General features: G+C 37.7%; 1 protein-coding gene and 2 long non-coding RNA genes across 3 annotated transcripts; 2 read left to right on the top strand and 1 right to left on the bottom strand.

The window, feature by feature from the left end:
• Window positions 1-7781: 7781 nt before the first annotated feature.
• On the top strand, window positions 7782-10445 carry LOC126763989 (uncharacterized). Its single transcript, XR_007667743.1, has 3 exons — window positions 7782-8066; window positions 8139-8270; window positions 8331-10445. It is a non-coding gene; the product is annotated as an uncharacterized LOC126763989 (long non-coding RNA).
• Window positions 10446-34308: 23863 nt separating this feature from the next.
• On the bottom strand, window positions 34309-35326 carry LOC126764414 (uncharacterized). The gene is made up of 7 exons (XM_050482103.1): window positions 35293-35326; window positions 35144-35194; window positions 35007-35078; window positions 34741-34931; window positions 34521-34674; window positions 34357-34463; window positions 34309-34314 (listed from the first exon to the last, which is right to left on the bottom strand). Exons 1-7 carry the CDS (start codon window positions 35324-35326, stop codon window positions 34309-34311), a joined length of 615 nt encoding a protein of 204 aa, XP_050338060.1.
• A 7093-nt stretch (window positions 35327-42419) lies between these two features.
• On the top strand, window positions 42420-49935 carry LOC126764030 (uncharacterized). Its single transcript, XR_007667791.1, has 3 exons — window positions 42420-42617; window positions 42688-42838; window positions 49505-49935. It is a non-coding gene; the product is annotated as an uncharacterized LOC126764030 (long non-coding RNA).
• The last annotated feature ends 22154 nt before the right edge of the window (window positions 49936-72089 follow it).

The raw sequence follows: 72089 nt of genomic DNA, 5'->3' as shown, positions 1-72089 counted from the left end.
TCAAACATTTTCGCGAACATGGATCGGTACGCGAACAAGCCCATACACGATAAACCGCAAGCGCACACATACAGATCGAACGCACTTGTGTGCTCGTGTATGGGCGCTTTTAAGTACTTTTTTTAAGTGGACGTACAAATAATTCAGTGCATTGACGTATGTCCACGTCCTTTTTTAAGTGTACGTACAAATATTCCTACGTAATTGGATATTACTTTGACTTTTGCCTATTAAAGTAAAAGTAGTAACGTTTCATGTACTAGTATTCATAAATTTAAGTTCGGTGACATGAAATTTAAGCCACAATAGGGGTATTCGCTTGTTCTTGCAAGATTGCAGATTGCAAAAAGACTATACCGAAATATACAAGGGCACGAGAGTACCCATTACAGAATCTAGTGATATATGAATGGCTGTTTCGAATATTGTGACAAACAAAACAAAACAAATTGCGAAAGGTTAACGAATCTATTTTTAAAAAATGCCACAAATTTCTGAGAAACAAAAACTTTTTAATTTTATTATTGAAGAAGCTGCTTCTAATATATTACTACATCTGGATGGTAATTGTTTATTTCACGTTTTTAAACTTTAGAAAATCAAAAATTTGAACTTTTTAGACGACGATAGCTATTGGAAAACTATGGATGAAAACCTTACAATTATCTTATCGAACCATTGCGGAAATTATCAAAATGTGCCTAAGTGTTTGGAATGGATGACTAATGATCTTGACTATTTAGACGAAGGACGTTACCAACAAATGCTCCGAGTCTCAAGAGATCAATTTACGTTGCTATTGTCCTTGATCAAAGACAGTGCACAATATGACAACGCTCAATCCATTAGGCAATTTTCAGTAGAACTACAGTTAGCTATATCCTTATATCGTTTAGGTTCATCGGGTGAAAGTGCGGCGATTCGGAAAGTAGCTACACTGTTTGGTGTAGGAGATGGTGACTCGCTTTACAAGATTACAAAGAGAGTATTTTCGTCAATTTTGGAGTTAAAATCTGGATATATCACTTAACCTGATACTAAAGAAAGACAAGATATCGTTAAAACAACATACAATGAGCTGCCACATTGCATAGGGTATATTGATGGTACTGAATTGAAACTTGCAGAAGCACCAGTTGTTAACCATTCGTTTTATTTTTCAAAAAGCCGAATCTATTCCATAAAGGCACAAGTTGTATGCGATTAACAGTTAAGGACTCGGCATGTAGTAGCGGGACACTTTGGTAGTGTACACGATGCTCACATGTTTCGTACTAGTGCTCTCTCCACTCAGGAAGTCTTTTTATACCCTGAACAGGGTATATTAAGTTTGTCACGAAGTTTGTAACACCCAGAAGGAATCGTCGAATACCCTATAGAGTATATATATAAATGATCAGTATGTCGAGCTGAGTTGATTTAGCCATGCCCGTCTGTCTGTCCGTCCGTCTGTCTGTCTGTATACATACGAACTAGTCCCTCAGTTTTTAAGATATCGTTTTGAAATTTTGCAAACGTCATTTTCTCTTCAAGAAGCTGCTCATTTGTCGGAACGGCCGATATCGGACCACTATAACATATAGCTGCCATACAAACTGAACGATCGGAATCAAATGCTTGTATGGAAAACTTTCACATTTGACAAGATATATTCACGAAATTTGGTACATATTATTTTCTAAAGCGACAATGTAATCTCCGGAGAAATTGTTTAGTTCGGTTAACTGTAGCATATAGCTGCCATGCAAACTGAACGATCGGAATCAAGTTCTTGTATGGACAACTTTCACATTTGACAAGATATATTCACGAAATCTGGTATATATTATTTTCTAAAGCAACGCTGTAATCTCCGAAGAAAATGTTCAGATCGGTTGACTATAGCATATAGCTGTCATACAAACTGAACGATCGGAATCAAGTTCTTGTATGGACAACTTTCACATTTGACAAGATATATTCACGAAATTTGGTATAGATTATTTTTTAAGGCAACAATGTAATCTCTACATCTCTAATACAAACTGAACACATAGTTACTAACAGAAACGCACCTGTGAAGGGTATTTAGCTTCGGTGCAACCGAAGTTAACGTTTTTTCTTGTTTCTTCTTCTCAATGGCTAGCAGGAGATTCTGCTTATCCATTGCTGACCACTCTTATCACGCCATTTTGAACAAATTCACAACAAATGGACTATTCAAAGCGTAAAGCTTTCAACTTGCGTCATAGCAAATATCGCGTGAGGATTGAACATTGCTTTGGGATTCTAAAAGAACGCTTTGGCAGTCTTAAAGAATTAAGAATACGTATTCAGGACGAACAAAGTCATACTCTATGTTCCAACTGGTTTATTGTTTGCTGTATATTGCATAACATCTTCCGAGCTACTTCTAACGATATTGAATACGTAGACAATATAGTTGTCGACAACGACGAAAAATCAGATGAACTTCCTTCACATGAAAATGGCCGGCGAATAACTGAGGCAGAAGCCAAGCGCAAATCTTTGTACACAATAATGTTTGGTGATCAATAAAACGTTAATTAGTAATAATATATATGTATGTTATACATAGTGGTATTAGGTATACCAACTCTATTTTTATACTCTCGCAACAAAGTTGCTAAGGAGAGTATTATAGTTTTGTTCACATAACGGTTGTTTGTAAGTCCTAAAACTAAAAGAGTCAGATATAGGGTTATATATACCAAAGTGATCAGGGTGACGAGTAGAGTTGAAATCCGGATGTCTGTCTGTTCGTCCGTCCGTGCAAGCTGTAACTTGAGAAAAAATAGAGATATCTTGATGAAACTTGGTACACGTATTTCCTGGCTCCATAAGAAGGTTAAGTTCGAAGATGGGCAAAATCGGCCCACTGCCACGCCCACAAAATGGCGGAAACCGAAAACCTATAAAGTGTCATAACTAAGCCATAAATAAAGATATTAAAGTGAAATTTGGCACAAAGGATTGCATTCGGGAGGGGCATATTTGGACGCAATTTTTTTGGAAAAGTGGGCGTGGCCCCGCCCCCTACTAAATTTTTTGTACCTATCTCGAAACTACTGTAGCTATGTCAACCAAACTCTACAGAGTCGTTTTCTTCAGGCATTTCCATATACAGTTCAAAAATGGAAGAAATCGGATAATAACCACGCCCACCTCCCATACAAAGGTTATGTTGAAAATCACTAAAAGTGCGTTAACGGACTAACAAAAAACGTCAGAAACACAAAATTTTACGGAAGAAATTGCAGAAGGAAGCTGCACCCAGACTTCTTTTAAAAATTGAAAATGGTCGTGGCCTCGCCCACTTATGGACCAAAAAACATATCTCAGGAACTACTAGACCGATTTCAATGAAATTCGGTATATAATATTTTCTTAACACCCTGATGACATGTACAAAATATAGGTGAAATCGGTTCACAACCACGCCTTCTTCCAATATAACAATATTTTGAATTCCATCTGATGCCTTTTCTGTATAATACGAGTACATACATTAGGAACCAATGATGATAGCGGAATAAAACTTTACAAAAATACGGTATTTGAAAAATATGTAAATGACGTATAATGAAATCTCGATTATCACTTTATCATGCGAGAGTATAAAATGTTCGGTGACACCCGAACTTAGCCCTTCCTTACTTGTTGATATAACTATTTATATAAGTTCATACTTACGAAATCTAAAGAAATAATCTAACTGCCATAAATAATAATAAATAAATACAAATGTAATTTAGTATATTTAGTTGTTTTTATTTTCATTTTTTTTTTCAATTTCGCACATAGCCACTCTTTCTTTCATTTCTAATTCTAACATCTTGCATTTTTCATCAGTTTCAATTTTTTTCAATTTTAAGTCTAATTTTTTTGACTCAATTTCTAACTTTCTTTCCTGAATTTTTTTTTCCTCCTCGAATTTATATTTATCAAATTCCAGTTTCTTCGCTTCCATAGCAATTTTTTTCTGCTTGGATAGCCGCCAATTGTCCAACGATGATTTCGAAGGCCGAACTGACCGTTGGTATGTTGATACTGGTGTGGAGATTGGTGCGATCGAAGGTGCGGCATTTGATTTCGCAGCAGGTGTACATTCTTCTTCCATAAATTCTACTTCGAATTCTGGTGCAGGACTAACTGGACAAAACTGTGGCGAAGGAATGTTACTTTCTACCAGTAACGGTTGCATGGCCGGCAACCCCTTTCCAAATATTTCCTTCAGCTGGTCGTAATATGGACATATTTTCAGCAATTTTTGCTGAAATTAGTACAAAATGTTTTATTTACAATAAATTTAAAACAAAAAGTATTTGTTACCCGAATATTTGTTAGTGTTATTATTTTGGTTATCAGTATGTTACCTTTAACATATTAACATGTTAGCAGGAACAAGCTGTAACAAGCATATCTGTTACCCATTTGTTACTTCTAGCAAATTCAATTATTTTAAATAAAATTAATTTTTTTTATTATTTCGCTTTATTTAATAATAAAATCGAAATCAGATATTTACTTAAATTAACAAAAAGCCTATTATTATTGCATTCGGCAGCAAAATAATACAAGTTATTTCAGTATAAAAATTATAATTCTAAAAATTCATATTCATAAAAGTAAAATTAGAAACTTCAACTTAGAACTAATATATACAACTTAAAACTAATATGTGCAACTTAAATCTAATATTTACAACGTAAAACTAATATATATAAGTAACAATAAGAAAACTTATATTAATTTAGCCTTTAGTTGATGTTTTTTCTGTTTAAAAAGATTGTGGCTTAAGGCCATAAATCTCCGGAGCTCCCCACATATAGTGTTTTTATCCCTGTCAGGAAATATATCTGAAATGAAACGTAATAAGTTAAGGCATTCAAATATATACCAGTAAAAAACCTACCAAAAACTAACCCTACGCACTTTAGCTTTAAGCTTGGTACGCAGCTCTCAAGTAATTGCTCAAGAAAAAAAATACATTATATCTCAAGTAATTTTGGCAGCTGGTTACGCATTGTGAATGATCTACATTAGAAGAGCAAGAGAGAATAAACAAAGAAAACAAACTTTGTGCGTAATATGTATGTGTGTATGTATATGGTAACATAAATATTTTTATTGAGATTTAAGAAATGTTGTTGATGATTGGTTGGTTTTATACAACATTTCAAAATGGAATATACTTCATAATAATGATTTCAACTAATTTAGGATGAATTTGACGATTACTTCGAATTTCCTTCAAGAAACAATTGTTGATTTGATGTTTCTTCGCAAAACAAGGTTTGCCATATTCACATTTTACTGAAAAAAAGTATCAAAAATTGGTACTAGATTTCTTGAGAGCTGCGTACTAGCACAAGTAAGTTTGTCGCAGGAAAGTATCTTGACCGTTTCTTAAGCGTTTTTTTATATGAAGTTTTTACGTTTCTTGCGAGCTGCGTACTAAGCTTTAGTAGGGATTCCTTCTCCTTGCGCCCCTAAATTGTAGTGGTACATTACATCGTCAGAAAACATATGTACCTAGAAAATTAAAATATATAAATTAGCTTCTGTTTTAATTTAGTAAGTAATACTGGGCTACTTAGTTTGTCTGTTAGGGACTTTTCAATGGCAGTCAGACGGGTCTCAATTGCATCCAGCTTCTGCATTGTATCTGAAAAACATATGTATATGTATTTTTAAAAAGCAAATACTAATATATTTATATATTAATACATTATACCTGCTTGGCCGCCAGACGACAGGCTCTATATAAAAGAAATTATTAATATATATATATAGTAGAAATTAATTATAAAATATCAAATTATCATGTAACGAACTTACCTCTTTAAAATCCACAATAAACTGCGCTTTTCGTTTTCTTCTTCTTGAAAAATTGGGTATTCGTCTTTCCTATTCTAGCAAGTGTTTGGAATGTCGATAGCTTTTCTCTATTTTATAGCCTTGACAGACGGCAGCGTTAATCCGGATTAACTGCGCACTTAATCAGATCCAATTTTGTGGGTGACAGACGGCAGCTATGCGAGTTTGAAACTCTCATAAACAGCTCATTGTCCTTTTTATAATATTTTCAATGAAAATTGATAGAAGATAAACATTACAGTTGTTAGCCGACCAATTTTTACCAAACCATTTTTTATTACAAAAACATATCAACACATTATTTTTAAAACTGCATCATAACATAGAAGTTTTATTGATATTATACTGAGAATTTGATAAACAGCTGTCAGGGTTGCTTGTATTTCATTCACAATAGATGAAAATTGGCCATTTTTAACAATGTTGCCAACGAAAATCTCACAAACTCCCTAAAATTTTGAGAGTTATTTTTGGATTCAGTAACGGAGTTAGCTGTGGTAACTCCTGAATTAATCCCGAAAAATGCAATTAATCTGGTGTAACGCTGCCGTCTGTCAATGCTATTACTTACATATTCTCCTAATGAATTGAAAATTCCAGAAAATGTAACAGTGTTAGTGAACAGCTGAAAATGTTTCAATGTGTTTGTGCAATCTGTTATCTCCGTCTTGCAGGGGACACTACCAATGCAGCGTAATTGGCCAGCGACGCACATTTTATACAACTGCACACATCAGAATTTCTATCTGCAATTATGAACAGTTCAATGTTACGTTATTTGACGTCGCACCAGCAACTTGGAAAGGGTTGAGTGTCTTCTAAACTCACATAAAAGACACTAAGTAAATAAATAAATATGTAGTTATTTTAGGCATTAAGCAGCTCTGCATACCTGTGTAGCAGGTTTGCCTAAACTCTGCGCGACCTTTTGAGAAGAATTTAGTATACCGTCCCAGGATTTCGGGGATAAAAAGGATATGGTCGGATAGAGGAGACTATCCTGATCAAGGATATAGCCGCAGGAAGCTTATAGTTTTCGAGATATTCGCGGTTAAAGTTGAAAATTTGCAATATTTTAATTACATATTTTCTATATATAAAATTAATTTTGCACTTATATTTTTCACTTTTATATCCACTTGCACTTCACTAATTCGTTTGTAAACGTTTATTTTAAATTATATATTAGAAAAACAGTTTTAATTCAATTTTTTACTTATTGTGCAAATTTATTTACTTAAAAATAACGAAAGAGCTACAAACTGTCAAATAATCAGTGTTACCTTATCGACACCATTTGTAAAATAACTGAAAGAAATAAAGTAAACAGATTATACCCCAAATACCAGAATCAACAACCTATAAAAAAAGAACCCTGATCGGTCCAACACCGGGGTGTATCAAATTTTTTTCGCGTTGGACTCATTTTTGCGTGGGCGGCCTTTGGCCGCGCTTCAAAAAAAATAACCCTGGTCGGTTAAACACCGGAGTGTATCAGATTTTTTTCGCGTTGAACTCCTTTTTGCGTGGGCGGCTTTCGGCTGCGCTTCAAAAAAAAAAAATAACCCTGATCGGACAAACACCAGAGTGTATCAAATTATTTTCGCGTTGAACTTCCAACCAACAACCATTTCAAAAGAAAAAGTTACACATGTTTATGAATTACTAAAAGAGGTAAAACTTCACAAATGTATTTGTTTTTTGATTAGCACCGTCTTGTAAGGTTGTTAACAATTCTCTTTACTGTTTGTTAAGGGTAACAAATACTTTTATTGGTGAATGTGTTGTCCTTAAAGTATACATTTGTTAACGAACAAGTTACACACATCTTATGCATAACAAAAGCTTTTGTTACTCAATTTTCTGTAAATGTTATTTTTTTCGTTAGCAGTTTGTTTCCTTTAACATATAACACATTAACGTGTTTGATACCCATTTGTTAGCAGTAAACAGCATATCTGTTACCTCGATATATTATTCCATTTGTTGGCCATTTTTTGCTTCTAAAGGTTAGGTTCCAGCTCTCAAGTAAATGCTCAAGAAATTATTGGTATTATTTCTTTTGTGTGAGATAGTAGTTAGCAAGAAATTTGACATTTCATATCGCACCGTGAATGTTAAAAAGTAGAAGAAGAGTGTAAAGTAATCAAACCACGGTAGAGGAGATATTTGAGCAAGAGCAATTGGTAAGTTTCCCATTATGTATATTTAAATTTATTTAAAAATGTCATGATTAATTATTATTATTTATTTTACAGGTGGTCAAGTGAAAAACTAATCTAACAGAATAGAAATTTAAGCAAGAGTAATTGGTATACAAAAAAGCAAAGCGTTAATCAACCAGAAAAGATATGTATTTGAGCAAGAGCAATTGGTAAGTTTCCCATTATGTAAGTATATTTAAACTTATTTAAAAATATCATGATTAAATATTATTATTTATTTTACAGGTGGTCATTTTTAGTATCCATAATGGAAGACGAGGAGTAGATTTTATATAATACTATCCGACCCCGCAGTCATTGTCCTGCGTGAAATTATGTGTTTAGAAATGAAAAAGTTGAATTTATCATTTCACTTTTTTTCAATGTTTTGACGCTTGATAAACAACCTTTTTTGGTTTCTGTTCCAGTGTACTATAGAAAAGATGGTTTTCCAACTCGTGAGCAGGACAAGTATATCTGGCCGAGGGAAAAATATATCATTTCCAAATGTATACCATACACTATGCGACTATCCTTGTGTCTCAAATGCAATTTTCACTGGAAACTGAATACGTTTGAACTGAAATGACAAATCGTTAGAACTCAGAGGAATTCGTAGAATCAAGCATTCAGCCCCTTTGTATTCGATGGCTGCGTCACAATCAGTCAGGTTCCATTACACAGTTTCGGCACCTGAAGATTGTGGAACATAATAACGACAGATCCAACTTTGAGACGCAAATGAATTTAGAAATTCCACGATCGATCAATTTGTATGAGCGCAAGTCTCCCGGAATTTGACTTTGAATCTTCCAGTTTAAGTCAACAACATCGGCATTTTTTGGCAGCTAACATTGCGCGTGCACTTAAGGAATTGTAGTTACGATAATTTGTCTAATGTCCGAATATTCGCGATGAGTTCATCTTTGGTGAATTGGTAAAGGGAAGATGGAATTGATATCAAACCACCGGAAGTATCAACCGGAATTTACCCATTTCCAATTCTTAGCGAATACGATGTAAAATGTCTTCGGCAATGTCATTTTTGTTCGTATTCCATAATTAGCGGCCTTTACACGGTCACATATGCGTGACAGCATGTGCAATTTTGGAAAGAAAAAGAATGCAAAGAAAGTTTTTGTAATGCTTTGGGCAAGATATTTCTAGTTCTTTTAACAAATTTGTATGCGAGCGTGTTGATCTTTTCTTACGCCAATCTTGCACCCAAATTCGTTTTTCTTGCCACTTTTTGCATTTTCTTCCTCTTCCTCCATTTCTAAAATTTCTTCAATCAGAAGAGCTGCCACTAATGCGCGTGCCACGTTTACTCGTTGAAAGCTGAACAAAAATGAAGTTCACGCACATGCATGACCGTGTAAGCGAAAACGTCAAACTTTTGCATCATGCCATGTTCGCGAGCATGTGTGACCGTGTAAAGGCCGCTATTGACGCTAATTTGATGGCTGATCATCGCGAAAAGTGTGCGAACTTCATTCCAGTGATTATCATGTTCCAGCAATTGTAATTCTAATTGTATGTATAATATGAAGATATTTCCGAATAGAGCAAGTTCTCGCAAACGGTTCACTGACGAAAGTTGAGAAAAAACTCGTAAATGTTAATTTTGTTGCTGGGGGTGTTATCTTTGTCTGTACTGTATTCTCTGTGTTGAAATAGACTATTTGGTCATTCTCCAAATTAACTGCGAGACGCACAACAGTCGGAAAACGTTCATGAATCGCAAAAGTAAATATTATACAAAGCGCTTTATTGCTGTTCACGTATCGACCGTATCGTTCAAGATCAGTAACCGCCATGTTACTTCCTTTGGTGACGTTTTTACACACGTATTTTATCGATTACAATTACCAAACTGCAATACGCAACATTGACATGACTTTTGAATGTGAATTAGACAACGGTGGCGAATATGGTACGATCCCTATGTTGTCGACCTCGATGTGTTGTTAACTTCGATATTCACGCCTCTAAATTAAATGCTAAATGTTCTGCCATTGTCTGGTGAGCGACGCTGATACATTGGATATCCATCATTTCTAGTTTGTGTTTCCGAAATAAAAGCACCTGGATAGTGTTTCGTACATTTATTGTCAGACATACAAACCGAAGTGGTATTGTGATGTCCGTAAGGTACATGAACCATATTGGTTTCGTATAATTCTGCTTCTATCTCTGGATCAGGAATTTTCCGGAGAAATGATTTCATCAATTTGATTTGGTGTAACCACCATCCACCATCCAAAGAAGAATATGTGCGTGCGGCAAACCTCTCTTTTGCCACTCAACAAAGTACATCCAGCATCTAACAGCACCACATATACGATGCTTTAAGATAAATTTTACAAAACATCGCAACTGTTGTTTGAAAAGTTGTCCTCTGACATCGTGACGATCGCTTGCTGATTGCCCGCGATCCATAATTTCATTCGTATGTCATCGCATCCTGGGAATAATCGGTCATGTGCCATGGGCTGTCAATATACATACTTATGTTGATGCCAAAACGAACGCGACCTCATCGTGGCATCGTAACAAATTTTAATCTGTAATTGAGCACTTTGTGTGAAACACACATAACGTTTTCACGGAATAAATTTCAATAATTTTTTTTTGAATAACCGGAATAAAGAAAGCAAACGACAAATTTGACAATTGAAAAACAAAAGGAAAAAAGTTGAAAAAAAAATTTTTGTATGAAAAAAAGTTATTTTTTTGGAATTGTCCAACTTTCCGACTTTTCCTCACGAAAAGCATACGGTTTTTTTATTTCTAAACTTTCCTCGATCCACAGCGAACAACCTCTGAAAATTTCATCAAGATTGGCTCACCTGTTCTCGAGCTTTAGCGTAACTAACAGCATTCATTCGTTTGTATGGGAAAAAGAAAAGGCTCTTTTTAGGGGTTTTCCGGCAATTATTCGAATTCTTTTCGCCATAAAAACCATCCCTGAGCCTCAACGAACACTTAAAAAAAAGAATTGGCAAAATTGGTCCAGGCGTTTTTGAGTTAAGCGCGAGCATTTAAAATCATGTTCGTTTTTATTTCCTTTTTAAAATCGTATTTGAAAATTTATTTTCTTCATAATTTTTTTTTCCGGAAAATTTTCCAGAATTTTCTTAAGTATTCTCCTTGTTTGGAGGAAGACCTGTCTGAATTGGTGGTAATCACCGAAATCGGTTCAGGCGTTCTCCAGTTGTAAGCGTAGTAACTAACGTCACTTTCTTTTATATATATAGATTTCACCAAATTATAGTGGCAAGGCAAGGAATGAGAAGGGGAGGTTTTTCACCGACTTCAAAAACTTATGGAATGATCCAGCTCGTTTCATCGAAAATTTTCGTATGCCACCAAGTATATTTGATGATCTTTGGGAGATACTGGAACCACATCTGCTTATTATGGAAAATATGTACGAAATGTCTTAAAAGATTATGTATAATCTACATCTGGATCTGTTCCATGGCAAAATAATGCAACATTTCTTGAATTTTTCATTATTTATGTTTATTTATAAAAACAATAATTACTATTTATTTTATGTATACCATGTACATATATATGTTTTGTATAAAAATTAGTTTGATGTTTCCAAATTTTGTGTTTATTTATTTCATAACTAATCAGAAGATAAGTGAGTATAAAAAGATATTTATTTTAATTTTTTGATTTAAGTTCATTAACATTCTGTAACAGCATACTGTAAAATTCCATACACATATCATCACCAACTGACCGTGGAAGCTTATTTAACAACCAGTCAAAACTAGGAAGGACTTGTGCATATGGTTATAGTACGATTCCCACGACAGCCGGTTCTACGCACCGCAATTGACTCGGATTTTATCCGACCAAGGGCTGTTTTTTCGGCGATCTAACCCCGTTTGGATCGGTGAGTATTAATTTGTGTGTGTCGTCATTGGAGCAATGCCTTGTAGCAGGGTTGCTCCGTATCCTACTGACTCGTGCTGGCATCGAGTCCAACCCGGGCCCGGAGGAATTTTTCTGCTGCCTATGTGCAAGACCTGTTCTGGAATTAAGACTCGTAGTGAGTGGACCACGCGTTACGTGGCCCCATGTTGCCAGCGCAACACTGTGACACAAGCCTCTACGGCTGTGCAATCTGAATGCTGCAGGAGTCTGCCCCGCAACTCACAACAGTGGCGTCGCCTACCAACACCTCAGCGCGATAACCGCCCTTGCGGGTTCTGCAGCTGCAACAATTACCACCCACACGTCACTCCCTCACCCCCAGGATCACCCACGTACACCCGCGACAAACAAGGCTACTTTAATTTAACTGCAACGGGCTCCAGAGCAAGATCGAGGAGATAGTTGCACTTATGAATCGGGAACGTGTATCGATAGCTGCGGTCCAAGAAAAAAAGCTAAATAGCGCTCAGATCTTCTGAGTTGTGCCGGTTTCAACGTAATACGTAAAGATCGCGAGCGAGATAACGATGGTGGCCTAGCCTTCATATCGCACAACATCGTGCAGTATCTTCTAATCGATGAAGACATCGACCCCAGGGATACTACCCTAGAATGTCTGGGTATAGCTATCCGGTCAGGTGATGTCGAGCTCGAAATATTTAATATATATTATACATCCCCCCATTTACATATTGCCCTATAGGATATCACCCGAATATGGTTGCGCTACTTCGTAGTGAAAACCGTTTGGTACTAGGCGACTTTAATGCGCACCACGACCTTTGGCATTCCTGCCTGTCAAATGACCGTAGGGGGATGGACGATTCGACATTTTGCACAATGAATGTCGAAGCCCCCACCAGAGTTATGGGCACCTGTAATAGCTCGCCGGATATTACCATTGCTAGCGGTAGTCTGATAAACAGCATAACCTGGCGACCTATGCTAACTCTCTCATCAGATCATCTGATTTTGTTTCTGTAGACAACCGCACCTTCATTAACTTTAACAAAGCTAATTGGGTCGGCTTCACAGAATTTACTGAAAGCACCTTCGACGCTCTACCTATTCCTACGGATGTATGCGTTGGTGAGCGTCGACACCTTACGCCATGCCGATCCCGGGGATCTCCGAATAAGGGATCTCGGACAAAAATGGATAGAGCACCTGAAGTCCTGCAACCTCTCCACTGTCAAAGCTTTGTCAAACCCGAAGAGACATGACGACCGAGTTGAAATTCAATTCAATGGTTATGCCTCCTCGGAACCGAAGAAGTGCGCGAGCTATTTTAGCCGGCAGTTGACACTGCACCCTTCGGTAGACAAAGCTAAACGATGTGTTAACCGACGGCTGCGCAAAATGCCAAACGACGGCGCGCCACTTACTTTCACCGATGAAGAGGTTCAGGGTGTCATCAACAAGGCGAAATCCTCCAAATTCATTGGCCCTGATGGAATCAACATGCTAATGCTAAAGCATCTAGGCTCGACAGGAGTAGGATATTTCACCAAGGTCCTCAATCCGTCGCTGACCACTCTTCAAATATCCGATGTGTGGAAAGTCGGAAGAGTGATCCCACTACTGAAACCTGTGAAACCCGCCAACAAAGAGGAATCTTATCGACCGATAACTCTCCTCTCGCCAGAATTGAAGACACTTGAGGCCTTGTTACTCCCGATCTTCAGTCACCACCTGAGCCTAGCCAGCCACCAGCATGAATTCCGAAAAGTGCACAGCACCACCACAGCACTTAGCGTCATAAACGCCCAGATAGTTCGTGGCCTCAACCAGAAACCACCCTGCGAAAGAACGATCCTCGTAGCGTTGGACCTGTCAAAAGCTTTTGACATGGTCAATCACACAACGCTACTGCAAGACATCGAAAAGACTACGCTCCCTCCAGGGCTAAAGAGGTGGACCATGAACTAACTGAACGGTCGTCAGTCATCCGTACTATTTCGAGGTGAAACATCTAAACTAAGAAGAATTAAACAGGGAGTTCCGCAGGATGGTGTCCTCTCCCCAACACCACCAGAAGGAGTTTCCATAACCTCGTACGCTGATGACTGCACGATATTGGCGTCGGGCAATGGAATCGATGGCATGTGTTCGAAGGTAAACAGCTACCTCTCCGACCTTTCTCGTTTCCTCACTGCACGAAATCTCACACTTTCCCCCACCAAATCCACAGCGACCATATTCACAAACTGGACGAAGGAGTATAGACTTGAGCTTAACATTGCAGTCGACGGCGTCAAAATTCCGACTGTCAATAATCCTAAGATTTTAGGTGTAACATTCGACAGTCTATGCTACTTCTCTCCTCATACCACCGCGATTATCGCCAAGGTACAGAGCCGCCACAAAATCCTCAAGTCGCTAGCCGGCAGCACATGGGGAAAAGACAAAGAAACGTTGTTGGCAACATACAAGGCAATGCCGGCCGGTCCTCAATTACGCAGCCCCCATATGGTCGCCTGGATGCAGTGGAACGCAGATGAGGAAACTACAGACCTGTCAAAACACTGCACTCCGGACCACTAAAGGATGTCTTTTGATGTCTCCCATTGAACACCTCCTCAGTGAGACGCTTATGCTCCCAGTTAAGGAGCATAATGAACTCCTCTCCAAGCAGTTCCTGCTGGGATGCTTCCGCAGAAATCACCCCTGCAGCCATCTGCTTGGAGCGGAGCCGCCTCCTAGGCGCATCAAAAGATCTTTCCTTGACTACGTCGACGACGTCGTACCGTACGCCGACCGGACTTCGGACGCAACTGACTTTCGACAGGTACTGACCGCCATTCACAGTGGAGCCATCAACACCTTCACCGACTCCTTCCCGTGAATGGCGTTCTTGGAGTCAAATCACCACCCATGGCAGACGAAGAGCTCTAGCTGCCGCGTGAAACGCGAGTGACCCTAGCGCAACTTCGTTCTGGATATTGTAGCAGGTTAAACTCCTATTTATCCAGAATAGACAATGACATACCAAATGTATGATCTGCATGCAACGAGTCTCCGCATGATACTGACCACCTCTTGGCATGCCCCACGAACCCCACTCATCTAACACTCTCCTCCCTCTGGTCCGACTCCGTCGAAACAGCATGTTTCTTGGGCCTTCCGTTAGATGACGTTGACGACGACACAACTGACCCTTATCATCCTAACGGGGATTAGATATTCCGTTAAAACAATAACAACAACTTGTGCATATGGTGAGTTGTTCTTAGCTGCTACCAAATCTTCTTGCTTCTTTAAAATGTTGTTGAACCAATTCCATGCCTCGTCATTTTGGCTTCCGCTAAACGTCGGACTTCTTGTGGTGGATGTTGGATTCTGCTAAATACACAAACAAACAAGAAAAAATGTTAACTTTGGTTGCACCGAAGCTAAATACCCTTCACAGGTGCATTTCTGTTAGTAACTATGTGTTCAGTTTGTATGGACCGATCTGATCAATTTCTTCGGAGATTACATTGTTGCTTTAGGAAATAATATATACCAAATTTCGTGAATATATCTTGTCAAATGTGAAAGTTGTCCATACAAGAACTTGATTCCGATCGACATAGTCGACCGATCTGAACATTTTCTTCAGAGATTACATTGTTGCTTTAGGAAATAATATATACCAAATTTCGTGAATATATCTTGTCAAATGTGAAAGTTGTCCATACAAGAACTTGATACCGATCGTTCAGTTTGTATGGCAGCTATATGCTATAGTGAACCGATCTGAAGAATTTCTTCGGAGATAACATTGTTGTCTTTGAAGATAACATATACCAAATTTCGTGAATATATCTTGCAAATGTGAAAGTTTTCCATACAAGCATTTGATTCCGATCGTTCAGTTTATATGGCACCTATATGTTATAGCGGTCCGATATCGGCCGTTCCGACAAATGAAGAGAAAATGACGTTTGCAAAATTTCAAAACGATATCTTAAAAACTGAGGGACTAGTTCGTGTATATACAGACAGACAGACAGACCGACAGACAGACGGACATAGCTAAATCGACTCAGCTCGACATACTGATCATTTATATATGTATATACTTTATAGGGTCTCCGACGATTCCTTCTGGGTGTTACAAACTTCGTGACAAACTTAATATACCCTGTTCAGGGTATAAAAATAAAACATGCATATTATATACATCCATTTACATGCACATTATATACACTTACATGATCATATTGCGGAACACTATGATCTATACACTTACCAGTTTTGCCAACCGAATTGCTTATGTGGACCCAAGCTTGCTCCACAGCATTTTTATTCCAATGCATAACGTTTGTTATGTCCCATATTGGGGGTCACTCTTCCACTTCTTTAATTAATTGGCGTTTTTCACCCGCTATGAAATTTTTTATCCTCTTTTGTCGCTTTGCTACAGGTATTATGTCTTCCATTTCCAAGGATTAAACAAAATAACATACAAAATTCAAATAAAACCACCAACTTACTTCTTCTTCCCACTCAATTTGCGCCAGAAATATATAACAACTGTTATGTTTCTTCGCAAAACCAGTGTTGCCTATCCACAATTTATGAAATAAAAGTGGTAAATATACTTACTGAATTTCTTGAGAGCTGGATGTTCTTCTTCTTAATTGGCGTAGACACCGCTTACGCGATTATAGCTGAGTTAACAACATCGCGCCGGTCGTTTCTTCTTTTCGCTACGTGGCGCCAATTGGATATTCCAAGCTGTTTAAATGTGTTAAGCATCCACCCACTTTATCCGGAAAAACTGGCGCACCTTAATTAGGCAGCTTAATTCACCACAGCTGATGACAATACATCACACCACAATTGAGAACAGCACCACACCCAGCAAGCGGTCACCACATGAAGACATCGCTTGCCGCTAAACTAACAAAAGGGATTGGGACGTTTCGATTTCCCACTGCGTCGCGTAAAAACTACTTTCGTTTTAACCTTACCGCCATATACCTCGCTGTTAGCAGCTTTCGTTCGGCATACAAAATTCGCCAGAACTCTACGTGATCCAACAACAATCTCGCACTGGGATAATTTAAGCACCACGGTTCCAATTCTGTTTCGATATATTGAGAATTGTATCGTATTTTAAATTTATCAAACATTAAAGTTAATTGTACACAAAATTACTCGCGCATTTTCATTTGTATGCTTAATAGCGGGTGTAAGTGAGTTGTGCATACCCTACCCAATGGGAAGTTAATCATGGTCCTTCGAGCCTTTCCGAAAGGCACCTCGGATATTTAATAAAATAAATAAATAAATGAATAAATAAAAACACAAAAACAAAACAGAAACAATTTACATATATTTATAAACAGTGACAAAGTGCTGTGAAAAGAACATAAGTATAAAAGTGCGGTAAACAAATATGTAAATATTTATATGTATTTACTTATATATATGAGGTGACAAACAATGCAGTAGGAAAAATTTAAGAATATTTTTATTTTTATTAAGAAATCAAATTAAAACAAAAGAAAGTGCTGTACACAAAAATGAAATATACATTCCTACAAACACATGAAATATCAAATATAAAGATTTACGGTGGGTAAGGTGACACAAAAACAAATTACATCAAAAAACAAAATACACAGTAAAACGGTCAAATCAAAAAAAAAAACAAAAGCCAACACAAACCGGGCGCGAAATCAGCAAACAAAAAAAAGATTTAATAAACAACCGGGCCCGAATTTAATAAACAAACCCACAAACAACACTCCCAAGAACCCCGTAAGCAGCTGAAATAAGGAAGGAGGAACTTGTGACAAAAGGGGCATATACATACATACGTTAACCCCAAAACCAAGTGAGCGTATTAATTTCACTTTTAATTTAGTATATGCACATGCATACATGTTTTAAGTTACGGGTTTCCTGTATAAAACCTAACGAAAAATCAGTATCCAAACTGTTTTAATTTACGGCTGTATTATACGGTAAATACAAAATTACCGCAGTTTAATGAAGTACATATGTACACTATACATATGTACATGCTCAATATTACTGCATATACACATATAAGTATCCCTAAATTCAAGTATATCTCTGTACTTTCCTCAAAAAAGGTTTAATAATCCAACAAAATATGAATTCAAAATTCTAAGTACTAACAAAACTTTTCAAGCAATACCCCTTATGTTTAATCAGAACAATAAGCAGGATTGCATAAATCAAAATATTAACTAAAATACGAAAAGAAAAACCAAAAACAAACATATATGCAAAATTTCGTACTTTTATATATGTTCATAATATAGACCAAATATATTAACAAAGTACATACGGGAGCATACCTGCAGATTAACAATTCCTTTTCGCGCTCTCCTTCTATTGCAAAAAATATAGAAGCGTACCTTACGGGGCATCTCGACAAGATAAAATCTATGTCTTGCGAACTGTCAAATCTATTGCTATTGCCAATTGCCAAATCTGTATGTGGGCATTTGTTATCATAAGATAATCATTTGCGCAAAGGCGTAGGGTAGGTAGGTTCGAGCTGATGTAGCGCATGCTTTGAGCTCTTGAAAAATTTATTTTATCATTTGCGAAGGTAGCATTTGGGTAGGTAGCTGATGTAGCGCATGTTTTGAGCCCTTGAACTGTTTAAATCTTTTATGTGGAAAATAAAAAAAGGATAAAGTTCCTTTTTTTTACAAATGTATTTCTGGGAAAAATGAAATAATAACAAAGGATAAAGATCCTTTTTTTTTACAAATGTATATTTCTGGGAAAAATAAGATAATAAGAAAAAGATCATTTTTTTATAAACGTATTTCTGGGAAAAATAAGAACTCATATTTTTGGACTACTATGCCATAATTGTGGCATACATTTTATATACCAATTAAAATAATAAATTTAAAATGAGCAATGATATTTTGATTTTTGCTAGTATAAGTTTTTTAAATTTAAGATTTCGCTTATTCCCAATCCAATTTGCATAATTTTTCTGTAAATTAACAATATTAAACTAAATATCAATTTTTTGAAAAAATATTATTTTGAAAATGTACTTTATTTTTATAATATAACACAACAACACAACGTTTTAATACTCGCTCTTCTAATTTTCATATTACCGAAATGAAAATGCCGTCGGCATATGTGCAAATGGGATATGTTGCCTCTTCGAAATTTTCATAGAAATGAAAACTGCGCTGTCAAACTGCTGAAGAGACAGCTTATAGCTTACGATATATGTATGGCATACGAACTAGTTTGCGATATATTGTAAGATATAAGCAATGTGGAGTCTCCACAGGCAATAGGCACGGCAATAGATTTGACAGTTCGCAAGACATAGATTTTATCCTGTCGAGATGCCCCGTTATGATTACATACGGCATACAATCTGCCACTTTCTGTATATACCCTACTTTGGGTAATATTAAACTATTAAATTTTAAGTAGTTATTTTACTAAAAAGTAAAGTCAAAGTTAGCGCATAACTAAACGCTGCTAAATTTATTTAAATTTAAAACTCAAACATACAAAGAGCTCGGGTAGACAACAATTATTAATGTGAAAAATATATATACATATATTCAAGCTTACGTACATATACATACATATATAAAATATGTCCATATATTAAAACATACATATACACATATCTTTTCAAAGTCCGAATTGGCAAATATCCGGCAATACCCCTTGTTCTTTGGTAAACAAAAACAAGCAGGATTGCGTACAAAAAGCGTATTGATCTCTCTAACGTGCACTCAAAGTGTAAACACAATGGCTACGACAGACTGCAAACTACATCTGTCAAATATTAAAATACTCACGTTCTTTTGGGCAGTGTTATTTTGACAGCTGCACGACTACACGACTGCAGGCCGACAGTTGTCGTTCTCGCTAACTTCAATATCCTCCTATTTTTGCCAACGACAGTACGACGACAGTAGAGTTGACAGTAGAATGGAAGATAGAAAGAGGAGGTAGAGTGGTGATGCCACTAATATGTAAAATGTAAAATTATTCACAGCTCTAACAAACTTGATGTTATTTTACAAATAAAAGCATAAAATAGCTATATTATAGCTCTATTATATCATTTGTAATAACAAGTGATAATTTAAAGCAAAAATATTTACCTATTTACTTATTTTTTGCATAAAAAATTTCACTTTGAACAAAATATTAAAATTTCATTGAAGTGAAAGGTATTAGTATGGCCACAACGAAATTGTGTACATGCAAAATGGACAACTGCGTTGTTTTGTGTACATGCCGGCCATTGTGTTGTTGTTGCTTTTCAAAATGTACATGTAGTAAGATCTGTCGTAGCCATTGTGTTTACACTTTCAATGGCTTAGATAACCACACTCATAAACACACAAACAATTCGTGCGTACGTATGTAAATAGCGCATTGATCTCCTCAGCGAGCTCTCAATTGCACAAAACATAAGCACTAACATACATACATACAAGTCCAAGTATTAGGGTGTACCTAAATACTAACAATATAATAAATTAAAAGTGCGGATATTTTCAAACTTAAAACTAAAATAAAATAAATAAATAATATTATTTTGCAAAAATGGTTAATAACGACACTAATCAAAGTACACCTGCGGTAGCTACACGCCCAAAACAGGTTGCTAAATTCATTTCACAAAGTGACAGTTTAACAAGATACTGCACTAGATTTGCCTCTTCACCGATTCAAGAAAACTCTGAATCGTTATTAGAAATAAAAGGTCAAAATCTTAAAAATTTCTGGACTCGGCTACAAGCGGATCATGACGCCATAATAGAATCTGACGATTCAGACCTACCACAAAATTTGAAACAATCGGCTTACGCAATATATGAAAACTGCTTAGACCAATATGAAGAAACGAAAGCAATGATCTCCGATCAATTAAAGCTAATAAAAGCAATTGCACCTACTCCCCACAGTAGAGTAGAGCTGCCACAAATGCAACAATATCAAGAGGCAAGTTGAGGCATCCACCTCGAGGTGCCCACATGTGACACAGAAACCTTTTACGGAGGCTATGAAGAATGGCCGTCCTTCCGGGACATGTTCACGGCCGTGTACTTAAACCAACCTCAATTATCACATGCGCAAAAATTGTATCACCTCAGATACAAAACTAAAGGTCAAGCAGGCGAAATAGTCCAACAGTTCGCATTAAATGACGACAATTTCAATTTCGCTTGGGAAGCTCTAAAAGCTAGATATGAAAACCACAGAATACTGGTCGATAAGCAAGTAACGACACTAATGAACTTGCCAAAAATCAAGAAAAGAACAAGTGTAGAATTCATCAAACTAGAATTCACTGTTTCAAATTGTTTGTCGATTCTATCGACACTAAATATTCCCACAGACAGCTGGGACCCAATTCTGGTAAACATTTGCACCGCCGCATTACCAGAAAAGTCGTTACTTCTATGGGAGCAATCGCTCTCATCACGAAAAAGGTGCCCAACGTGGCAACAAATGAAACATTTTCTCACCACCCAATATGAAATTGCGGAAAGGTTAGAAGAAAAAATAATCAAAACAAAGATCATTAAACACGACCAAAATAGAAGCTTCAATAGACCCCAAGCTAGAAGCAACAAAAATTTAAGCAAAAGCTTTCACAAAACGCACTCGTTCATATCCGAACAGAAAAAACACACGTCATGCGAACTATGCACAAGAGGCCATAAGCTTAAAACTTGCGAGAAGTTTAAAAAATTCAATATTAACGAAAGGAACAACTTTGTCAGATCCAAAAGACTCTGTACAGACTGCTTGTCCCATACACACAATCTTAAAAATTGCAAAAGCAAATATAATTGCTTCTATTGTCACAAAAGACACAACTCAATGCTTCATTGCAGCAGATATTATATCCCACCCCAAAGAAGCGCTTATTCACAAAAAACCACGGGTTTAATTGCAAAAGCAAATCCCGAAACCCAAAATTCAAAAAATTGCCAAGAGACACCATGTTGCTCAAAGGCACAAAAAGCTCAAACGCTGCACATCCAAACACAAAGTGGACTAGTTACAGAAGCAGTTAACACCATTCCATCTCAAGTTGAGGACAAATACTAGGTCAGATTCCCTCTGACAACCTCATATAAAAATACAAATATATGTTCGTAACTTTTCGACCCCGCAGCATGGCTTTCGCCAATAATGATACAAAAATCCTGCTTAAAAAATCTCAAGCTATGTAGCGCGGTACTAAACTTCAAATTAGTGCATACGCACTTAAACATAAAATATAACAAAAATGTCTCAAAAAGTAAAAAAAAAATCGACACTTTTCATACAATATTGCTCCACAGAGGCTTAAATTTTCAAATATGTAAATAAAATTTCAAAAGCAAGTCAAGGGATCACCATACTCCCAATGCGATACAGTGACGCACCTACACTTACAAAAAGGTAAAGGTCGCTCTTATCGCATCTATCCAAGCGCTCCTCATATGGGTGGGTTATGGGAATCAGCTATACAAAGCATAATTATAAAAAATTATCTACTCCACGAATCGAAGCCGTTCTCTATTCACGGCACATCCCTCACAAGATCCCTCTAATTTCATAGTCCTAATCGAGGGCTAAGGAGTACCCATTCTGGCCCTATAGGAGCCAGACGTGGAGATACTATCCTTCATAAGCCGATTTATACATACAGAAAAAGCAAGTACTAAATGATCCACAAAATAACTATCAAAGAAACAACCGCTTTATATAATAACTACGAAAAGCAGTTACAAACTCGTAAATGCGCAATAGACAGTTTCTTTTCGTATGAACGTAAAATAAAATACGTACTAAAATATTTTTGAAACCAAAGCCATTTTCAGCATTTATGGCAGTACGCCGATATACATTCCATCGCATATACATACACAATACTAGGCAAAATATTCGCCTAGGGGGCCCAGGATGTTTAAATGAGTTAAGCATCCACCCACTTTAAAAAACTGAAAAACTGGCGCACCTTAATTAGACAGCTTAATTCACCACAGCTGATGACAATACATCACACCACAATTGAGAACATCACCACACCCAGCAAGCGGTCACCACATGAAGACATCGCTTGCCGCTAAACTAACAAAAGGGATTGGGACGTTTCGATTTCCCACTGCGGCGCGTAAACACTACTTTCGTTTTAACCTTACCGCCATATACCTCGCTGTTAGCAGCTTTCGTTCGTCATACGAAATTCGCCAGAACTCTACGTCATCCAACAACAATCTCGCACTGGGATAATTTAAGCACCACGGTTCCAATTCTGTTTCGATATATTGAGAATTGTATCGTATTTTAAGTTTATCAAACATTAAAGTTAATTGTACACAAAATTACTGGCGCATTTTCATTTGTATGCTTAATAGCGGGTGTAAGTGAGTTGTGCATACCCTACCCAATGGGAAGTTAATCACAAGCGTAGCCAGGTCCTTCTCCACCTGGTCCTTCCAACGGAGTGAAGGTCTTCCTCTTCCTCTGCTTCCCCCGGCGGGTACAGCGTCGAATACTTTCAGAGCTGGAGTGTTTTCGTCCATTCGGACAACATGACCTAGCCAGCGTAGCCGCTGTTTTTCAATTCGCTGAACTATGTCAATGTCATCGTATATCTCGTACAGCTCATCGTTCCATCGAATGCGATAATCGCCGTGGCCAACGCGCAAAGGACCATAAATCTTTCGCAGAACTTTTCTCTCGAAAACTCGCAACGTCGACTCATCACTTGTTGACATCGTCCAAGCCTCTGCATCATATAGCAGGACGGGAATTATGAGCGACTTATAGAGTTTGGCTTTTGTTCGTCGAGAGAGGACTTTGCTTTTCAATTGCCTACTCAGTCCGAAGTAGCACCTGTTGGCAAGAGTTATCCTGCGTTGGATTTCTAGGCTGATATTGTTGATGGTGCTTACGCTGGTTCCAAGATTGACGAAATTATCGACAACTTCGAAGTTATGACTGTCAACAGTGACGTGAGTGACAAGTCGCGAGTGCGACGAATGTTTGTTTGATGAGAGGAGATATTTCGTCTTGCCCTCGTTCACTGCCAGACCCATTTCTTTTGCTTTCTTGTCCAGTCTGGAGAAAGCAGAACTAACGGCGCGGGTGTTAAGGCCGATGAAATCAATATCATCGGCATACGCCAGCAGCTGTACACTCTTATAAAAGATGGTACCTTCTCTATTTAGTTCTGCAGCTCGAACTATTTTCTCCAGAAGGAGGTTGAAGAAATCGCACGATAGAGAATCACCTTGTCTGAAACCTCGTTTGGTATCGAACGGCTCGGAGAGGTCCTTCCCGATTCTGACGGAGCTTTCCGTGTTACTCAACGTCAGTTTACACAGCCGTATTAGTTTTGCGGGGATACCAAATTCAGACATCGCGGCATAAAGGCAGCTCCTTTTCGTGCTGTCGAAAGCAGCTCTGAAATCGACGAAGAGGTGGTGTGTGTCGATTCTTCTTTCACGGGTCTTTTCCAAGATTTGGCGCATGGTGAATATCTGGTCGGTTGTTGATTTTCCAGGTCTGAAGCCACACCGATAAGGTCCAATCAGTTTGTTGACGGTGGGCTTCAATCTTTCACACAATACGCTCGATAGAACCTTATATGCGATGTTGAGGAGGCTAATCCCACGGTAGTTGGCGCAGATTGTGGGGTCTTCTTTTTATGGATTGGGCATAGCACACTTAAATTCCAATCGTTGGGCATGCTTTCGTCCGACCATATTTTACAAAGAAGCTGATGCATGCTATTTATCAGTTCTTCGCCGCCGTGTTTGAATAGCTCGGCCGGCAATCCGTCGGCCCCTGCCGCCTTGTTGTTTTTCAGGCGGGCAATTGCTATTCGAACTTCTTCATGGTCGGGTAATGGAACGTCTGCTCCATCGTCATCGATTGGGGAATCGGGTTCTCCTCTCCTGGTTTTGTGCATTCACTGCCATTCAGCAGGCTGGAGAAGTGTTCTCTCCATAATCTAAGTATGCTCTGGGCATCGGTGACTAGATCACCTTCGGATGTTCTACAAGAGTATGCTCCGGTCTTGAAATCTTCTGTAAGCCGCCGCATTTTTTCGTAGAATTTTCGAGCATTACCCCTGTCGGCCAGCTCTTCGTACTCACGCATTTCGGCCTCCTTCTTTTTCTGTCTACAAATACGTCTCGTTTCCCTCTTCAACTCTCGGTATCTACGTACGTGTTGTGGTCGAGCGTAACGTTGCGAGGTAGGCAGCCTGTTTTCTCTCCGCTGCGAGACGGCACTCCTCGTCGTACCAGCTGTTCTTTTGCACTTTCCGAAAACCAATGGTTTCGGTTGCAGCTGTACGTAAGGAGTTTGAAATGCCGTCCCACAGTTCCCTTATACCGAGTTGTTGACGAGTGCTCTCAGAGAGCAAGAGTGTAAGCCGAGAAGAAAATCGTTCGGCTGTCTGTTGAGAATCATTTGGGGATGTTTCGTCGTGGAGGCTGATGTTGCTAGAAGAAAATTTAACACCAGAAAACTTCTTGATCATTCCTTAAGCGTTTTTTTGCATGAAGTTTTTGCTTTTCTTAAGAGCTGGAAACCCACCTTGACAAATTGAAATCTTTTCAACAAAATTCAGTATTTTTTATATTATTTGGCTTTATTTAATTGTAAAAAACATATTTCCTTAAGGGGTCAGTAGGGTAATCATTTTTCAAATTTTTTTTTTTGTTTGCAATTTCTGTTCCCTTATACCCTTAGAATTAATGTAGAAACCCACTTTACCATTGGAAGGTTTCAAAAAAGGCCCAAAAATAATATACCACTCGCAACTGTGAGGTCTCAATGGAGCACCTGTCGTCCAACAGGGGGAATAGATCACGCGAGAACAAGCTGCATGACGATACCGAGGGTGTTTTGTACGGAACAGGCATAGCCGATGAGAGGTATGTCAATTTTTCAACGTTTATGTCCATCTTTGTATTCTTTTTCAGTACCTCAAACTTTAAAAGCGTTTTTCTCAGAGAACATTTGTTTAAACTGGCGGACATGATTCCGGTCGAACTACTCAACTGATTTGCTTACTTTTTTTTTTTAATGTTCACAAAATGTCTGGCTATCGTCCCTAATAGATTCATAATTTTTTATAATTTATTGACAATGTTATGACAAAATATATGTTTTAAAAAACATGTGGAAAAATTAAGAAACATAAAACGTTAATTACTTTTTATTTATCAACATTTTTTCATGATTCTAATAGGGACGATAACCATTCACGTACTTTCTAAGAACAAATTGGGTTTTTGTGTTTTGTTTTGTGTGATCCAAACATGAGAAATCGTGTCCATTTCAAATCAGATCAGATGTCATCAAAAAATTTCGAAAAAAGTTGTTTATACACTTCACGATATACCTCATGATATGTGAAAAAAGTTCTATTGTAGAATAAAAAGTTCTGTGAAAAAAATTGCAAAATACCCTACTGATCCATTAAACTAATTGTTAAAATTAATTAATAATTAGTTTTATAAATACGGGTTAATAATGTAGACTATTCTATTATTATTATAAGTACATAGGTATAGGTATAACTTTAAATAATAACAATATTAAATTTCTTTCTATAACTTTTGGCCCTTGCTACTACTTTGAGCTCTTTGTAAGTTTCTGCAATCTTTTCTGAATTTTCTTGTTTCATACACACATCCAAAAACCATCCTGATCCTTTGCGATCTCACCCAAAACAACGCCGCCGATAAATACTATAGGGTACTCTTGCTCTTGCAAGATTGCAGATTGCAAAAATCCTATACCGAAATATACAAGGTGGAGGATGGAATCATGTGTAGAAGTTCACGCAAGTGAGGAAAGTTCTCTGATCGCCATTCACTTGGGAGTGGCGAGAAGCGATTCTTTTACACATGGCTCAAGCAGCTCACTACTTCCGGTCTTTGACCAAGTATCCTCTGGGTAGCCTAAGAACATCCGCGAGCTAAAGTGAGAAGGCGAAACATCCCCTATATAGGGTTGTGCGCTGGCTTTGGGACCCGCCACGTAAAAAGCTCACCCCAATGAAAAACCAACAGCAGCCTCGGTTGAGAGACCCCCCTTTTGATGACGACCCTGGCAAACGAAATAAGGACTACGAATTAAGGGCATGCACCTGGAATGTCCGGTCTCTTAATTGGGAAGGTGCCGCTGCCCAGCTGGTTGATGTCCTCGAAAAAACAAAGGCTGATATCACCGCCGTCCAAGAAATGCGATGGACGGGACAAGGACAGAGACGAGTAGGTCCTTGTGACATTTACTACAGTGGCCATATAAGGAGTGCAAGTTTGGTGTTGGATTCGTGGTGACTGCGGTGAATGAACGTCTAGCCACAATCCGCATCAAAGCGAGGTTCTTCAACATATCGCTGATCTGCGCCCACGCCCCGACGGAAGAGAAGGACGATGTGACCAAAGATGCCTTCTATGAGTGCTTGGAGCGCGCTTATGAAGGCTGTCCCCGCCACGATGTCAAAATCGTGCTTGGCGACTTTAACGCCAGGGTGGGCAAAGAAGGTATATTTGGCACTACGGTCGGTAAATTCAGCCTCCACGACGAGCCATCCCCAAATGGGTTGAGGCTGATTGACTTCGTCGGGGTCCGAAATAAGGTTATCTGTGGTACTAGATTCCAGCATAAGAAGATTCATCAAGATACCTGGCTGTCTCCGGATCGAAAAATTACCAACCAGATCGATCATGTTGTGATAGACGGAAGACACGTTTCCAGTGTTTTAGATGTGCGTGCGCTTCGAGGTCCTAACATCGACTCGGACTACTATCTTGTTGCAGCTAAGATTCGCATCCGCCTCTGTGCAGCAAAAAACGCGCGCCACCAAACACAAGGAAGGTTCGACGTCGAGAAGCTGCAATCACAACAGACAGCCGAACGATTTTCTACTCGGTTTGCACTCCTGCTCTCTGAGAGCACTCGTCAACAACTCGGTATAAGGGAACTGTGGGACGGCATTTCAAACTCCTTACGTACAGCTGCAACCGAAACCATTGGTTTTCGGAAAGTGCAAAAGAACAGCTGGTACGACGAGGAGTGCCGTGTCGCAGCGGAGGGAAAACAGGCTGCCTACCTCGCAACGTTACGATCGACAACAACACGTGCGGGATGGGATAGATACCGAGAGTTGAAGAGGGAAACGAGACGCATCTGCAGACCGAAAAAGAAAGAGGCCGAAATGCGTGAGTACGAAGAGCTTGATAAGCTGGCCGACAGGGGTAATGCTCGCAAATTCTACGAAAAAATGCGGCGGCTTACAGAAGGTTTCAAGACCGGAGCATACTCTTGTAGAACCCCCAAAGGTGATCTAGTCACTGATGCCCAGAGCATACTTAAATTATGGAGGGTACACTTCTCCAGCCTGCTGAATGGCAGTGAACGCACAACACCAGGAGAAGGAGAACCCGATTCCCCAATCGATGACGATGGAGCAGATGTTCCATTACCCGACCATGAAGAAGTTCGAATAGCAATTGCCCGCCTGAAGAACAACAAAGCGGCAGGGGCCGACGTATTGCCGGCATCAGCTTCTTTGTAAAATATGGTCGGACAAAAGCATGCCCAACAATTGGAATTTAAGTGTGCTATGCCCAATCCATAGGAAAGGTGACCCCACAATCTGCGCCAACTACCGTGGGATTAGTCTCCTCAACATCGCATATAAGGTTCTATCGAGCGTATTGTGTGAAAGATTGAAGCCCACCGTCAACAAACTGATTGGACCTTATCAGTGTGGCTTCAGACCTGGAAAATCAACAACCGACCAGATGTTCACCATGCGCCAAATCTTGGAAAAGACCCGTGAAAGAAGAATCGACACACACCACCTCTTCGTCGATTTCAAAGCTGCTTTCGACAGCACGAAAAGGAGCTGCCTTTATGCCGCGATGTCTGAATTTGGTATCCCCGCAAAACTAATACGGCTGAGTAAGCTGACGTTGAGCAACACCAAAAGCTCCGTCAGAATCGGGAAGGACCTCTCCGAGCCGTTCGATACCAAACGAGGTTTCAGACAAAGCGATTGTGATCGTGTGACGTTTTCAACCTGCTTCTGGAGAAAATAGTTCGAGCTGCAGAACTTAATAGAGAAGGTACCATCTTTTATAAGAGGGTACAGCTGCTGGCGTATGCCGATGATATTGATATCATCGGCCTTAACACCCGCGCCGTTAGTTCTGCTTTCTCCAGGCTGGACAAGGAAGCAAAACAAATGGGTCTGGCAGTGAACGAGGGCAAGACGAAATATCTTCTGTCATCAAACAAACAGTCGTCGCACTCGCACCTTGGCACTCACGTCACTGTTGACAGTCATAACTTTGAAGTCGTAGATAATTTCGTCTCTCTTGGAACCAGCGTAAACACCACCAACAACGTCAGCCTAGAAATCCAACGCAGGATAACTCTTGCCAACAGGTGCTACTTCGGACTGAGTAGGCAATTGAGAAGCAAAGTCCTCTCTCGACAAACAAAAACCAAACTCTATAAGTCACTCATAATTCCCGTCCTGCTATATGATGCAGAGGCTTGGACGATGTCAACGACTGATTGGTCGACGTTTTTGAGAGAAAAGTTCTGCGAAAGATTTATGGTCCTTTGCGCGTTGGCCACGGCGAATATCGCATTCGATGGAACGATGAGCTGTACGAGATATATGATGACATTGACATAGTTCAGCGAATTAAAAGACAGCGGCTACGCTGGCTAGGTCATGTTGTCCGAATGGACGGAAACACTCCAGCTCTGAAAGTATTCGACGCTGTACCCGCCGGGGGAAGCAGGAGGAAGAGGAAGACCTCCACTCCGTTGGAAGGACCAGGTGGAGAAGGACCCGGCTACGCTTGGAATATCCAATTGGCGCCACGTAGCGAAAAGAAGAAACGACTGGCGCGCTGTTGTTAACTCGGCTATAATCGCGTAAGCGGTGTCTACGCCAATTAAGAAGAAGAAGAAATATACAAGGGCAGAAGAGCACACATTGCAGAATCTAGTGATATTTGAACGGTCAATTTTTTGTGAATGATTATTATGCAAAACTTTTGTGAATGACTCTTTTAGCGAGTATTGTGATTGAATAAATAAAAAAATAAAACAAATTGCGAAAGATTAAGGAATTTATTTTTTAAAAATGCCACAAACTTCTGAGAAACAAAAACTTTTTAATTTTATAATTGAAGAAGCTGCTTCAAATATATTACTACATCTGGATGGTAGTTGTTTATTTCACGTTTTTAAACTTTAGAAAATCAAAAATTTGAACTTTTTAGACGACGATAGCTATTGGAAAACTATGGATGAAAGCCTTACAATTATCTTATCGAAACTTTGCGGAAATTATCAAAATTTGCCTAAGTCCTTGGAATGGAGGACTAATGTTCTTGACTATTTAGACGAAGGACGTTACCAACAAATGCTCCGAGTCTCAAGAGATCAATTTACGTTGCTATTGTCCTTGATCAAAGACAGTGCACAGTTTAACAACGCTCAATCCATTAGGCAATTTCCAATAGAACTACAGTTAGCTATAACCTTATATCGTTTAGGTTCATCGGGTGAAAGTGCGGCGATTCGGAAAGTAGCTACACTGTTTGGTGTAGAAAATGGTGAAACGCTTTACAAGATTACAAAGAGAGTATTTTCGTCTACTTTGGAGCTAAAATCTAGATATATCACTTGACCTGATACCAATGAAAGACAAGATATTGTATACTGATGGTACTTAATTGAAACTTGCAGAAGCACAAGTTGTTAACCATTCGGCTTATTTTTCAAAAAGCCGAATCTATTCCATAAAGGCACAAGTTGTATGCGATTAGCAGTTAAGGATTCGGCATGTAGTAGCGGGACACTTTGGTAGTGTACACGATGCTCACATGTTTCGTACTAGTACTCTCCCCACTTAGGAAGGCTCACTTTTTTCTTCTTCTCAATGGCTAGCTGGAGATTCTGCTTATCCATTGCTGACCTTTCTTATCACGCCATTTCGATCAAATTCACAACAAATGGACTAATCAAAGCGTAAAACTTTCAACTTGCGTCATACAGATGTCGCGTGAGGATTGAACATTGCTTTTGGATTTTAAAAGCCACTTTGGCAGCCTCAAAGAACTAAGAATACGTATTCAGGACAAAAAAAGTCATATTCTATGTTCTTTATCGTTTGCTGTATATTGCATAACATCTGCCGAGCTACTTCTAACGATATTGAATACATAGACAATATAGTTGTCGATAAGGTATAAGGTATACCAACTCTATTTTTGATATAACTATTTATATAAGTTCATACTTACGAAACCTATAGAAATAATCTAACTGCCATAAATAATCATAAATAAATACAAATGTAATTTAGTATATTTAATTGTTTTTATTTTCATATTTTTTTTTTTCATTTTCGTACATAGCCACTCTTTCTTTCAATTCTAATTCTAACATCTTGCATTTTTCATCAATCATTTTCATCAACTCTATGTCTAATTTTTTTAACTCAATATCTAACTTATCAAATTCTAGCTCCTTCGCTTCCATAGCAATTTTTTCTGCTTGGATAGCCGCCAATTGTCCAACGGATGATTTCGGAGGCTGAATTGACCGTTGGTATGTTGATACTGGTGTGGAGATTGGTGCGATCGAAGGTGCGGCATTTGATGGCGCAGCAGGTACAATTCTACTTCGAATTCTGGTGCAGCACTAACTGAACATAATTGAACCGAAGGAAGGTTACTTTCAACTAGTAACGGTTGCATGGCCGGCAACCGCTTTCCAAATATTTCCCTCAGCTGGTCGTAGTATGGACACATTTTTTGCTGAAATTAGTAAAAAAATATTTATTTACAATAAATTTAAAATATCTGTATAATACTAACCTTCGATGGTTCTGCCGTCAGCTTCGTCATGCAACCCTGCACCCGTTGACGCGAGCCAGTCATTGGCTTAACGGTACTGCGCCTTCAAATGTCGGACCTTCCTCCGCACAAGATCCCATGAGACATCCAACTGCGTTTTTTGTAAAAATCGTTTATAAAACAATTGCGCAGTTGGAGCTTGAAATAATAGAAAACCGAATTAAATCAGAAATTCAAAAAAAAACGTATAAACTAACCTCAACTTCCGCCACTTCCTCTTGTTTGGCTGCTGCCTTTTCCTCTTCGCTGGGGGCGCAACTTCAGTATTCATTCTTATTTGGAAACTGTAAAAACTCCTTAAAATTTAAATAGAAATTACAAAATCTATTTAAAACTTACCTTCCTCAACAATTTAACGACGTAATATGTATGTCTTTATGTAAAATTACAGGTAAATCGGGGTTGCATTTATATTTTTGCGTGACACTGCACGCAAATAAACATGGGTTTTGGTCTGACATATTTTACAGCCATTGCAAATAATTTTCTGCGTGTGTTTGTTGTTGTGCCGGTGCACCAAGAGGAAATATCTGCAATTCTTGCACCGTACAAGGGTTTTGCAAGAGCAAGAGTATACCCCTCATATCTTTTCGTTGTAAAGGATTTTCAAGGTGCATTTTTAATTTCTGTAAGTTTGAATATTTTTTATTTTTTTCTCTATTACATGTTTTAATTTGCAATAACTTACTGCTAATATATCCACACGCGCACGATATGCTTGTACAATTACAGTCATATATCGATATCGCCCGTTTTTATGGTGTTAAACACTAACCCAGCGATTCCTTGTCTTTTAACGTTTATTAAATGCTCTTGGAATAGCGCCTCAAAACCTTTATCACACAAACATGTAGTAAAGAAAAAGTATTATATTAGTAAAATTCGTTAGTTGAATACTATTGGTGGTTGGCGTTGATTCCAACGCTACGCACTGTTCCATTCCGATGTCATAGGATATAAAACAAAGTTTCTCTTTCATCGTGCACAGTTTCAAAGGCAGGGGTTTGATTAAATGTAGAAGCACCAAACAGCAGCAACTGTAAAAAAGTTATTTCATAATCTTATTAAACTTTTTTTTTCTAACTTTATTATTAAACTAATGTATGTACTAAGCGCCACTAACCTTAAACAGATATCCTGTGATATCACGACCAGCAATGTTCAGTCGTTTTAGTTTACTTACTCCGTAACATTCTCCAGATTCTGTTATTAATTTTTCTTCTTCAAAAATTGTGTATCGTCTTTTCTCTTTTAAAACATTAAAATTTCGATAAGCTTGAAATTCGACAGTTTTTGTCTTTCTTACTTACCCCTGCAAGACGGATAGCTGCAGTGGCGTAGCTAGGGAGGGGCGGAGGGGGCCGTCGCCCCGGGCGCAACTTCTTGGGGGCGGCAAAATGGTATTTAAAAACTCCAATTCGTGCAAAAATTCCTGCAAATTGTGTCAAAAGTGTACAAGATATAAGGCAAAAATGAGTTTTTTCTACATATGGCTTTTAATAAGATGTCTTTTAAATTTACTATCAATTTCCTCAAAAACCGTATTGTGAGAATTTTGGAACTTCAGAATTAGCTTGGCGTTCCTAAATTTTATATAATTAATATCGGAGGTATTTTGTAAAAATTCACTTTTGTTCGAACCACCTCATGAAACTTGTAGGTAGGTAAATAAAGGGGGGCGGCAGAACATCCTTGGCCCTGGGCGCCCGAAGTTGTAGCTACGCCACTGGGTAGCTGTTAGCAAACGTGTAAGCGACTTGTTATTGTTCACTTTTGCATTCGGTAAAATATTTGTTACTTTTGTTCAGAGAGTGGGAAAAAAGTAACAGGTAGCTATTTAATGTTCAATGGTTATCTCGCTCTAACCAATGGCAATTATCGCATGCTGCCTTGTTCTAACAGAATACATACATTTGTTAGCAAATCTCTTCACAGTATGTTACGGGTAACAAATTCTTTTGTTAGCGCATAGCTTACCTATGTGTTATGGATAACAAAAAGTATTTGTTACCCGAATATCTGTTAGTGTTATTATTTTCGTTATCAGTTTGTTACCTATAACATATAAACATGTTAGAAGGAATAAGCAGTAACAAGATTATTTGTTACCCATTTGTTACTTCTAGCAAATTCAATTGTTTTACATAAAGTTCAGTTTTTTTATTTTTTCGCTTTATTTAATAATAAAATAAAAAAATCTAATATTTACTTAAACTAATAATTTGCCTATTATTATTACATTCGGCAGAAAAATAATACAAATTAAGCGTATTTCAGTATAAAAATTATAACTCTAAAAATTCATATTTGTAACAGTAAAATTAGAAACTTCAACTTACAACTTAAAACTAATATATATAAGTAATAATAAGAAAACTTACATATATTACTTTTGCCTTAAGTTTATGCTTTTTTTGCTTAAAACGGTTGTGGCTTAAGGCCACAAATTTCAGGAACTCCCCACAGATAGTGTTTTTATCCTTGTCATGAAATATATCTAAAATGAAACGATATAAGTTAAAGCATTCAAATATATATCAGTAAAAAAGCTTACCAAAAACTAACCCTACGCACTTTAGCTTTAGTAGGGATTCCTTCTCCTTGCGCCCCTCTAAATTGTAGTGGTACATTAGATCGTCAGAAAACATACCACCCAGTACGCCGTCCACACTGCCTTTTGCGCCCTTTGACTTCAATATTAGCCGCATCTGTACAAAAAAAAAATACAGTAAATTATATTACAATCGCACAATATTTAAAAACGAAATATTTACCATAGCATCCGTGCTTTCCTTTTGTGAAAGTTTGTCTTCCACGAAGCGCACGTGCTCTTCCGATGACATGGGCAGTTTCGAAGCGAGCTCCACGTAATGATCGTCCTCCAATTCACCAGTGATGCGGCTAATTGAATGGTGCGTCTTTGCCGCTCTGACGCGGCACTCGCGCAATAGTTTAATTTGTGCATCTAGAAAATTAAAATGTAAAAATAAAATATAAAAATTAGCTTCTGTTTTGATTTGGTAATGTAATACTGCGTTACTTACTTTGTCTTTTAGGGACTTTTCAATAGCATTGAGACGGGTCTCAATGGCATCCAGCTTCTGGATTATATCTGAAATACATAAATGTATTTTTTTAAAGCAAATACTAATATATTTTTGTATTAATACATTATACCTGCATGGCCGCCAGACGATGGTGACGGTACCACAATGTTTGATGGTTCTTCTGAAGCAGCGCAAATGAGATTATAAGATATTTTTTTAAACACTGTATCTGTAAAAAAGTATTATTAGAAAAAGCAAAATATTTATGTTCAATACAACCTCTATGGGGGCTCAACGATTGTGAGCATTCCATTTACGAATCCATTTCTTCCACAAGGTCATCGAAATTCATCCTTTGAAAAATCATAAAAAAGTTGGAACTAAAAGAAACTTTTCATCTATAGGTATGGAAAAATACTTATATTTAATATCTAACCTACCTTAATCTTAAACTACTTCATTTTCTTACAGGTGTACCTAAATATAAAATTTAATATTAAACTTATTGTTCAATTATATTTATTTAACACAAACTAAAGGATTGAAATATTTATCTGGAGAACCTCCTCTATCCGACCATACCCATTTTATTCCCGAAATCTTGCGACGGTATACTAAAGTCGACATAATTATATATGTAACAATTCCTTTCAAAATGGATTTTACATTTTGTTTAATTCTACACCCACTAGTTGCCTTTTCCAATAATGCACTCACTACCACTTTATTAAAAACAGAATGCGAATGTAATTTAGATTTAAAATGGTTTTAATTAATCACAAAATATGGGATAAATGTACAATATGAATTAATGCGAGGCGATGTATGCGCGCTCTGGATTACTGATGACTCGAATTAACGCACTCAGGATCCGTAAGTTGTATAATCGTTAACGCGGCGAGTGTGTAAGCGAAAATCTTGCAGATGAAAGTTGATGAGCGAATAGTGTTTGACGAATTGTGTAAACGAATGTGATGAATCTGCTTAGGGGACCATCCTTTATGCCGAGTGGGTTGATGTAGTGTAATGAGTTGTGTTGTGTACGAGTGTGGTGTCATCGACTATGGTAGTATTGAGCAGAGCTTTATTAGTGTCTGCCACTTTTTCCGGGTAGAGTGGATGGATGCTTAACTCATTTAAACACATTTCTTACATTTACACATATATGTATGTATATATATTTATATATAACGCACCAATTATATATTTCACTCAAATGCAGAATCTAAACACAACTTTTTGAATTAAATATATACACTATTTAACTGCATATCTTTAAAGTAAAGTTAATCATCTATAACTTACTTACCTTAATTTTTTGTAATTTGCAATATGATATTTGAATTATACAAATGCTCCAATTAATGCAATTAATATTTCTACTATCCATTTTTCTATTAGTTATTTGTTTATTATGAGCTGACGAAGTGAGGGGTCTCTAAAAATTTCCACGTGACCATACCCATGATTTCAACCCTCCTAGTTATCTGAAACCAAAAAAAAAAAAAAATATTAATCTAGAATAATGTCGCAACGGCCGGAACTACGGGAAAGTGGGAAAAATTTCTTTCACAAAATGGCGACTGCCTACAAAAAAAAGTTTTTTTGGATCACTTTTTCTAACTATTTCGAATTTTTTAAAAATATTAAAAATAAAAATTTGGGGATGGGGCTAGTTCCAACAATAGAAAAGCCTATAAAGAAGACTCTGTAAAAATTTCAAGTAAATCGGTCCAGTAGAACCTGAGAAATCGTGGGTATCGTTCCGAAAAAGTCAGTTTTGAGAAAAACGCGTTTAAAGTTTCGCGTAAAGTCTTTTGTTCGATTAGTTCTGGCCGAACCAGTTTGGATGCCGGGTCAGAAAATGCCTATATCTCCGAAAATAATTTGAATTTTGAAAAATCCTCTTGTACACATATTCTTGAAAAGTTAAACTATAAAAAAAGGTTAAAATATAAAAAAAGGTGCGTGGAGTCCCTACGCGCGGATGAAGTTATACTTCTTAGTGATATTCCAAGAAATGCATACCATTTTATATGAAAGAAAACTAGAAAAGTTGAATTCACATTTTATAAATTTATTATGCACATAAAATGAAGAATAAAGCAAAGTGTAAATGAAGGAACTTTGAGTAGAAAAAACACAAATGTGTTTCATCATTCATAATAATTTTTTTTCATTGAGTTATAAAATTCATAAGAAATAAAGAATTTTTCCAAAAATAGTCAAATTTCAACCGTTAATATCTTTTAAACGGTTGGGTTTACGAAAAAATCATAAGAGACCATATTTTGGAGCATTCAATTTCCTACAAAACCTATTAACAAGATATTTTTTCAAGTAGTTGGAAGCGAGATATAAATTTTTTTATCTGATAATAAGAAAAGATAGAAAACCGTTAGGCGGAGGTCCTTCCCGTTACAATTAAAAACTCATATTTGGAGAGGCTTTCTTAGAGGTGTCTAGGAACCAACTTTTGCGGGTACCAATTGAAAAAAAAAAAAAAAATTTTTTTTGAATCATCCTAATATGCATATTTCTAAATGTCATTAGTTTCTTTGAAGAAATGAATGATCCTGAGAAGTATAGTCTTAACTTTTCAACGGCCAACGCAGAGCGTTTCAACCAAAAGGAATTCATTCATGTAAGCGAATGATTTTCGAAGAAACATCATTTCTTATATGCCACAAGACAAAATTAGAAATGAAATTCTTAACCTCACGCTGTCAGATAAAACGAAAATACTTCGTCATCGTGGGTCGATTTCCAAAAAATGTAAATGAAGACCGTACTTCACAGGATCATTTCTGTAGTGAAGTATAGTCTTAATTTTTCAAAGACCAACGCAGGGTATTTCAACAAAAGGGCACATAAAATAGTTGAGAATTCGCAGAAATGAAAGACAAAGGAAAGAAAAAGCAGTATAACTTCAATAATGAACAAGCCTACATACATACATATGCGCAGCAGCAGCAAGGAAAGAGGTAACAATCGGCGATCCATTGTATATTTCTTTCATGCATAACCAAACCATAATTAGGACAACGCAATACAGGAGTCAATGCTGGTCGAGGTGGTAAGCGCTTCAAAAGTTACGACGAGCACGTAGGTTCGAATCCCAACAGAATTTATTTTTAATTGAATATGTCACCAACCAAAAATTGAAACATTGTTCTACCAAAACAACAACAGCATAAGCATGTCAACATTGTGTTGTTGGTATAAAAGCCGAGCTGTGCCGAAAGAAACGAACAAACGATCGCCGATTGTCACCGCTTCGCTTGCTGCTCGAACATCTTCGCAGACAAGGTTGCGTAGATTCATATTGAGCAAGGTTGTGCAACCTGAATCTATCGCAACCTTTTCCGAACTCGTATAAGAAGTACAACTTCAAAAATTCGATTTCTTTTAATTTCTAGACCAGAATACTTCCTTAATAGAAAGAAAAACTAGGAGTATTATGTATACGCATGTAAGTTATAATATTAGCCAAGTTTAAAAGTATATAAACTTTCCTAATATTTATATATTTACTGACATATGGTTTATATATAGTTTATATCTTTATACTTCGTATATTTTACACTAATAATTTTATTTATTTACTATTTCTTAATACACACACTGTTTGTACAAATGTATATGTAAGCTAAGTTGATACTAATATTTTAAATTAATTAATTAATTACGAAGTATTTGTTTTATGTAATTCAAATTTTTATAATTTAAGAACGGAATAGTGATGGAGTCCGGCTTGAAAATTTTCCTCCAAAATTCGCAAATATGTAAAAAGAATAGAAAGGACAAAATTATTTCTTTTTTTATATTTGTTAAGGTACTTATCTACATTATATTTGAAAAAAAAATTCTAAAGTAAAACATAATGTTAAATATTTTAGCACTCAGTTTTTTTATATCAATTAGGTACGTAACTTTGTAGGCTAAAACAAAAAAATTTGAGGGCTAAAATATTTAGCATAGTTCATATGATTATGTTATTATAGGTGGTTGCCATGAATTCATGTTAAGAAACGTCAAAAATTGTTAGAAGATTTTGTTTACTTCTCGTAACATTTTGTTTGGTGACGAAACAAACGATTAATATTGCCCTGCAAGGCGGAGGTAGGACATTAAACATTTCCAGGTCTTCACCCACACGGTTATAAAAGAATACAAGCTCAAAGCACTCTGAACACGTCGGACTAATATCGTGCTGAAATCTGTACAGGTAGCTTCTAAAGCACCCATGTCCACTTAGTATTTGGGTTAGGTAGAAATCCAGGTCCCCATGTCGTCTGTCGATCCACGAATGGTTGTCCGGTATCAATCTGTAGGTTCTTTGCTTTAGGTTTCCCACCGCTGCTGTCATATTGATAAGCTTTTGACTTTACTTAATCAGGTGTTTCCGTGGGAAAGTCGGGAGTTGTGAGTAGGTTAGGTTTAGCGTATTAAAGTTCCGCACTCCAGCTTTTGACGCTTCCCCTACTTAAAAAAAAACCTACACGGTTATAATGTGTATTTAAATCAAATGGTTATGATTTAAAATGTAAAATATTTTAGCTGAAAGGAATTGTGTGTCGGCCCGGTACTTACTTCGCTATGTAAAGTTGGTCATGTGAAAAACATGATCCCTCCAAATTCACACGACAAACGTTATATGTTTGACTTTGGAATGATAAACGCCCAGGATATTGTGGCCGTTTGAATTGAAAAGACATATCATTAGGAATTACAGGGATACGCGGTATCAAAAAAAACTTCTCCTTTTGATTTTGTAGCTAAGATCATAGCTTCAACTTCGGCAGTCTCTGCCAAACTGATGCCATTACACATCTTTGGTTGATTAACATTTTGCAATAATGTAATCAAAGAATCAACCAAGCAATGCGGTGGCATACCAGCCGGTTCCAATGAATTTAAAAATTCAATTGGATAATTCCTTGCTTCATCTTGATTTATAACACTATCAATTGATTTTTATGTCTTATAGCGGAATTCTGTAAGCAATCTCTAGTCACTATTTAAGAAATTTTGAGGTAAAGTCTCAATTGGTGACTAGTTACTATTCACTTAATAGTCTCCAGCTTTAGTCTCAAAATATTGTCTCAAATTTGTCACCTGATAGTTAGCAGGTCACAAAACTAAAAAGAACTCTTGTTTGCCATTTTGAATATGCTGAATAGATTATAGATATTAATGGATTGTCCTTTTTTTAAATTTTGTAATCAACTCAAACACGAAAAGGTTAAGAATAAATCAATTTTACATAAATTTCGTAACTATTCTGAAACAAAATTAACATATCTTTTTATTCTTATTGGTAATTGTGTTTATGAGTATTTTATAGAAAATATAATATTTGTTATCGACATATTTATTTTCTTTCAAGTATGAAAACATCTCTGAATAATGAAATGTTATAGTTTTTGTGACTGTCACTTACAGAATAGCAAAATCGTCTCAAGTCACAAGAATTGTCTGTAACTTAAAATCTCCAATTTATAGACTTGAGACTGTATCACAGTACAGAATCGCGCGGTCAGTCAATTCATCTATCGATTGTGCAATTGTACAAAAATTGCTCGGTATATTGATCAATCCGATTTGCGATTTGTATTTTACTATCACCAATTTCAAACAATTGCGGAACTGGATAATTTTGTAACAAGAATGATGGAAACAAGATTGCGCAATGCGCATGTTGGCTTTCAGTCAGCTGTTCTTGCTGACGTCACGGTTGACTTATTATTCGACCGCGCTTTTGAAAGTGAGTTCGATTGTGCTTTCAAGTGTTGTATTAATTGCGAAATTTTATATGTTTTAAAATGCGTTGCGCAGTGTTCGGGTGAAATAATAATAATGGTAAAAATTGTGCTACAAATTGGAGATTTTTCCATTTCCCTAAAGATAAAACAATAGTAAAACAATGGATTCATTTTTGTCGTCATACGGACAAAATTAATGTTAACAAGTAAGGAAGGGCTAAGTTCGGGTGTCACCGAACATTTTATACTCTCTCATGATAAAGTGATAAACGAGATTTCATTATCCGTCATTTACATATTTTTCAAATACCGTATTTGTGTAAAGTTTTATTCCGCTATCATCATTGGTTCCTAATGTATATATTATACAGAGAAGGCATCAGATGGAATTCAAAATAGCGTTATATTGGAAGAAGGCGTGGTTGTGAACCGATTTCACCCATATTTCGAACATGTCATCAGGTTGTTAAGAAAATATTATATACCGAATTTCATTGAAATCGGTGGAGTAGTTCCCGAGATATGGGTTTTGGTCCATAAGTGGGCGGCGCCACGCCCATTTTCAATTTTTAAAAAAAGCCTGGGTGCAGCTTCCTTCTGCAATTTCTTCCGTAAAATTTAGTGTTTCTGACGTTTTTTTTTAATCGGTTAACGCACTATTAGTGATTTTCAACATAACCTTTGTATGGTGTAGGTGGGCGTGGTTATTATCCGATTTCTTCCATTTTTGAACTATATGTGGAGATGCTTGAAGGAAACGACTCTATAGAGTTTGGTTGACATAGCTATAGTAGTTTCCGAGATATGTACAAAAAACTTAGTAGAGGGCGGGGCCATGCCCACTTTTCCAAAAAAATTACGTCCGAATATGCCCCTCTTTAATGCGATCCGTTGTGCCAAATTTCACTTCAATATCTTTATTTATGGCTTAGTTATGACAGTTTATTGGTTTTCGGCTTCTGCCATTTTGTGGGCGTGGCAGTTGGCCGATTTTGCCCATCTTCGAACTTAACCTTCTTATGGAGCCAAGAAATACGTGTACCAAGTTTCATCATGGTATCTCAATTTTTACTCAAGTTACAGCTTGCACGGACGGACAGACAGACATCCGGATTTCGACTCTACTCGTCACCCTGATCACTTTGGTATATATAACCCTATATCTGACTCTTTTAGTTTTAGGACTTACAAACAACCGTTATGTGAACAAAACTATAATACTCTCCTTAGCAACATTGTTGCGAGAGTATAAAAATGCATGCATTTGTGAAGTGCCCTTCGCGCCAGAAGCCTTCGAAAGAAACTTGCAGTTTGAAATGGGTAATTATAGCATTTTGATTACAATAATTTTACTTTTATAACCAAACACTCTTGCAGGTTTAAGTTCGCGGAATCCAACTAAGTTGCTACCTAGCGCTATTCTCACGTTAACCACTGCTCCTGCAGAGGCTAATGAACGGCAGAAAAGGATGGAGTCTCGTTCTAAAAAAGAGATGTTAACAACAATGTTATAGAATGCCGCCCCTGTTGAAGTAATTCAAGAAGATGAGGTTGGAGATGCACCTCAAACTGCAGCAGAGGAGGTCATCGATGCGAAAGACGAGAAAATAAGTTGATACCTAGCGCTATTCCCACGTTAACCACTGCTCCTGCAGAGGCTAATGAACGGCAGAAAAGGATGGAGTCTCGTTCTAAAAAAGAGATGTTAACAACAATGTTATAGAATGCCGCCCCTGTTGAAGTAATTCAAGAAGACGAGGTTGGAGATGCACCTCAAACTGCAGCAGAGGAGGTCATCGATGCGAAAGACGAGAAAATACTGCATTTGGAAACAGAAATGTTAGTCCTAATTGATATTGATGAAGTATCTTTTTCTTACTTACGTATGTGTATTTCTTATTATTTTTAGACAAAGACTGAATAGTGTTGTTAGAACTTTAAAGAAGTGCAAAAACGAGCAGTCAGCAGAAATTAAACGCCTTAGGATTTCCATTAAAACCTCGGAATTCCACAGAAATAATTTGGAGCAAAAACTTAGCTGCATTTTCACCAACGGCCAAGTAAGTGCCAAAATTCTAAAAAGTAATAAATTATATTATAAACCTAAAACTACAGAAAACATTCTTATATAAAAATGTATTGATGTTAACAAATGCAAATATGTACTAACATACAAACTTAGTTTTTGCACATTATTATTTATTATTATTACATTTATTAGGAAAAATATACAGGCTATTAAACCTAATGATAAGGAGGAGTGCGAGCAGCTTTGGCCATCGACTCCGATATTATAACAAATCTATATTATATCATATTATGTATGTTACATTCCACTAGAAAATTATAAATACATGTAATATTTTCAAAAGATGGTGTTTTTAACAGTGTTTGATATTGAGCAGAAATAAAGTGTTTACGCCTAATACTCTCTAAAGCTGGACAGGTGCGTAAGATGTGATCCACGGATAGTGTGTTGGAGCAGAAGGGGCAAGATGACTTAGGATTTCCGGTGAGTAGGTGCTGATGTGTGATTTGTGTATGGCCGATTCTTAAACGTGTAAATACGGTTGATTGCAGTCGAAATATATTGCTAGGGTAGTAAATTTTATTTCGAAGTGGGTAGTAGTTTTTACACGGGTGTTGGAAATTTCTCCAGTCCGCGCGTCTTCTTTCCTGTACATGCTTTTGTAACAGTTTTCTAAGATCATTTTCGTCATGTAACTCATGGGAAGAGTCGGTGCTGCCTCAAAGTACTTTGCGGCATTGTCTGCATGCTCGTTCCCAGCAATTCCGACGTGGCCTGGTACCCAGAGCAAAGCTATATTTTTCGTTTGGTTTGGATGCATATGTCCCGAATTTTTGATATAATTGTAGAGTTATTGCGTATATTACGGATTGCATTTAGACAAGAAAAGCTGTCAGAGCAGATTACGAACTTGCCTTTTTGTCGGGTGGTATATTCTAAAGCTTTGTGGATGGCAAAAGCCTCGGCAGTGAAAACAAATGAATGAGAAGGAAGAATTCCGCCGGTAATGATTGTCCCATTGGATGTTGTAACTCCGAAAGCTGTATTTGTTGCTTTGGAGCCATCAGTATAAATAGCCGAAAATTTTTTACACTTGTATTCGTTAGCGATTTCAAGAAAATATTGTTGGAAGGTGGTATTATTGGTGTTCAATTTTTTGAAATTATGCAATGAGGTATCTATAGTGACTTCATTTATTAGCCATTCCGGTTGAATGTTGATTTTGCTCGTCTTGGATGGTAGAAGTATGTTTATGGCTGTGCCATACCCAAGGCAGCGTTGAAGCGTGGACTTAAGCTGGAATTTTTTTTGTGTCTTGCGGCTTTTCTAAGCATTTAATGAAGATCAGCGTTCGGCGACTTTAGCAGTTTTGGAAGTAGTTGGACCGTCGTTTCGTAAACTCTCTCTTTTATTGATGGTAGACCACTTTCACCCAAGATGCTTTTTACTGGTGATGTAGGAAACGCATTTATGCTACGGCGAATCGCAGCATGGTATGGAGCCTCCAATTGCTTTATATTTGTGTTGGCACACCATCCATAAATCGGTAAGCCATAATCGACTTTAGAGAGTATTATAGCTCTTGTAATATTAATTAGAGTATTTGTATGAATAAATGAACGCTTACTAGATAAGTATTTAGTTATATTGAGCCTTTTGAAAAGGTTTTTTCGAAGACTAAGGCATTGGTATTTAAAATTGAATTTGTTGTCAAAAAAAATTCTTAAGATTTTTAAGTTATTAACAGATTCTATTGCAGTGTTATCAAATATAAGTTGAGGATAATTACAATTTTTCCTTTTGCAAATATGTAGTAATTTACATTTTGAAATCGAGATAGATGCTAAAAGTATTTTTTCAAAAGCTTCGTTAATTTTCAGTGGGTCTTTTAAATTAGTATAAATAATAGCGTCATCCGCGTACAAAGTTAGCTTAATGTTCTTAATATTTAAACAAATGTCGGTAAGTTTATCGAAAGCAATAATAAATAAAATTACAAAGAGCGGGGAGCCTTGTGGTATACTATTTCTAAGGGAATTTACATTGGAAAATATATTATTGACTCGAACTCGAAAGGCCTTTACTATCATAAAAGCTTTAGGACCCACCTTCAAGGCTGCGAGTTGGCTCAGCACTGCGTGAAGTCCTACGCGATCGAACGCTTTTTCGAAATCGGTGGACAAGATTGTGGCATGGTTTTTGGTTGCAACAGTGTTAGAAACAAAATGCTGTAGATGGATAAGTGAGTCAATAGTACTGCGCTTGTTCTTAAATGCGGTTTGATTTTGCTTGATGTGCTTGTTTTTTGTAATGAACCAAATTAATCTTTTTGCAATAATTTTTTCGAAAATTTTGCTGAGGCAGGATAGCAAAGAAATTGGTCTGTATGAAGAAGGCAAGTCGGCAGGCTTATTTGGTTTAATAATGGGTATGACCGTCGCTATTCGCCAAGGGTGTGGGTATGAACCTTTTTCAAAAATGCTATTATATAGTGAAAGTAGTCTTTGTTTGGCTATTGGGGGCAGATTTGAGAGCATGGGGTACGATATGCGATCGATACCCGGCGATTTGCCTTTTGCTTGTTGAAGTGCTGATATCAATTCACAGAGTGTGATTTTATTTTCTACGCAAGTCGCAGACATAGACAGACCTTGTGGGGCGTACACCATGGAAAACCAGTGTTGCTTTTCCCTGACATATTCCTCACAAAAATTGTCATCGTTGGAGTATCGAGCCCAAAGTTGAGTGAATGTATCAGCGATTTCTTCAGAGTTGGCCAGGACTTTATTATTTGTTTGAATAGTTGTGACAGGAGTGTGGGGAATGCCAGTTATACGTTTTATGTGAGACCAAATTCTTTTTGGGGTTGAAGAAGGATTAATTTGTGAGGTAAAAGCTTCGAAACTTCTCCTCTTTGCAGCCTTAACCGCTCTTATAAAACACGCGTTAGACTTTTTGTAGTTGGTAAGGTTAGTGTCGGACATAGAATTTTTGAAAACCTTCCAATATTTATTTTTCTGGTCACGAAGATATTTAAGATCGGCGTTCCACCAAATTGGAAAGCTCTTAGCAAGCTTCTTTTTAGATTGGGGTATCGATTTGTTGGCTGCAGAGCGTATGATTTTGGTAATAGAGGCACTTTATTGATTGATATTGTCGATTGGCGAGCTTTTTATATTTTTTGTGATCTCTGCTTGAAATAAATCCCACTTAGCGAAATCTGATTTGACTATGGGGCGGTGGTTCAATTTGATAGGGTGGAGGTTGGTTTAAACAGTGATAGAGATGGGGAAATGGTCGCTGCATTTCAGATCAGTGGAAATATCCCATTTAATTCTGGGAGAAAGTTGAGGGGAAGCTAAAGACAAGTCGACGTGAGTTAATGTTGATGTGTTAATGTGAGTTAATGTTGAATGGGTTGAAAAATGAGTAGGGGATCCATTATTTAATAACACCAAGTGATGATTTAATATGAAATTTTCAATTATTGATCCTCTGGCATTAGATTTTTGTGAGCCCCACAGATGGTTCCAGGCATTAAAGTCGCCAGTCCACAAAATGGGGGTGGGTAATTGCTGAAATAAGTTTCTTAAGTCGGTTTCACTGAAAACTTGCTGGGGGTGGATGTATGTACTTGCTATACCAAATGGCAAGTTCAGATTTAATTTTAGTGCTATGGTTGATAGAGATGAAGTTATATTTATAACTTCATGTGGAATGTATCTTTTTATTAGGATACCAACACCTTGTTTGTTAGTTTGGATGTTATTTAAGTTAGAGAAATAGCAAGTACTGTTTGGGATAAAAAGGATTGGATATTGGTGTTAGTGGGATATGTGTCTCTTGCATACATATTACATCTGGGCTTTTCTCTTTGATAAGCAATTGCAGCTCGTGATAGTTGTTGGAATACCCGTTTATATTCCACTGGAGAATTTTTAACGTCATAAAACTTAATCAAAGTAAAAGGAGAGGCAAATACGTATTTATTAGTGTTTATTAGTTGTTGTTTTGCTTTTTATTCCATTTCGTTATCAGACGTATTCTGGTTTATAGTAGCAGCTAATACTTGGGAGAGTGATGGGAGAGGTTGGAAGAGTGACTGGAATTGTGGGGAAGAGGAATGTGAATTGGATGAAGAGAAATGATTGCTATTATAGTTAGTGTCTGTCTCGATACGATTAGTGAGATTAAGTTGGAATTCGGAAGTCGGAGAGTTAAAAGTTAAGTTGTGTTTGTTAGTATTTTGTGTTGTGGGAATATTATCGTTTGCTTTTGCTGTTTCGTTTGATTTAACTATATGGGAGTCAGAATAATTAATTTGTTCAATGGGGGCAATTGGATTGGAAGAGGAATTGGAATTTTCAATACTCGTATCTATGGTTGCTTCTTCGTAGTTTTTGTTGTTGATACTATTTGAGTTTTTAATGCTCTGTGAGTAAGTGGGAGAGCTTTTATTGTTTGTTGCAGCTGCTGTCATTATTATATTTGTTTTGCTAGTATTTGCGCTCGATGCAATGCCGGCGTAGGAGTAGCTGGGTGAATTTGTTATATTTAGTTGTTGTTTGTGCTTTTTTATAGTTTCTCCCATTGAGCATTTGTCTATCGTTTTTATTATACTCTCGCAACAATGTTGCTAACGAGAGTATTATAGTTTTGTTCACACAACGGTTGTTTGTAAGTCCTAAAACTAAAAGAGTCAGATATAGGGTTATATATACCAAAGTAATCAGGGTGACGAGTAGAGTCGAAATCCGGATGTCTGTCTGTCCGTCCGTCCGTCTGTCCGTCCGTCTGTCCGTCCGTCCGTGCAAGCTGTAACTTGAGTAAAAATTGAGATATCATGATGAAACTTGGTACACGTATTCCTTGGCTCCATAAGAAGGTTAAGTTCGAAGATGGGCAAAATCGGCCAACTGCCACATCCACAAAATGGCGGAAACCGAAAACCTATAAAGTGTCATAACTAAGCCATAAATAAAGATATTAAAATGAAATTTGGCACAAAGGATCGCATTAGGGAGGGGCATATGTGGACGTAATTTTTTTGGAAAAGTGGGCGTGGCCCCGCCCCCTACTAAGTTTTTTGTACATATCTCGGAAACTACTATAGCTATGTTAACCAAACTCTACACAGTCGTTTTCTTCAGGCATTTCCATATACAGTTCAAACATGGAAGAAATCGGATAATAACCACGCCCACCTCCCATACAAAGGTTATGTTCAAAATCACTAAAAGTGCGTTAACCGACTAACAAAAAACGTCAGGAACACTAAATTTTACGGAAGAAGTGGCAGAAGGAAGCTGCACCCAGGCTTTTTTTAAAAATTGAAAATGGGCGTGGCGCCGCCCACTTATGGACCAAGAACCATATCTCAGGAGCTACTAGACCGATTTCAATGAAATTCGGTATATAATATTTTCTTAACACCCTGATGACATGTAGGAAATATGGGTGAAATCGGTTCACAACCACGCCTTCTTCCAATATAAAGCTATTTTGAATTCCATCTGACGCCTTCTCTGTATAATACGAGTATAAACATTAGGAACCAATGATGATAGCGGAATAAAACTTTACAAAAATACGGTATTTGAAAAATATGTAAATGACGTATTATGAAATCTCGATTATCACTTTACCATGCGAGAGTATAAAATGTTCGGTGACACCCGAACTTAGCCCTTCCTTACTTGTTTTTATTATCTCTTTGGCTTGTAGAAATTTTGGACATTCTTTGGAAGAGGAGGGATGTGGCTGTGCGCAGTTAGCACAGAAAGTGCGTTCACAGTCAGATGGGGAATGGGGAGGTAGGGAACAATTTGCACAAAGAGGTGACCGTTTACAATTGTTTTTCGTATGCCCAAGGAGCTGGCAAGATTTGCAGCGCATGAGGAGTGGTATAAATTGGCGAACCAAAACTTTGCACCAAGCAATGTCGATCTTACTGGGAAGATGGTAAAGATTAAATGTGAGTAACACGACTCCGGAGGGGTGAAGGTTACCGTCGAAAGTTTTTTTAAACTTATATGCTGCTACAACTCCTTGGGAACTTAATTCCTTAACAATTTCTTCTTCAGCTACATTGTTAAGAAATGGGGCAAACACTGTTCCTTTCACGTAGTTTAGCGATTCGTGTAGCTTGGCTGAGATAGAGCACACATTTTCGAGTTGTTTTGCTTTTATAAACTTTTCGGCGATTTTATTGCTTTTTACAAGGATAAGTAGTTTTCCATCACGAAGAGTAGAAATGGAGTGAACCTCACTGCTAATTTGTTTAATACCACGATGAACTGCAAAGCACGAGTAAGATGAAATAGGCTTTTAGGGATCAGTTGATTCAATCACGACAAATTTTGGATCATTCACTTTAGTTTCAGGCAGAAGGGGAAAATCGGTTTGAAGGGCATTTGAATCACTTTTGTTTTTCTTTCTTTTTGGTCTAGTATCTAATAACGCAAATCGATTTGCGTTTATGTTTGGTGGCCCCGGGGCCATGGTGCACGTGTTTTTAAAGTTCACGTAAACAAAAGTATGCGTATGCACAGAAATAGAAAAAAGAGAAAAAGCGGATAGAGACAGTTAGTCGATGACTGAGTTTTTGCACATCCTAATTATAATAATAATCTTAACTAACAATTTATTCCATTTATTTATACGCATGTATGTATGTATGTTTATTATATTTTTGCAGGTAATATTTTTCAACGTGTGTCAGTTGATCTAAATTCCACAGACCCATTTGAAAAAAATGATGACTTGGAGATTCTCAACAACGACGGACTTGAGAATTTGGCAGGGTACATCTGCCACAAACTCGGTAAAGACAGAAAGAAATTTGTGCCAATTCAGAAAATTGTTCGTCTTATACTAGGGTGGATCACCTTTCTGAAGGAGGACTCTCAAAACCAACAGATACATATGTATGTTGTGCTCCATCAACATGTGAGACCCTTGCAAGCAGTATTTGACGATGTAAATGGTACTGATTTGCATATACATATGTATGTACAAATTACGCCCAGAAGCACTTAGATTTAAGAAATTTTGTAAATTGCAGCTCGAAAGTAAAATAATTGTTTTTCAGAGCTAGAATGTATTTTAGGATTCGTTCCTTAAATAAAAACTTAATTGAACATATGTATGTATAGCAAAAAAAGAAAATTAAATAAGACAATAAATTGATACTTGGTCACAAAATATTCAATCTTTTTATTTGCATAAATGTATACGGTTGAAACAAACACAGCAAAGAGACAAAATTAAATAATACAATCACAGTCACCGACTAAACCTCGTACTGAGCAGTTGAGTTAGCGTCTTTCTCTGAGTTTATAGCTATTCATATAGCTCTCTTTTGGTGTTCTTTTTTTTTTGCACTACGGTCTGCTTACTTAAGTAACGCGATTAATACTTATTTTAAGTGAGAAATATAATCCAATACTTATATCAGTGTATTTTAACTTTTCCACTATGCCCCCGGCGGGCTTCCAGTTCGGGGATAACCGGTTTGCTGCGCTGGCCCAAGGTCCCCAACCAAAACGTAAAAAATCGTATCAAAAACTGCAAGATGCTTTTCCTGACTTACCGCCAATAAAAAGTGATGATCCAAAGTATATTGTGATTAAATCCGACGAGAATTCTACACCCCTTTCGAAGGTTTCTTGTTTTCGTGTTTACAATTCCTTACTTACCGTGAGCAAAGATATAAACAAAATTAGTGAATTACGCGACGGCAGCGACCATACGTGCCTAATCCAATGCGCTGCAGGTCATGCCAAAAATTGGGTCATACGCAAAAACATTGTAAGGGTTCCCCAACATGCGAAATTTGCAATTTCCCTTCTCCACACGATAATGACTGCATCCGAGTTATGTGTGCGAATTGTTCTGGCGAGCATCGTTCTTCGGACTATAAGTGTCCAAAGTATATGCAAACCAAAGAAATTTTAAAAATAAAGACACTAGAAAAGTGCAGTATGCACGAAGCCCTTAAAAAGTATAGAGAAAATACTTCCCTCCCTTCCCTCACTGCTAGCTTTGCACATGTGCTTCAACCTACAAAAGAGGTATCCTCTGTATCCAACACACCAACAAAAATTTCAGCCATCAACAATTTCACAAAATCTAAAAATACTCATAGAATTGCCGACAATGACTTGCCTAGTACATCAAAACAGAGGTCACCTCTGCTCCCAACTCATCAATAAACTCTTTAACTAGAAAAAATCACTCATCAAACGCCAACAACAAACATATTTCCATCAACAAGTCTGCATCGATCAGTTCAGACTACAACAACGTCTCACATTCAGCTAAAAATATCAGCGACAACTGTACCCAACAAGCCTCTTTCTTAAATCCCAAACTTTTCAATCCAACAACAGCCTCTCTCATTTCTAACTTAAACAACTCCTTAAACTCGCTTAATAAATATACTGACTTCAACAACACTACTACCAACACTACCGTGCAGTCTAATCCACCTAATCACGAAAATCTCTTTCCAACAACAAGCAATTCCAACGATAATCAATACTCTACTCAACATACTGAACAAATAGAAATTGACTCTGAATAAATACGCTTAGCCTTTACTCTCTTTTGAACTAGTACTCAATTGGTGACACTCAGCTTCAACTGACTGCTCATACGAGTTGATATTCTAGCTCTCTTCTGTTTCCCTTTTTCTTTTTTTTTTCCTACATAGATCTTATGATTCCATTATTGCAATGGAATTTAAACGGCTACACTAATAATTACAATAAGCTTCAATTATTAATACAAGATCATTCCCCAGCTATTATACTCTTAAATGAAACTCACATCTCTTTCAACTTGTCGGCTTTTACTCCTAAGCAGTACATTGGCATGTTTCACAATCTTCCACATATTAGCACAGGTAAAAGAGGTATTGCGATTCTCATAAGAAGAGATATTCCACACAAAATTAATGCCATTCAATCCAACTTGCTGGCTATGTCGATCGAAATTATCCTAGTTAAAAAAATCACCATTATCTGCACCTATATTGCACCAGATGAACATTTTACCACTACAGACATCCTGCAATTAATCAACCAAGCATCTACTCCTTTAATTTTCGCTGGTGATTTTAATGCATGGAGTCCACTATGGGGCTCTCCAATAGCCAACAAGAGGGGCAAATGCATTGAAGACGCTTTACTTTCCTCTAACTTAATATGTTTGAATAACGGATCCGCGACACACTTTTCCACTCACTCCACTTTTTCCCATGTAGATCTTACAATGTGCACCGACACACTTGCCACAGAGTGCGAATGGAGTATAGTCGATCACCTGCATGGAAGCGATCACTTCCCCATTGTACTAAAATTGCACCTAGGTTCAACAACTAAAAACCACAAAATAAATAAGGTATTCAAAACTGATTACGCTGATTGGGAGAAGTTTCAGACACATTGCGAAATAAATGGCAATAATACCCCAATATCTGACAACCCTAACCAAGAAAGTGCGAGGTTAACAAAATTATCCGTTCAGCAACGAATGTTAGCATTCCTCATACAAAGCCAACAGCAAGTTCAAAGAGTGTTCCTTGGTGGAATAAAGAAATCGCTGAATTGCGGGCAAAAAAACAGACAATGCTCTTTTCCGTCGTTCCGCGAAACAGGCCAAGCGTAAATGTTTTCAGGATTTCACAAGCAAAATAAATCCTTCGTCTAGTCCTAAGTTAATATGGAACGCTTTAAAAAAACTTTCTAGAGTGCCTAGAAATCTAACCATTCAATGCGTAAAGGGGCCAATAGGTTTGGTAACCAATCCATCCGATATTTCCGAGTTATTTGCAAACCACTATTCTGAAACAAGCTCAGATATTTCATTCAGCACACAGTTTTAAACCTCTAAAATCCGACACTTCCTACTCTGTCTCCCCTCTTTCTTTTTCTGCTAAACAAATAGAAACCAGCATTTCACTGTCTGAATTCGAGTTCGTTGCATCTACCGTTAAGGGTAAGTCCCCGGGGCAAGATAAAATTTCTTATCCAATTATCAGACATATGCCAAAAAGCCTCAAGCTCCGATTGGTAAAGCTTTATAACAAAATTTTCAATACTGGTGTCTACCCCCAATTTTGGAAAACGTCCTGTGTCATACCAATACTTAAACCACACAAATCCTCCGATGAACTTGCTAACTATAGGCCGATTTCCCTCCTTCCATGTATTGGCAAAATTTTGGAAAAGATCGTGGCTAACCGCTTGATGTGGTATGCTCAGCGAAACAAGTTCATATCACCGAATAAAGTCGCCTACAAAAAAGGTCAAGGCACGTTAGATGCTTTAATCCAACTAGACTACTTCATTACTAACGCTTTGTCCAGTAAAAACCACGTGTCCGTACTATCTCTGGACTTTCACAGAGCTTTCGACAAAATTGGAGCCCATATTATTATCCGACAACTAAGAAAATGGAAAATTGGCCACAATATGATACGTTTTATTACTAACTTTCTCACAAACAGAAATCTCAAAGTCAACGTAAATGGTTTTCATTCTTCAACACTCCCGCTTTCTAATGGTACGCCGCAAGGCTCACCTCTTTCAGCCCTCCTTTTTATCATTGCTTTCGATGATATTAGTAGGATGATAAAAAATTACAAAGGAGTTGAGCACCAGATCTATGCTGACGATGTCCTAATCTACACAAAAGTCTCTGACGTTAATTTAGCTCAATCCTTATTTACTAATATACTCGCCAGAATTGAGACTTGGTCACTGGAGTCTGGTGATTCACTTTCCTTAGACAAAACACATATCCTTCATGTATGTAGGAAGCAAAATTGCAACGGTATTTCACTAACCCACAACCAAACTAACATCGAATGTAAAACACAGCTGAAAATACTAGGATTAATTTTTGACTCTAATTATAATTTTAATGCTCACTGTAAATATGTCAGAAACTCGTTAATGTCACGATTAAATATTGTTAAATATCTCTCGTCTAAGCATTCATTTATTCATCCGAACACACTAGTCAATGTTGTCAGAGCTTTGCTAACTTCAAAAATAGATTATGGGCTCCCCATCTATGGCAATTGCTCCAAAAGTAGTATCAATCTTTTAAATGCACCTTACCATTGCGCAATACGGCGAAGTCTCCGGGCTTTTCCAACCTCGCCAATAAAAACGATAATGGCTGAATCTGGTTTACCAACTATTCAAAATAAAATTATAGATTCTTCGCTTCAAATTCTTGCGAAAACGGCTGAGAACACCAACCCACTACTAAATACAAATATCACGCATGCCACGAAAAAAAGAAAAATTCCAAGAATACAATCGGCTATTTCGATATGCTTAAGTTTCGCTGCAGAAAATTATATTTTACGCAATGCAACACGCAAATTCACCACTCGACATCCTCCCTGTCTGATCAATGATAAAATACTACAGAATAAGCTTATGTTTTTGTCCAAGCAAAACACACCAAACGAAGTCGTTCAACAAACCTTTGCTGAACTGGAATCTAATTACACAAATAATGGCTGGAAGTTATTGTTTACGGATGGCTCCAAGTCCAACTCGTTAGCAGTTGTCACTGCCACAGGAGAAATTATTTGCAATTGGCTTCTTCCCTCAACGACCTCTGTATTTACCGCTGAAGGATCTGCTATCCTTCATGCAGTTTATTACGCAAAAAATACTAAAAGAAAGTTCCTCATCTGTACAGACAGCAAATCGTGTATGTCTGCAATAACGTCTCCTTCCAATCGCAATCCCATAATAGAAGTTATCAGAGACGCGGTCATTGGTGCCCCTCAGAAAATCCAAGTAATGTGGATCCCTGGCCATGCTGGTATTACAGGCAACCACTTTGCAGACCTCGCTGCGAAAAATGTAGTCAGGACTTCTGCCTTAACATACTACGTCTCATCCAAGCAAGACATTCTTAACCTTATTAAGCACAAAAGGCATCAAAAAAACGCAAGCGAACATTTAAACATCACTACGCGGTCATAAACCCAGCCAGAAATCGTATAATCTACTCGTCAACAGTTCCAACTAGCGCAATGAAGACATATACTCGATTAAGGATTGGACACACTATCATAACACACGCCCACTTACTATCGGGTAAAAGCCCATCCATTTGCCCCCTTTGCGATGACACCGCTTCTATCAAACACTTACTCACACTCTGTCCGATGCTTCACCCAACAGCCCACAACTCTGGCAACATTGATCTCATAAAACTACTAAGTGAACCTTCAGAAAAAAACGTGATGATTGTATATAGATTCTTAAAAACCAACGATTTGTTAAAATATATTTAAGCAACTTACATCTTTACTAACCCTTAGCAATTAGAATTTTTCACCTAGTTATAATTACAAGACGGCTGAAGGCCTCGTAGCCAGTGCTGCGTTTATGTATTTATATAATAAAACTCCTTTTGTTATATGAATTATTATAAATAAATAAATAAAAATAAACAATAAATAATACAATGAAAACACAATTAAATGAATATGTAGGTAAATGTTCACTATAAAATATTCACTTATATTGATATCTTTTATTAATATTCACTTATATTGATGTTAACTTTTGATGATATTCATGTTTTTGTATGCCTGCAATACAAAATTGCTTCTTATTGCAAAGAAAAACAAACAACTGAAAATTAGCTGATTGTACGTTGGTCAACTGACGTAGATGCGCAGAACGAACAAAATTTGAACTCGTCATTGCGGAATCTTGTTTCTATCATTCTTGATTTTGTAGGTGAATACGTACATATATTAACGGGGCATACTAACTGTATTGCAATGCATATTACCTGTGGAGACTCCACATTGCTTAAGGAATACTATTAGTATGGATTGGGTAGGTTTTGACGTTTTGCAGTTGGAATGACTGGAACGGCCATATTGAAATTATACCAAAATATATGTGAAGGGAGGAATTTGTTGCCGCCGTTCAAGATCACTTATAAAAAATGTGCAACAATGAAAATCAAAGAAAATGCGAAATTTAAATATATTTCATTAAATGTTTTGCAATTTGGTACATAGTATCATTAATTTTCAGTTACCAATGATTAAAAACATTTATTAATTGAGAACTAACAGGCTTAATTCACCTTATTAAGTATCGAAAGATCAAAAGTCATTTGTTTTAATTTACCATAAAATCATAAAAAAGGATTTAAGTAGTTTCGCCATATATTAAAAGTCCAATATATAATAATTTGCGATCGTAATAAATGTTGGGTGTTTTAAGCCGTTTGTGTTAAATTATAAAAATAAAGTATATTTTCATAATTATATAATACATTTTTCCAAAAAATTAATATTTAGTTTAATATGGTTATTTTGTTTCCGATTTCTTTGGCACCGCGATCTGAAAGTACCGTTGGAAAGAGGAAGTCCTCCTGATTAAAAAATATACTATAGGTATGCAAATTAATTAAATTAAACTATTAACATTTAAATACATCCACATTTTTCACTTTTTGCAGTTTTTTACCTAAGAAATCTTTATTTTAAAAATTACTTTTTGCATTCGTAGTGAGCATCATTTATGTGCTAACAAGTATGAGGAAATGGAGCGCTGCAATATGATAATAAGCAAATATGAGCAATTAGCTGAATTTCTCTATTTCGATATAATTCCTCTTTCTTTATTTAGCAATCTTATGTAATTCTAATAAAAACAAGTGTGTCTATAAATTATATTTCAAATTAAAATGAGTATAAACAATCTTTCCATGCAAATGGCTTTTTATACTCTCGCAAAAATGTTGCTAAGGAGAGTATTATAGTTTTGTTCACATAACGGTCGTTTGTAAGTCCTAAAACTAAAAGAGTCAGATATAGGGTTATATATACCAAAGTGATCAGGGTGATGTTTGTCTGTCCGTCCGTCTGTCTGTCCGTCCGTCCGTGCAAGCTGTAACTTCAGTAAAAATTGACACATCATGATAAAACTTGGTACAAGTATTCCTTGGCTCCATAAGAAGGTTAAGTTCGAAGATGGGCAAAATCGGCCAACTGCCACGCCCACAAAATGGCGGAAGCCGAAAACTTATAAAGTGTCATAACTAACCCATAAATAAAGATATTAAAGTGAAATTTGGCACAAAGGATCGCATTAGGGAGTGGCATATTGGGACGTAATTTTTGTGGAAAAGTGGGCGTGGCCCCGCCCCCTACTAAGTTTTTTGTACGTATCTCGGAAACTACTATAGCTATGTCAACCAAACTCTACAGAGTCGTTTTCTTCAGGCATTTCCACATACAGTTCAAAAATGGAAGAAATCGGATAATAACCACGCCCACCTCCCATACAAAGGTTATGTTGAAAATCACTAAAAGTGCGTTAACGGACTAACAAAAAACGTCAGAAACACTAAATTTTACGGAAGAAATTGCAGAAGCTGCACCCAGGCGTTTTTTAATGGGCGTGGCCTTGCCCACTTATGAACCAAAAACCATATCTCAGGAACTACTAGACCGATTTCAATGAAATTCGGTATATAATATTTTCTTAACACCCTGATGACATGTACGAAATATAGGTGAAATCGGTTCACAACCACGCCTTCTTCCAATATAACGCTATTTTGAATTCCATCTGATGCCTTCTCTGTATAATACGAGTATATACATTAGGAACCAATGATGATAGCGGAATAAAACTTTACACAAATACGGTATCTGAAAAATACGGTATTTGAAAAATATGTAAATGACGTATAATGAAATCTCGATTATCACTTTATCATGCGAGAGTATAAAATGTTCGGTGACACCCGAACTTAGCCCTTCCTTACTTGTTCTAATTTAAATTTAATAAACAACTAACTAATAGTATATAATAATATTACGTAATAAAATACTTAGGTTACCACGGGTATTGGCTCGATCAGGATTATTTTTTTAAAGCAGTACTACTCGAAAGTACTTCAGTTACACCGGAAATTGGGAATTGACCAGGGTTATTTTTTTAAAGCGCAGCCGAAGGCCGCCAACGCAAAAAGGATTACTAAATGAAAGTACTTCAGTCACACCGATTTGATATAAATTTTTTTAAATTATCATAGAGTTTTACTTATTTATGTTTATTAAATATAAATCACATATTATACATATATTATACATATGTATGTATGTGGAAAAAGTGTTAACAACAATATAGAAAGAAGAATCGCGAGAAAATACAAACAAAGAAAAGTCGTTGAAAATTCTACATATTTGGTGTTTAAGATGTGGCAACGCTCGTGACGCCAATTGGATATTCCAAGCGTAGCCAGATCTTTCTCCACCTGGTCCTTCCAAAGGATTGGAGGTCTTCCTCTTCCACTGCTTCCCCCGGCGGGTACTGCGTCGAATACTTTCAGAGGTGGAGTTTTTTCGGCGGAGCCGCCATCTTTTAATTCGCTGAACTATGTCAATGTCGTTGTTTATCTCATAAAGCTCATCGTTCCATCGAATGCGATATTCGCCGTGGCCAACGCGCAAAGGACCATAAATCTTTCGCAGAACTTTTCTCTCGAAAACTCCTAACGTCGACTCATCAGTTGTTGTCATCGTCCAAGCCTCTGCACCATACAGCAGGACGGGAATTATGAGTGACTTATAGAGTTTGGTTTTTGTTTTTGTTCGGCGAGAGAGGACTTTGCTTCTCAATTGCCTTCTCAGTCCGAAGTAGCACCTGTTGGCAAGAGTTATCCTACGTTGGACTTCCATGCTGAGATTGTTGGTGGTGTTTACGCGCGTTCCAAGATAGACGAAATTATCTACGACTTCAAAGTTATGACTGTCAACAGTGATGTGAGAGCTAAGTCGCGAGTGCGACGACTGTTTGTTGGATGACAGGAGATATTTCGTTTTGCCCTCGTTCACTGCCAGACCCATTTCTTTTGCTTTCTTGTCCAGTCTGGAGAAAGCAGAACTAACGGCGCGGGTGTTGAGGCCGATGAAATCAATATCATCGGCATACGCCAGCAGCTGTACACTCTTATAAAAGATGGTACCTTCTCTATTTAGTTCTGCAGCTCGAACTATTTTCTCCAGAAGCAGATTGAAGAAGTCGCACGATAGGGAGTCGCCTTATCTGAAACCTCGTTTGGTATCGAACGGCTCGGAGAGGTCCTTCCCGATTCTGACGGAGCTCTTCGTGTTGCTCAACGTCAGTTTACACAGCCGTATTAGTTTTGCGGGGATACCAAATTCAGACATCGCGGCATAGAAGCAGTTCCTTTTCGTGCTGTCGAAAGCAGCTTTGAAATCGACGAAGAGGTGGTGTGTGTCGATTCTCCTTTCACGGGTCTTTTCCAAGATTTGGTGCATGGTGAATATCTGGTCGGTTGTTGATTTTCCAGGTCTAAAGCCACACTGATAAGGTCCAATCAGTTTGTCGACGGTGGGCTTTAATCTTTCACACAATACGCTCGATAGAACCTTATATGCGATGTTGAGGAGGCTAATCCCACGGTAGTTGGCGCAGATTGTGGGGTCTCCTTTTTTATGGATTGGGCATAGCACACTTAAATTCCAATCGTTGGGCATGCTTTCGTCCGACCTAATTTTACAAAGAAGCTGATGCATGCTCCTTATCAGTTCTTCGCCGCCGTGTTTGAATAGCTCGGCCGGCAATCCATCGGCCCCCGCCGCTTTGTTGTTCTTCAGGCGGGTAATTGCTATTCGAACTTCTTCATGGTCGAGCAATGGAACGTCTGCTCCATCGTCATCGATTGGGGAATCGGGTTCGCCTTCTCCTGGCGTTGTGCATTCTCTGCCATTCAGCAGGCTGGAGAAGTGTTCCCTCCATAATTTAAGTATGCTCTGGGCATCGGTCACTAGATCACCTTTGGGGGTTCTACAAGAGTATGCTCCGGTCTTGAAACCTTCTGTAAGCCGCCGCATTTTTTCGTAGAATTTTCGAGCATTACCCCTGTCGGCCAGCTTATCAAGCTCTTCGTACTCACGCATTTCGGCCTCTTTCTTTTTCGGTCTGCAAATGCGTCTCGCTTCCCTCTTCAACTCTCGGTATCTATCCCATCCCGCACATGTTGTGGTCGATCGTAACGTTGCGAGGTAGGCACTCTGTTTTCTCTCCTCTGCGACACGGCACTCCTCGTTCTTTTCCACTTTCCGAAAACCAATGGTTTCGGTTGCAGCTGTACGTAAGGAGTTTGAAATGCCGTCCCAGAGTTCCCCTTTACCGAATTGTTGACGAGTGCTCTCAGAGAGCAGGAATGCAAGCCGAGTAGCAAATCTTTCGGCTGTCTGTTGTGATTGCAGCTTCTCGACGTCGAACCTTCCTTGTGTTTGTTGGCGAGCGTTTTTTGCTGCACAGAGCCGGGTGCGAATCTTGGCTGCAACAAGATAGTGGTCCGAGTCGATGTTAGGACCTCGGAGCGTACGCACGTCTAGACCACGGTACACGTGTCTTTCGTCTATTACAACATGATCGATCTGGTTGGTGGCTTTTCGATCCGGAGACAGTCAAGAAGCTTGATGTATTTTCTAGTGCTGGAATCTAGTACCACAGATAACCTTATTTCGGGCCCCGACGAAATCGATCAGCCTCAACCCATTAGGGGATGTTTCGTCGTGGAGGCTGAATTTACCGACCGTAGTGCCAAAGATACCTCCTTTGCCCACCTTGGCGTTAAGGTCGCTAAGCACGATTTTGACATCGTGGCGGGGGCAGCTCTCATAAGCGTGCTCCAAGCGCTCATAGATGGCATCTTTGGTCACCTCGTCCTTCTCTTCCATCGGGGCGTGGGCGCAAATCAGCGATATGTTGAAGAGCCTCGCTTTGATGCGGATTGTGGCTAGACGTTCATTCACCGGAGTGAATGATAGTACTCGGCGACGGAGTCTCTCTCCCACCACGAATCCAACACTAAACTTGCGCTCCTTTATATGGCCACTGTAGTAAATGTCACAATGACCTACTCGGCTCTGTCCTAGTCCCATCCATCGCATTTCTTGGAGGGCGGTGATGTCAGCCTTCACTCTAACGAGGACATCAACCAGCTGGGCAGTGCACCTTCCCAATTAAGGGACCGGACGGGGTCTCTCATCCGAGGCTGGTTGCTACTTTTCATTGGGGGTGTTTTTTTACGTGGCGGGTCCCAAATCCAGGGCACAACCCTCTGCAGGGATGTTTCGCCTTCTCACTTTAGCTCGCCTTCAAACGGATGTTCTTAGGCTACCTAGAGGATACTTGGTCAAAGACCGGAAGTCGTGAGCTGCTTGAGTCATGTGTAAAAGAATCGTTTCTGGCCACTCCCAAGTGAATGGCGATCTGTGAACTTTCCTCACTTGCGTGAACTTCTACACATGACTCCATCCTCTGATTATATTATGTTAACAAATTTTCACATACAGATTTAGCAACGGCAATGGCAATAGATTTGACAGTTAGTATGCGATAAACTTTAGCCCATTGTAGAAACATACAAGTAACAAAAGAATCATATAATAGAAAATATTTACCAATATTTTGATACCATAAATACAATTTTAATCAAAACTAGAAAAATTGAATCTTTATGAATTTTATTAATTGAAATGTAATTGAAAATTTAACAAAAATGTTGTTAAAGTAATAAATTGTATAGCATAACACGGCCTCTTTCCACACACTCTTTCTTTTTTTAAGGCATTTGGCCGTTTTAGTTGTAGAATATTTAGGAAACCCTAATTAAGTGCCTGGCCCTGAGTTTCCCTCATTCTATGGCATTCTTAATGTAATTTCTGTCATTCTATAAGCTTTCGCCTGCGTATGTATGGGTGAAAATTATAGGATTCGTTACTTGTAGGTTTCTACAATATTTTAGCCTGTCGAGATGCCCCGTAATGTTCAATATCTGCCAAAAACTGATGACATCAAGCAGGCATTTATTTCATCAGCAGGAGTTAATCGAGGAATGGCAGGCAATGTTTGACGAAAATCACCTGAAAGTAATATGAAAACTGCAGCAGAAAGCTGTTGATTACCATGTAAATCTTGCATTGTTCGATTTAATTATTATTCGCCATTGAACACTCATCCCATAAAATAATTGACGCAAATCCTTAGAATGGAATTCCTGCTCACGTTGTAATTCACGATCAAAAAATTCAAGCATCTCCCGATTTGGTGCGGTCATACCCAATTGTATTAATGCTTTATTTGCAGTCGTTAGACACATATCTTTAATTATTATCAAAGTTTCGTTGTACACTTCCAAGGCAAATCGGGATTTCCTGCATTATGACGCATACGAATCAAAATAACTTCTCAGTCAAAATCAGCCCCGTTGCATATGTACAGCCCCCATTCATCATTACAATTAATTTCTTTGAAGTTATATTGAACATGTACAATATTCTTAACAGTCTCAACTGAGAGGCGGTTACGCTCGTTACTCCACTGCGTATTGATTAAAGAAAAAAAACGCTCGCTTTGAAGAATTGGCATAGCTGGTCATTAACAGATTGCGCAAAAAACTCGTCTAATATTTCTCGGTTTTCTTTCCTCAATTTCAAGAGCGCATTCAAATTTGCCAACTGATCGATCAATTTGGTGCCGTCAATATGAACATTTTTCGAGTCCAAAAACTGAATCTTCTCAACAACTTATTCATATTTCATTTTTGATTCAGACTCAAATGAAAATTGCAACCAACGAAATGTTTTGAATTCGGAAAGGGATGCAGTGCACTTCAGTTAATAGCCCAAAGATTCTCGATAAACCCTGAAAACATTTTCTCAAAAGTTTGCACATTCTTCGCGTTTTTCCTCAGCGTTCAAACCATTGAGTTTGGTGGTTAAAGCGAATGAATGAAATTTTGTTCAATTGTCTTCTCAACGGAACGAAAAAAGAATGCAAAAATGCGGAGGGTTTCTCAATCGATAAAAAATACGACTTCAACGGAACAAACTTTTTCAAAATCCTTTCAACTGGAAATAAACTAAGCCAAGAAAATTTTTTCGCTATCTCAGAATCGTTGAAAATAATACGCTTTAAGGGAGCAGTGTAGTCCATGGATTTAAAACTATAACGATGCTTTACTGTATGAAATTCCATGGTTCTTTCTGCTGCCAGCACTTTCATTTCCTGCGGTGATGACTTTTGGACGAAGTAGGAGTTTAAGGGCTTCAAAGACGATGCTGATTTGACGTTTTCTCGATGCTTCACAAAGTTGTTGTTTTCTGATATAAGACCCTCCTACAAAAATTGAACACAAAACACACCTTAATAACAGTAAGGAATATTATTGAAAAAATCCAATCTAAAAGCATACATGCAATCATACATCCCCAATAAACAAGAGAAAATATTTTCTCTGTCATTTACACGTTTTGAAAAAATGAAAGAATCGAATAGAAACCCACTACTGTTAGAGACAGAAACCTCACAATCACAAATAATCCGGTACGCTGATAAGTCAGTTTTTTTTTTACTTTTTTCGAAATTCGGAAATCTTTTTCGCAGCGTTTCACTGAATGTGTGGACGGTTCTCGTTTTTTGTTTTTTTGGCTGGCGGTGCCATGATCACTGGTTATTTATCACAAGTTTTTGACCACCAAGTAGAAACTGTGCTCCTTAATACTTCTGAAAATTGAAAAAAGATTTTATAGTATGAAAAAATAAATGTTGGTTTACAAATTTATTTTGCTGAAAATAATGTTGCTAAAAGAATTTACTAAAAAAAACTTGCTAAAATAATTAATAATAATTTTATTTATTGTAGTTTGATAAATAATTAAATAATCAAGGAAGCAATAATTTAATATTTTATTCGTTAAATCATTAATATGTTAAAATAATGTAAATAAATTTGCTAAAATAATTTTAAAATTGTGTTAAAAATTGTTGCAATTTAAATAAATATAAGAGATCTAGTAGGAATCCAAAAAAACTATTATTTATATTCGTCAATTCGTGAAATAAAAAAAATATAGGTAAACTTTAGTATACCGTCCCACGATTTGGGGGCTCGCTCAAAAGAATATAATAACTTAAAAAAAATCGCCGATTAAGGAGGAAATCAGTGCATTTTTCACGAAAATCAGAGAATTTTCAAGAATATCAAGGAATCAGTGCCTAAGGTCAAGATCAGAAAGATACCTGACAAATCAGGGAATATGGTAACCCTAGCCATATAGTCTTTACATTTTTTCCATAATTTAATTGGATTTGATAGCATACATGTTGATAATATAATTACAAATAGCATTCGTATTTGTTGTGTATGAGCTGAAGTAGATGCATCATGAAGAGTTGAATCCCAATGTGCATCATCCTACAGCAAATGCAAGAGTTAATATGCTTCACGATATGATTGACACAAATGACCGTTACACATATGTATTTGTATTAAAAAAAAAACGTAAATAATTTAGCAAAATTTCAGAATTTTACAATGCTTTTATTACATAAATAAAAATAACTTTTTTAGTTGTATATACTTCAAAATAATATATTATATATAGTTATAGATTTAAGCAAAAAAAATATTTATTTATTCCTCACTTTCTGCCTATGATACATCATATTCATGATTCATCTGGTAGAAGCATTTTTATTGTTTGCACACAAAATAATCTTACTTTTTTGTTTGTCTAATGCTGCTTAATGGAGGATGGAGTCATGTGTAGAAGTTCACGCAAGTGAGGAAAGTTCTCTGATCGCCATTCACTTGGGAGTGGCCAGAAACGATTCTTTTACACATGGCTCAAGCAGCTCACGACTTCCGGTCTTTGACCAAGTATCCTCTGGGTAGCCTAAGAACATCCGTTCGAAGGCGAGCTAATGTGAGAAGGCGAAACATCCCTTACATAGGGTTGTGCGCTGGGTTTGGGACCCGCCACGTAAAAAAACACCCCCAATGAAAGGAAGCAACAAGCCTCGGATGAGAGACCCCCCTTTTGATGACGACCATGGCAAACGAAATAAGGACTACGTTTTGAGGGCATGCACCTGGAATGTAAGGACCCTTAATTGGGAAGGTGCACTGCCCAGCTGGTTGATGTCCTCGTTAGAGTGAAGGCTGACATCACCGCCGTCCAAGAAATGCGATGGACGGGACAAGGACAGAGACGAATAGGTCCTTGTGACATTTACTACAGTGGCCATATAAAGGAGCGCAAGTTTGGTGTTGGACTCGTGGTGGGAGAGAGACTCCGTCGCCGAGTACTATCATTCACTCCGGTGAATGAACGTCTAGCCACAATCCGCATCAAAGCGAGGTTCTTCAACATATCGCTGATTTGCGCCTACGCCCCGACGGAAGAGAAGGACGAGGTGACCAAAGATGCCATCTATGAGCGCTTGGAGCGCGCTTATGAGAGCTGCCCCCGCCACGATGTCAAAATCGTGCTTGGCGACCTTAACGCCAAGGTGGGCAAAGAAGGTATCTTTGGCACTACGGTCGGTAAATTCAGCCTCCACGACGAAACTTCCCCAAATGGGTTGAGGCTGATTGACTTCGCCGGGGCCCGAAATAAGGTTATCTGTGGTACTAGATTCCAGCACAAGAAAATACATCAAGCTACTTGGCTGTCTCCGGATCGAAAAACTACCAACCAGATCGATCATGTTGTGATAGACGGAAGACACGTCTCCAGTGTTGTAGATGTGCATGCGCACCGAGGTCCCAACATCGACTCGGACCACTATCTTGTTGCAGCCAAGATTCGCACCCGGCTCTGTGTGGAGCAAAAAACGCACGCCAACAAACACAAGGAAGGTTTGACGTCGAGAAGCTGCAATCACAACAGACAGCCGAACAATTTTCTTCTCGGCTTGCACTCCTGCTCTCTGAGAGCACTCGTCAACAACTCGGTATAAGGGAACTGTGGGACGACATTTCAAATTCCTTACGTACAGCTGCAACCGAAGCCATTGGTTTTCGGAAAGTGCAAAAGAACAGCTGGTACGACGAGGAGTGCCGTGTCGCAGCGGAGAGAAAACAGACTGCCTACCTCGCAACGTTACGATCAACCACAACACGTGCGGATGGGATAGATACCGAGAGTTGAAAAGGGAAGCGAGACGCATTTGTAGACAGAAAAAGAAAGAGGCTGAAATGCGTGAGTACAAAGTGCTTGATAAGCTTGCCGACAGGGGTAATGCTCGAAAATTCTACGAAAAAATGCGGCGGTTTACAGAAGGTTTCAAAATCAAAATCTTGTAGAACCCTCAAAGGTGATCTGCTCACCGATGCCCAGAGCATACTTAAATTATGGAGGGAACACTTCTCCAGCCTGCTGAATGGCAGTGAACGCACAACGCCAGGAGAAGGCGAACCCGATTCCCCAATCGATGACGATGGAGCAGACGTTCCATTGCCCGACCATGAAGAAGTTCGAATAGCAATTGCCCGCCTGAAGAACAACAAAGCGGCAGGGGTCGATGGATTGCCGGCCGAGCTATTCAAACACGGCGGCGAAGAACTGATAAGGAGCATGCATCAGCTTCTTTGTAAAATATGGTCGGACGAAAGCATGCCCAACGATTGGAAATTAATTGTGCTATGCCCAATCCATAAAAAAGGAGACCCCACAATCTGCGCCAACTACCGTGGGATTAGCCTCCTCAACATCGCATATAAGGTTCTATCGAGCGTATTGTGTGAAAGATTAAAGCCCACCGTCAACAATCTGATTGGACCTTATCAGTGCGGCTTCAGACCTGGAAAATCAAGAACCGACCAGATATTCACCATGCCCCAAGTCTTGGAAAAGACCCGTGAAAGGAGAAACGACGCACACCACCTCTTCGCTTTGAAGCTGCTTTCGACAGCACGAAAAGGAGCTGCCTTTATGCAACGATGTCTGAATTTGGTATCCCCGCAAAACTAATTCGGCTGTGTAAACTGAGGTTGAGTTACACCAAAAGCTCCGTCAGGATCGGGAAGGACCTCTCCGAGCCGTTCGATACCAAACGAGGTTTCAGACAAGGCGACTTCTTATCGTGCGTCTTCTTCAATCTGCTTCTGGAGAAAATAGTTCGAGCTGCAGAACTAAATAGAGAAGGTACCATCTTCTATAAGAGTGTACAGCTGCTGGCGTATGCCGATGATATTGATTTCATCGGCCTCAACACCCGCGCCGTTAGTTCTGCTTTCTCCAGACTGGACAAGAAAGCAAAAGAAATGGGTGTGGCAGTGAACGAGGGCAAAACGAAATATCTCCTGTCATCCAACAAACAGTCGTCGCACTCGCGACTTGGCTCTCACGTCAGTGTTGACAGTCATAACTTTGAAGTTGTAGATAGTTTCGTCTTTTTAGGAACCAGCATTAACACCACCAACAATGTCAGCCTGGAGATCCAACGCAGGATTGCTCTTGCCAACAGGTGCTACTTCGGACTGAGTAGGCAATTGAAAAGTAAAGTCCTCTCTCGACGAACAAAAGCTAAACTCTATAAGTCGCTCATAATTACAATCTGGCCGTTGCCATAGCATACTCATCAAATCTTTTGATATCTATTTTATGTCCACTTGAGATAGTTTCCAATATAACTTTTAATCTATAGATGAGATTAAAATCAACTTTTGTTATATCAGCAGCTAATTGCGGGGTTTCAAAAAACTTCTATTACCATCATTGGTATTGCCGAAATTAGCTTTCGCCATGTCAACCAACAATCCAGTTTCTGTGCGAAATCTTTCCTAAATATTTCTTTTTGTTTGTGACTCTACCTCTTATCTTCGAATCTTTCTTGAATATTTCCTTTTTGTTTGTGATTCTACCTCTTTTTCTTCTTTCGATCTCTTTTGTCTATACTTTTCTACAGGTAACTTGTATGCCAGGTGAAAAATGCGAAAATCGGTATCCTGGCGTGAATTAAAGTTTACATTTTATTATTTTCTAAAAAATATATTTTTAGCTCCGTAGAGCGATCTTTATTTAATCACTTAATGAACACAAAAAAAGATGTTGTATACAAGCGGGTGCTTGTATTTATACAAAAACTTAGCTTCAAAGTAGGTAATATATTTATCAGTTGTAGTTTTGTGGTTTCTATTCTATTGTGGAAAAGTACTGATTTCTTATACAATATTTATTCCGATATTAGATGACCTCTCACAGGATAGAAGTCAAATGCCGACATGTAACAAAAGCTAGCTTTTCATTCATTACATGTATGCTTCATTTTGAAATAACCAATTTGAGAAACTTCTAAGTCTACTAAGCCCATGGGTTCCAAAAAAAACTGTAAAACCATGCCAAATTTGCAGATTCCAATACAGATTTCCGTTCTCTATATTCTACCCTATGGTGAAGTTCGTCTCGTCTGTTTTTAAACGCATTGTCAGTATGAGTTATACCAGTGTTTCCCAAAGTGGGCGATAACGCCCCCTTGTGGGCGCTGCAGGTGTCAAGGGGGGCGGTAAGAGACCCAGAAAGAAAATGGGGGCGTTGTGTAAAGGTCTGGGGGGTTATTTGTAATTTTATTTAGCTAGGAGGCCTCTTAGACAACGACTACATGAGCTCTCGACTCTCAACAACAACTTGTGAACCAGGGATAATGGGATGCCCAACTTATTCCAGTGTGAGAGCGCCTCAAAATAAGCGTTTTTTATAACATTTTCCATTATGGCCAGATCGAACAAAATAAGAATTTTTGGGCATTTTAAATTAAAATTATTATATATTGGACTTTTAATATATGACGAAACTACTTAAATCCGTTTTTATGATTTTATGGTATATTAAAACAACTGACTTTTGATCTTTCAATACTTAATAAGGTGAATTAAGCCTGTTAGTTCTCAATTATCAAATGTTGTTAATCATTTGTAATTGAAAATTAATTCTATTATGCATCAAATTACAAAACGTTTCATGAAATATATTTAAATTTCGCATTCTCTTTGATTTTCATTGTTTTAAATTTTTATTAGCGATCTTGAACAGCGGCAACAAATTCCTCCGTTCACATATTTTTTTGGTAAGATTTCAATCTGGCCATCGCTCGTTTCCAATTGTTAAACGTCAAAACCTCCCCAATCCAGTCAACTGTCAAAGTTTAGGTGGTTTTGACGTTTAGCAATTGTTCTCTCACTTCCAGTGAGAGAGGAGTTGGACATCTCTTTATCTCTGTTGTGAACATCAACTAATATGAATTAAAAGATTGCTCAAACTTGGTTCTATATTTCTCTCCGCGTAGTTCATATATCTGTCCTATATTATTCAATATAGAAAAAATTAAAATCATGTCAATCAGTCGCTCCGTTTCATAACGGGGCATCTCGACAGGATAGAATTTATAGAATACTAACTGTCAAACGTATTGCTATTGCCATTGCCAAATCTGTATATGGGCATTTGCTATCATAATATAATCATTTGCGCAAAGGTGTAACGCACGTTTTGGGCTTTTGAACTCCTTAAATCTTTTATGTGGAAAATAAAAAAAGGATCTTTATCCTTTCTTACAAATGTATTTCTGGGAAAAATAAGAATTCATATTTTTGGACTACTATATAATAATTGTGCTTAAGCATTCCTATATAAACAATGTAATATTTATTTTATATTCATTTGTGGTTTTGCGCGCAATAGATGAGCATTACTTACGCCTCCTTTACACTACTCGCGAAGTTAAACGTACTTCTCAAAGCAAAACAATGTCGGAAGTAAAAAAGAAGAGACGGCAATACTGTGCGGAATACATTAAATTCGGATTCATTGAAAATCCCACAAACCCATCCTCGGCTTTGTGTCTTCTATGTCTAAAAACACTTTCGAATGAAGCAAATAAGCCTTCAAGACTGCAAGATCATTTGAATAAAATGCATCCAGATAAGAGAGACAGGAATGTAGCATATTTTCAAGACCTAGAGAAGAAGCATAATACTCAGCCAAGTGTAGCAAAACTATTTTCGGCGGGTGCTAAGCAAGATGACGACGGACTTCGAGCTTCGTACAATATCTCTTTGTTAATTTCTCAAAAAGGCAAACCACATAACTTCGCAGAAGAGTTAATATTTCCAGCAATAAATGAAGTAATAACTTCCGTGCTTCATAAACCGGCCGCAGATAAATTCCTTTGAGTAATAATTCTGTGCAAAGACGAATTGATGAAATGGCTGAAAACATTGAAGAATCATTGTGCGATCACCTGAGGACAAGCCAATTCTCAATTCAGCTCGATGGGTCCACTTTACCAACTAATGAAGCATTGTTGTTGTCTTAGGTGAGGTTTATTAAAGATGAGAAAATATGTGAAGAACTATTATTTGCTAGAAATTTAGAGACCGATACAAAAGGCGAAATTTGAAAAATATTATATCAATTGCTACGGATGGCGCTCCGGCTATGATAGGGTGCCATAAAGGCTTAATAGCGCACTTAAAAAATAAAATTCCAGATGTCCTTGGTGTACATTGCGTTATTCATAGACAACATTTAGTTGCTAGAAACTTAAGTGAAAAACTATTTCAATCACTGCAATATGTCAATAAAATCCTCAACAGCTCTTTGAATGATAGGTTATTTCATCAGCTTTGTGTTACTAATGACGAGGATTTCAATCGTTTGTTGTTTCATACTGAAGTTCGTTGGCTATCAAGAGGCAATTGTCTGACTCGATTCTACAACCTGTTTGACTCTGTTATAGAGTTCTTGGAAACTAAAGATACAGAATTTCAAGACAAGCTCATAACATTAAAGAATGATATAAGTTAACACGAAACATATTCAAAATTATAGCTGACACTAATATTTTAATAACAAATATAGCTGAGCTAATATTTCGCAATCAGAAATAAAGTTATAGCTGACAGCAATATTTTCGTCAACAACAGGAAGCGAACATCCGCCACGAGTCGCAAATATGCAATTCCACAGAACTGCAAGTTACGGGACAGGTAGATTAAAGTTACTTTTAACTTAAGAAAGAATATGTAAGTTAGTTGCAATTTAAAGTTTAATAAAGAAGGTCATACGGACCCAATAAAAAAAAAAAAAAACATTTTTTTTCGGAGCTATAACAAAAAGCCCGATAACTGGCGCCCGAGCAATGTGTTAAACAAGCAACTCACAAAAGTACCATAAGTAGTGCGAAAAACGAGCAATGTGTTAAACAAGCAACTCACAAAAGTACCATAAGCAGTACGAAAAGCAAGCAGCGGAATTGACTTTCTGGCATCGAGGGAGTGAAAGAGTGCGCCCAAGTACCGAGAGGAAAAAGGACAACTGCACGGTCACCGGCCATGGAAGGGAAGCTGATATCTATGTAAGGAATAAGTTAAGCTATTTAAATTTAATAATTAAGTATATATGAAAAAAAAGGAAAGAAAAAGAAAAGAACATTTTTTGAAAATTAATAATTTAGAAATATATAAACAAATTTATTGGAAAGAAAAAAAAGAAACTTATAAGAGAAAATTAATAATTTAAAAATATTAAAATTTTTTTTTTTTGGAAAGCAAAGTAAATAATTTAAAGAAAGTTTTAAGGGTTCCAATAAGAAAATGATTTCTTTTACAAATAATAAACGGGCTTGTACAGCCAATAATAATACAAAGCTGCGATTCACCACCTAACGGGGGACCCTCCAGAGAATTATAAACCACAAAGAAAAATAAAAAAGGGCTTGTACAGCCAATAACATATAAAGTTAAAAAGGGCCGCGATTCACCACCTAACGGGGGACCCTCCGGTTCTTATAAAAGTAAAATAACTCTGCGACTTTCCTGTAGAAGGGACCCTCCAGAGATTAATAAAGAAAAAATATTTATATATTTTAAAGAAAATGTCTAACCCAAATAATTTAATCAAACCACCAGTGCTAGGGAATACAACTCCCGTTGCACCAACAGGATCTTCCGGTTCTGGCACCCAAATTTCGCCAGAATTGGCACATTTAGTTAAAAACGTTGTAACTCAGATGTTACAGATGGACTGACAAAGTATTTTGAATAATGGTACGAACCAGAACATTAGAGATCAAACTATAGAAGAAAGATACAGAGACAACATGAACGAAATGGACAAAATTCCTGACGTAGTGCGATCACTACGAGAATTTTCGGGAAACGCTTCAGAGTTTACCTCTTGGAAAAAGAGTGTCTAGCGGATTCTGAGGATATATGAACCCTCGAAAGGCACACCAAGATATTTCGGAATTTTAAATGTAATTAGAAACAAAATTATAGGGAAAGCGGACATAGCACTAGAGTCGTATAACACGCCTTTAGATTGGACAGCAATATCTCGTTGTCTAACTACCCATTATGCAGACAAAAGAGACATTGGTACTTTAGAGTATCAAATG

Source organism: Bactrocera neohumeralis, unplaced genomic scaffold (genome assembly GCF_024586455.1).
Source record: "Bactrocera neohumeralis isolate Rockhampton unplaced genomic scaffold, APGP_CSIRO_Bneo_wtdbg2-racon-allhic-juicebox.fasta_v2 cluster09, whole genome shotgun sequence".
Taxonomy (NCBI): Eukaryota; Metazoa; Arthropoda; class Insecta; order Diptera; family Tephritidae; genus Bactrocera; species Bactrocera neohumeralis.
The sequence above is the reverse complement of the archived record's forward strand: the minus strand, read 5'-3'. Positions and strand labels throughout refer to the sequence as shown.

Bases quoted from the DNA above. Each gene is read 5' to 3' on its own strand.
- LOC126764414 (XM_050482103.1), bottom strand. From the start codon at position 35,326: ATGGAATGCTCACAATCGTTGAGCCCCCATAGAG. The intron at 34,932-35,006 runs GTAACGCAGTAT...TTAATTTTCTAG, and splicing joins GTCCCTAAAAGACAAAGTAA to ATGCACAAATTAAACTATTG. The intron at 34,675-34,740 runs GTAAATATTTCG...TTTTTTGTACAG, and splicing joins AGGAAAGCACGGATGCTATG to ATGCGGCTAATATTGAAGTC.